This window comes from Barbus barbus (genome assembly GCF_936440315.1).
Source record: "Barbus barbus genome assembly, chromosome: 17".
Lineage (NCBI taxonomy): Eukaryota > Metazoa > Chordata > Actinopteri > Cypriniformes > Cyprinidae > Barbus > Barbus barbus.
The window spans coordinates 1,227,111-1,299,199 of record NC_136745.1 but is presented as its reverse complement, the minus strand read 5'-3'; the positions used below and the strand labels follow the sequence as shown (position 1 = coordinate 1,299,199).

General features: G+C 39.2%; 1 protein-coding gene and 1 pseudogene across 3 annotated transcripts; both read left to right on the top strand.

The window, feature by feature from the left end:
• The first annotated feature begins 14,251 nt into the window (after positions 1 to 14,251).
• Positions 14,252 to 45,032, top strand: rps6kal (ribosomal protein S6 kinase a, like). Of its 2 annotated transcripts, none has more exons than XM_079439015.1 (22): positions 14,252 to 14,556; positions 18,509 to 18,565; positions 19,913 to 20,029; positions 23,288 to 23,369; positions 23,455 to 23,535; positions 25,532 to 25,611; positions 27,028 to 27,134; positions 27,374 to 27,411; positions 27,729 to 27,871; positions 29,659 to 29,729; positions 31,188 to 31,276; positions 31,381 to 31,439; positions 35,154 to 35,256; positions 35,350 to 35,474; positions 35,560 to 35,682; positions 36,698 to 36,787; positions 36,867 to 37,025; positions 38,587 to 38,748; positions 38,824 to 38,900; positions 40,245 to 40,362; positions 40,563 to 40,703; positions 43,056 to 45,032. In XM_079439015.1, the coding sequence occupies exons 1-22, from the start codon at positions 14,491 to 14,493 to the stop codon at positions 43,182 to 43,184; spliced, it is 2,217 nt and encodes a 738-aa protein (XP_079295141.1). In that variant the 5' UTR covers positions 14,252 to 14,490; the 3' UTR covers positions 43,185 to 45,032. The 2 variants fall into 2 exon arrangements, with proteins under 2 accessions (XP_079295141.1, XP_079295140.1); XM_079439014.1 differs by having other exon boundaries at positions 31,375 to 31,439.
• Positions 45,033 to 45,112: 80 nt separating this feature from the next.
• LOC306883194 (calnexin-like) lies at positions 45,113 to 69,499 on the top strand (annotated as a pseudogene). Its single transcript, XR_013785914.1, has 11 exons — positions 45,113 to 45,133; positions 46,720 to 46,898; positions 47,370 to 47,428; positions 47,647 to 47,786; positions 47,871 to 47,952; positions 48,517 to 48,709; positions 48,884 to 49,061; positions 67,512 to 67,665; positions 67,892 to 68,011; positions 69,272 to 69,353; positions 69,417 to 69,499. The product of XR_013785914.1 is annotated as a calnexin-like (transcript).
• Positions 69,500 to 72,089: the final 2,590 nt, after the last annotated feature.

Here is a 72,089-nt window from a genome sequence, read left to right as displayed (position 1 = left end):
TTTTCAAACAGTTACTCATGAGTCTTTTTGAATGATTCATTAACAGGACTACCAATGCTGAATGCACATCAAATATATGCCTATTACATCAATTATGTTTATCATATGTGCTTCTTTTCCTTTAGTGAATGTGTGGGCACATCTTGCAATTCCAGTGCCAAGACGGCTTCCTCTCTGATCATCTTGGTGATTTCCTTTCTTTTGCTAATGAGTTAATCATGAGGAATCACTATTATTAACCCTATGTATGAATACACAAGAGTTCAGTGCCAAAGAACTGAATCTATCTTCAGCTTTCTAGTATATGATCATTAAATGTGCAATGTTAATAAATTGTCTAGATTAATTTACCAGCAATCAATGTATATATATATATATATAGTGCCTTGCGAGAGTAATCATACCCCTTAATTTTTATCACATTTTGTTATGTTGCTGCCTTATGTTAAACTGCTTTAAATTACTTTTTTCCCCCACATCAATCTACACTCCATACACCATAATGGCAAAGCAAGAAACATGTTTTTAACATCTTTGCAAATTTATTAAAAATAAAATACTTAAATGATTCCATTGCATAAGTATTCTGGGACACTTGAAATTTAGCTTAGGAGCATTCATATTGCTTGTAGATGATGCAACACTTTGAGTGAAGTTAACCTGTGACAAATTCAACTGAATGCGTATGATTTGGAAAGGAACACACATCTTAACAAAAGGTCTAACAACTGAACATGCATATCAGTGAGCCAAGCACTGAGGTAAAAAAAAAAAATCTGTCTGCAGAGCTCAGAAACTGGATTGTGTTAAGCCACACATCTGGGGAAGAGTTCAGAAAACAAATTCTGCTGCATTGAAGCTTCACAGAAGCATGTAGTCTCTGTTACCATTAATGGAAGAAGTTTGAAACAACCAGGACCCTTCCTAGAGCTGGCCTCCTGGCCAAACTGAGCAATTGATGGATAAGTGCTTCGGTTAGACTGGTGACCAAGAACCTGATGGTCACTCTAGTAGTGCTCCATAATCATATGTGAAGATAGGAGAAATCTACAGAAGGACAAACATCAATGCAACACTCCACCAATCTGGGCTTTATGGCGGTGGGGCCAAACCCAATCCTCTCCTCAGTGAAGACACATGAAAACAGACTTGGATTTTGAAAAAAAGCACATAAAGGACCCTCAGACAGAAACAATATTCTCTGGTCTGATGAACCTCAATTCTAAGCATCATGTTTGAAGGAAACCAGGCACTCATCACCTGCAGAGTACCATCACAAAAGTAAAGTGTGCTGGAATCAGCCTCATGCTGTGGGGCTGTTTTTCAGCAGCAGGGACTGAAGGACTTGTCAGAGTAGAAGGAAAGGTCATGCACCAAAATATTGAGATAGCCTTAATGAAAACTCAGTCCAGAGCATTCAGAACCTCAGACTGGGAAGAAGGTTCACCTTCCAGCAGGAGAATGACCCTAAGCACACAGCAAGAGTGACTTATAGACAACTCTGTGAATGTATTTGAGTGACCCAGCCACAGCCTAGGCCTGAACCCAATCAAATATTTCTGGAGAAACCTGAAAATGTGTGACTGCCCCAATCCAACCTACCAGAGCTTGAGAGGTGAAGAGGTGAGGAGAAGAATGGCAGATAATGGCGATTCAGTAAAGGTGATTCAGCTAAGTACTGACTTAAGAGTATGAGTAATTATGCAATGTACTTATTTTTATAAGTTGTGACAATTCTATTTTTGCTTTGCCATTATGGTGTATGGAGTGTAGATTGATGTAGAAAAAAAAGAAAAGAAAAGTAGTTTAACACAAGGCAGCAACATAAAACGTGAAAAAAATATGAAGGGGTATGAATACTTTCGCAAGGGCACTAATATATATATATATATATATATATATATATATATATACACACACACACACACTCACCGGCCACTTTATTAGGTACACCTGTTCAATTGCTTGGTAACACAAATTGCTAATCAGCCAATCACATGGCAGCAACTCAATGCATTTAGGCATCTAGATGTGGTGAAGACAACTTCCTAAAGTTCAAACCGAGCATCAGAACGGGGAAGAAAGGGGATTTAAGAGACTTTGAACGTGGAATGGTTGTTGGTGCCAGACGGGCTGGTCTGAGTATTTAAAAAACTGCTGATCTACTGGGATTTTCATGCACAACTATCTCTAGGGTTTACAGAGAATGGTCTGAAAAAGAGAAAATATGCAGTGAGCGGCAGTTGTGTGACGAAAATGCCTTGTTGATGTCAGAGGTCAGAGGAGAATGGGCAGACTGGTTAGAGATGATAGAAAGGCAACAGTAACTCAAATAACCACCAGTTACAACCAAGGTATGCAGAATACCATCTCTGAACGCACAACACGTCGAACCCTGAAGCAGATGGGCTACAGCAGCAGAAGACCACACCGGGTGCTGCTCCTGTCAGCTAAGAACAGGAAACAGAGGCTACAATTCACACAGGCTCGCCAAAATTGGACAATAGAAGATTGGAAAAATGTTGCCTGGTCTGATGAGTCTCGGTTTCTGCTGCAACATTCAGATGGTAGGGTCAGAATTTGACATAAAGAACATGAAAGCATGGATCCATCCTGCCTTGTCTCAACGATTAAGGCTGGTGGTGGTGTAATGGTGTGGGGGAGATTTTCTTGGCACACTTTGGGCCCCTTAGTACCAATTGAACATCATTTAAACGCCACAGCCTACCTGAGTTTTGTTGCTGACCATATCCATCCCTTTATGACTACAGTGTACCCATCTTCTGATGGCTATTCCAGCAGGATAATGCATCATGTCACAAAGCTCAAAGGGATGTGGTGGAACAGGAGATTCGCATCATGGATGTGCAGCCGACAAATCTGCAGCAACTGCGTGATGCTATCATGTCAATATGGACCAAAATCTCTGAGGAATGTTTCCAACACCTTGTTGAATCTATGCCACGAAGAATTAAGGCAGTTCTGAAGGCAAAAAGGGGTCCAACCCGGTACTAGCAAGGTGTACCTAATAAAGTGGCCAGTCAGTGTGTATATATATTCTATCTGATTGAAAAGGTTTTTTTTTTTTTATTATTATTATTATTATTATTATTTCACTGCATAAGTAACAAAACAATGATGCAAGTAATCAGCTCAATAAATATTTCTAAAATATTCAAGTGTGTTTGAATGTGAATTTAATACATGATTTTATAAAAAACTCCGGTTTGGTCTGTAAATGCAAGATTTTGGTGGCATCTATTGGCACTGTGAACAAAAGAGCATATACATATGTTTTAGATGTCTAATAGAAGTGAGGAGAATTTTCTGTTAAACTGCATAATAACAAGCACAGTTTGAGAAGCTAAAGAAATAACACATTACACTAACTGTGGTTTGTTTTCTGTCAGGCTGTGATGAGTTTAATGCCCCAAGTCACAATTCAGTCCCAGTTCATCCTTCCATTCACTCTCATTTTCTGACAGTATCTGGTACAGAATAGTCAATAATCATTTAAACAATCAATGAAGGTATGACATAGCTACAAGACAAACAACAGCATGAAAACTCAGATGCAGTTGAGCTCTTATTCTATCACACAATTATTATTAAAGCATTAAATATAAGCTCAGAATTCTAACATTTCCCAGACAGTGAGTGAGTTTACATGTGGCTATGTATGGTGTCCAATATTCGGCTCTCTGCATTTAACCCATCCAAGTGCACACACACTTTGTCATCCCCTGGCTCTATTGCAGACCTCCAGGCCTATAGCTCTGGACCTTTGGTCTCAGATTTCTCACTAATTAACACCTACAATACACAGTATTGTATTTTCCCTTCATTTCCACATTTGCTCCTTATGCTAAAATGCTTTAACATGATTTTTCACATAAATCTACTCTTCACACCCTACAGTGACAAAGCAACAAAAAAACCAGATTGATGATAAACTGCAAATTTATTAAAAATGAATCGTCCCAATACAACCTGTCAGAACTTGAGAGGATCTGCAGAAAAGAATGGGGGAAAATCTTCAAATTCATCTTTGCAAAGCTTGTGGCATCACACCCAAAAAAGCCCTGTGGCTGTAATCAAATGAGATTAAATGATTCAAAACCACAGTAAGTAATTAAGTAAGAAAATCAATTAATAAATGAATGAATAATACAGCGTATGAGAACAGTTTTAATCTCTGTTTTTACTTGAGCTCCATCAGATAAGTCATTGCACCTATAGGAACATTCTACTGCTGTTTACAGTCACTGTCAGAGACGCATGCAATGGCATCTAATGATTTAACTTAACAAAAAGTTAGCACATTATTACATATATTTTGCTATTAATATATGTATTCTGTGGTAAACATCTGATAAAAGCAATAATTTCAGTGAAGTCATGGTTTACAGTATATTGGGACAGCTTAAGGGGGTTTCCCCTACATGGGGAACTCACGCTGCATCCAAGCTAACACTGTGGGGAATGCGTCTGTGTGACTGTCTGAAGTACGTGTACAACTATTCCACTTTGGATTGGTGATGCATTACTCGTGACGTGTTTCTTCTCCTTCAAACTTGAATTCTGAATTCAGAATTGATTCTTTTGAGTCAATTCTGTCCGAAGGCTCGATCAAACCAGTTGGCAAACCAATGAATCGGTTTGTGAATCAGTTTGAATGATTCGTCCAGGTCCCTGCCGCACGCACTGAGTCGTCTGAAGCGGTTCTCACTCAGGGTGGTAACAGAAAAGAGTGTTGAAGACGTGGCTTTGCATCTACAGTCAGTTGAAAGAAAATCTGCAAAGGCTATGGTTTGCTAGCTATGAAGATCTTTATTAGATGAACACTGCGTGTGCTGTCGGTTCCATAGGTATAGATTTGATTACAGTAGATGATACCACTATGACATTACCAGTTTGTTGTTCGTACCTTACACATTAAATACAATGTATAATTTATTTATTACAGTTTTTGCCCGTTGCTTGAACACATTTTGCAAAACTTCGCTCATTGTGCCAAAACTCTAAACACAAGTAAACATGACACAACACTGGGAAATATACCATTCACATCTGTGCCAAATTGAAACTCTACTCTCAAAACCTAAACTCTGCTATCAAAACCTAACATTCCTTTGTCAAAATGTAACTCTGTTGACAAAATGACACATACTTGCATCATATGCAAACACTTTCAGATCAGGGGGAACACACTAGTCTACTTTATATAAAACACTGCAGTCTTTGATTTTCATTGTTTATTCAGAAGGCATATTTTCAGGAGACACATTTTCAAACAACCAAAAAAGCAAATAGGACTACTCAATATTGTACATTGCAGCACTGTACATTGCAGTACCATGAATTCAGATAAAGCTAAAAAATAAAAAAAATAAAATAAAATACAGTAATAGAAAAAACACTATACTGTAAACACAAAAAATCATGACAATTGTGCATACGTGGGCTCATGGATCCCGCCGTCTGTTGGGGTCTGGCCACAGGACCTCATCGACATCGCAAGCAATGTCTTCTCCCGCTAGGCACCGGGGAAAATATCCTCTTGCATGTCGAAACCATCCATGGATTGCTGTCACCTGAATGTCGCCGCAGGCCTGTTCCATTGCCTGCAGAAGAGGCATGCGGGCATGTGGTTGGCGGTCATATACACGCCATCTCCAAGCCGAAAAAAATTCCTCTATAGGGTTTAAAAATGGTGAGTAAGGGGGCAAGTATACCACTTCAAATTGATTGTGGTTGGTGAACCAGGCCTGGACCAGAGCAGCCCGATGGAAACTGACATTATCCCATATCACCACAAACCTGGGCTGATCTGGTCTGTTCTGTACAACTATATTATGGAGAGCATCTAGAAATGTGAGTATATGTTGGCTATTGTATGGACCTAGTTTTGCATGATGATACAGAAGCCCTCGAAGGCTTATGGCGGCACACAATGTGATATTTCCCCCGCGCTGCCCTGGGACGTGCACAATTGCCCTTTGGCCAATTACATTATGACCCCGTCGTCTTGTTTTGCTCAGGTCGAATCCAGCTTCATCAATGAAAATGAATTCATGAGGCTGTGCAGCTCCATCCATGGCCAAGATTCTCTGTAAAAAAAAAAAAGAGAACATATTACTGTACTACAGTGCTACACATACAGAACCCTCACCCCATCACACAGGTACCTGTGTAACTCTCAGAATGGATCCATGTGGTACTGATATGGTACATATTCAGCTGCTACTGGATTTCACCAATACTGTATTGTAAATGTAAAGGACAGTTACACTTACCCGTACATATTCAGCTCGAAGTCCTTTGACCCTGTTACTGTTCCTCTCAAATGGGACTCTGTAGAGCTGCTTCATGGTGATGCTGTGTTTTCCCAAGATGCGTCTCATGGTGGTGATGCTCACATGGTTTATGTTGTTGAACACTTGCCTGTCTGCAAGTATTTTCTGTCGTAGCTGGTGGAGACGGATGGCATTGTCTGCCCTCACTAGGTCCACAACGGCAAGTTCCTGCTGTTGTGTGAACAGGCGTTGGCGTCCTCCCCCAGAAGGTCTTCGAGTCATTCTAGAGAAATACAACCACATATTGTCATCGGTTTGCTTATTTTTCTTACAGTACTTTACTGTATATATTGTATCATCCACTGTACAACACTGTACTTCAATAGAAGTAATCATGGTATGTTTCACAAAAACTACCACTTTGGCTGCAAAAGGAGCATTAGCACCCTGTAATACCCTGTACACTTGATATGGTAATGTGATATACTGTACAACAGTGCTATAAAAACCATCTGAGTAGAGTAGAAGGTAGAGAGGTGAAGACATACCTGTATTCTAGTCGGAATGTTCTTATTACAGATGCCACTGTGAAGCGGCTTAGATGTGGGTGGACTCTCTGCCCAGCTTCCCTCATAGTCAGGCCATGGTTGATGACATGGTCCACCAAAGTTGCTCTTATATCATCAGAAATATGGGTCCGTGCATGGCCTCTTCGACCTCCTCCTCCTCCTCCTCCTCCTCCTCCTCCTCCTCCTCCTCCTCCTCCTCCTCCTCTTCCTCTCCCTCCATCCATGCTTGCAAAGTTCTTGAAATGGCTAAACTGAGGGCTTTTTGTAGTTGGCTAATTGGTGTTCAGTTTTGCAAGTAAGTGCCTTCAAGTGTGTATTTGAGTGGTTGCAATTACCCGATGTGTTTTGTATTTTGGATACATGTGTTTTCCAAATGGCACCCTGAGATTTCATTTTTGAACGAAGTGTCTTATGTATGAAATAGAGTGTAGTATGCAGGACCATGTGTGTTGCATAAAGGAGTAAGTGTGTTGCATAATTGCAACTAGAGGGCAAAGCAGCGCTTTTGTTTAAGGTATGAGTACATGTGTTTGAGGTATGGTAACAAAAGCTTCAAGTTGTGTTACTTCAGTCTAATCATGGGTCTATAGTGTTCAAGCAACGGGCAAAAACTGTAAATGAGCTGTCACAGAGTATGAAATCAACACCTGCCAAACCTGTGTTAGTTCCAGGAGGAATGCCTTTGCCTAGACACAATTAATATTGATATTTTCACAATATTTACACTTGCAGAAATAAAGGCTACATCTGTTTACATTTTTCAGAACAGACGGAAGAAGATCTGTCATGTGTATTTGTTTCATTATGTTCAGATGTTCTGTAGTAGTCATGTGAGGAGTTTTCACTCTTCTCCGTGTCATACAAATATAGACTAATACATAATTAATATACTTTTTAATTTAATTTAATTCAGTGATGCAAATCAGAATTTTTATCAGCTGCTACTCCAGTTTTCAGAGTCATATGATCCTTCATAAATCATTCAAATAAATTGATTTATTACCAGCATTGTTGAAAAAAAAAAAAAAAACAGCATATGCTGGTTTTGAAGCTCTGGTTTATTCTGGTCCTTTGCTGGTTTAAGCTGGTCATGTACTGGTCTTAAGCTGGTTGGACCAGCAAATGACCAGTTAAAACCAGCTAAGGACCAGAATTAAATCAGCTCAAACCAGCATACCATGCTTCAAAACATACCATACCAGCATGCTGTTTTTTCAACAGGGAACAGTTTTGCTGCTTAATATTTTTTGTAACCTGTGACATTTTGTTCAGGATTCTTTTATATATTCTTTTAAAAGAACAGCATTGATAAATCAGGCTGAAAAAAATTCTGATTTGATCACTGAAATAAATTACATACAAAAAAAACACATTAAAAGTATTTTGAACGGCAGTGTGTGTGTGTGTGTATGTATACACATTTATATATCTAAATAAAAATACACTATATATCTAAATAAAAATATCAGTATATGATCCAAAGTAACTAGTAACTAACTACCGATACTTTTTTACTCTTACTCAAGTAACTATTCAGACTATTACTTTTACTTGAGTAAATATTTCTAGAAGTACTTTTACTTTTAGTGGAGTACAGTTTTTGGGTACTCTACCCACCTCTGGCTGTGAAAGGGTTTTTCTTCAGCATGGAGAGGATTCTCCGATCATCCAGCACTGCTGTTCTCCATGGACATCCAGGTCTTTTTATGTTTCTGAGCTCACCAGTGCGGTCTTGTTTTCACCAAACTGTTGATTTGTCCGCTCCTAATGTTCCTGCTCTCTCTCTCTCTCTCTCTCTCTCTCTGATGGAGTCGTTTTGTTTTTGAAGCCTAACAATCCTCTGTTTCTCTTGTATGGAGAGATCCTTTGACCGCATGATGTGGTTCACAGCAACAGCTCTTAAATGCAAATGACACACTTACGGTGTGTTTCCACAGGCACGTAGCGAGCGCAGCGGAGCATGTTTTTTCAAATCATTCCTATGGAAGTTGAGCTTAAAACGCTCACGCAGTGCATTATGGGATTGAAAGCGGCACAGAGTAAGCATTGAGAGCGGCCAAGAGTGGCAAAAAGTTTGGGCATTCCTCGACTTTATGCAAATATTGAGCGAAAAATGCGGGCGACAACCAATCACTGTGAAAAGAAGAAGATGGAACGCAAACAGGGTGCATACATTGTTTTCAGAGGCGTGCTCTTACCTAAATTTGACACGGCCCAAAGCAGTGGTGTTGTAGCGTTGCCAGCGGCACTGAGCACAGATTAGATGCTGTAGTGGAAACACAACATTAGAATCAGCTCTAGACCTTTTAGCTGCTTAATTGATGTAGAAATATCGAAGGAATAACCCACATCTGTCCATGGAACAGCTTTTGAGTCAATTGTCCAATTACTTATGATCCCTGTTCCTGAAGATCTACCTTCCTGCAGAGTTCAGCTCCAACCCTGATCAAACACAACTGAACCAACTAATCAGGATCTGAAGGATCACTTGATAATAACAGACAGGTGTGTTTGAGCAGGGTTGGCGCTGAACTCTGCAGGAAGGTAGATCTCCAGGACCAGGATTGGGCACCCTTGCTGTATAGTATAGTAAAAGGCTGTTATTTCAGGAGCCGGGGTTTTAAGCAAAGGGATCATGTCTGGATCCAACCCTTATGAAGATCTGAGATGACCGAACACCTGAGAAGAGATGCCAACCCCCCAGAAGATCTCAGATGATGCTAACCCTGGAACAACATATAAAACAACTAAATTTTGCTTAATCACAACCTTTAAATCGCAACATTTAATCATTGCAGTTAATAGTGCTCTGTTTGATTACATGTAAGTTGTAACTAACTGCAAGATTTTACTGTACACAGGGCTGGATTGGTAATTGGGCATACCGGGCATTTTCCCGGTGGGCTGACGCACTTAAGGGGCCGACAGAATGTTGTTGTTTTTTTGCCATCCCGCAGGGACAGCGAGCAGCCAGTGGCCCATTGGTTTGTCTCGTGTATTGACAGCGTAAACCACCCAATCACAATGCGCTATAGACGGAACGATGAAGTATTTTGCTCTGCGTATACAAAGATCGCTTCACCCCAACGTCTTCCTCGTCGGCTTTTCCCACGTTTTCACAGCAGATTTATCAAGAACAGGCTTGCTCTGCGGTGAGTGATGCGGACCAAAGAGCCAGGCAGGAGGAGGAGAGGAATTGGTAAAGTGCTTGATAGGGACTCGGAACAGAGGTAGGCATCTAACCAATCCTAATGTGTGTGCACCATGAGTGTAGAATATGTAAACACTTTAATAAAACGTAAATTTGCCCCCCACGATTTTTTTTGCCAAGTCAAGTGTGTTCATAGAGGTTTCCATGGGCCAATGCGAATAAATCTAGATTTAAATAAAAAAGGACATGATATTGTCGGACCTGACGTTTTATTCTTCTCCAAAACAACTAGATGCAATGATGTTTTGGGGCTGTCGCTGGGCAACACAGACTTTCAACTCCCTCCAAAGATTTTCTATGGGGTTGAGATCTGGAGACTGGCTAGGCCACTCCAGGACCTTGAAATGCTTCATACGAAGCCACTCCTTCGTTGCCCGGGCGGTGTGTTTGGGATCATTGTCATGCTGAAAGACACAGCCACGTTTCATCTTCAATGCCCTTGCTGATGGAAGGAGGTTTTCACTCAAAATCTCACGATACATGGCCCCATTCATTCTTTCCTTTACACGGATCAGTCGTCCTGGTCCCTTTGCAGAAAAACAGCCCCAAAGCATAATGTTTCCACCCCCATGCTTCACAGTAGGTATGGTGTTCTTTGGATGCAACTCAGCATTCTTTCTCCTCCAAACACGACGAGCTGAGTTTTTACCAAAAAGTTCTATTTTGGTTTCATCTGACCATATGATATTCTCCCAATCCTCTTCTGGATCATCCAAATGCTCTCTAGCAAGCTTCAGACGGGCCGGACATGTACTGGCTTAAGCAGGGGGACACGTCTGGCACTGCAGGATTTGAGTCCCTGGCGGCGTAGTGTGTTACTGATGGTAGCCTTTGTTACTTTGGTCCCAGCTCTCTGCAGGTCATTCACTAGGTCCCTCCGTGTGCTTCTGGGATTTTTGCTCACCGTTCTTGTGATCATTTTGACCCCACGGGGTGAGATCTTGCGTGGAGCCCCAGATCGAGGGAGATTATCAGTGGTCTTGTATGTCTTCCATTTTGTAATAATTGCTCCCACAGTTGATTTCTTCACACCAAGCTGCTTGCCTATTGCAGATTCAGTCTTCCCAGCCTGGTGCAGGTCTACAATTTTGTTTCTGGTGTCCTTCGACAGCTCTTTGGTCTTGGCCATAGTGGAGTTTGGAGTGTGACTGTTTGAGGTTGTGGACAGGTGTCTTTTATACTGATAACGAGTTCAAACAGGTGCCATTAATACAGGTAACGAGTGGAGGACAGAGGAGCCTCTTAAAGAAGAAGTTACAGGTCTGTGAGAGCCAGAAATCTTGCTTGTTTGTAGGTGACCAAATTCTTATTTTACTGAGGAATTTACCAATTAATTCATTAAAAATCCTACAATGTGATTTCCTGGATTCTTTCCCCCCATTCTGTCTCTCATAGTTGAAGTGTACCTATGATGAAAATTACAGGCCTCTCTCATCTTTTTAAGTGGGAGAACTTGCACAATTGGTGGCTGACTAAATACTTTTTTGCCCAACTGTATATATATGTGGTGGTGGGCTGCCCAGACCAAAAAATGCCAGGGCCGATTTTTTGTCCCAGTCCAGCCCTGACTGTACATTTTTGCCATAGTCTACTAATAACCTACTCCCAAATATAATGTAGTAATATTTTCTGTAAAGCTGCTTTGCAACAATTGGGATCGTGAAAACAATTGGGATCGTGCATTCAAAAGCAGCTTCAATGCCAGGCAAGTGTGTTTTGGGACTCGGTCCGACTCTGTGGTCAAAAGCGATTTTTCAAAAACCGCTTAGCGCACGTTTAAGGAACAGCGGGCCGGGCCACCACTAGGCTTATGTACACAGCGGAAACCCTGATTAATCCTCTGTTTACCGATGTCGCCTTTCATAGAGACAGTGAGCGGGACGGATAGGGTCACTATGAATCTGGGGAGGTCATGTCCCTCCTGTCCCTAGTGCCATCTGCGCACTTCTGTGTGTGTGTGTGTGTGTGTGTGTAACCATGTAACTTAAGTTAGCTAACAATAGGAAGTCTAGTAGGTTAGACCAGTGCGTGTTCTTTCACTGCATGATTCAGTTTATTAAAATGCATTTAGAATGATCACAAAATTCAAGATATGGGGGCAGAAATGTATATATTATATATAATTTCATATAGTTAATCAGTATCACGCAAAGACTGATGTTTTTTCCACCAAAAATCAGCATGATTACAAATGTGATATTGATTTTATACAGCAGTTCAATAAACAAGAATTTAATATTAAGACACTTACGTTTTATACACAATATTGACTGTTTTTGCTTTATTTCGCCAATAAATATAATTCCAATTTGCGTCTCTGAGCAACATGAAGGTGTTTTGTTCCTGAATGAATTAACCGTTTATATGATTCGGGTTCAATCGCAATGACTCACTTATTAACAGTGACTTGCTGCCACCTACTGCCTGTTTTAATTTCACATTTAAAGTATCTTTTCATTTTTTTAATCATTTCAAATATCAGTAGGCCTATTCAATGTTTTATGTTTAAAATATCAAAACAGTATTAATGCATGTGTAACTGTAGGTTAAATGCATTCATGTCCTGAATTAAACAGTGTAAATGCATCTAAACACCACTTCAGACGCAGCTTCTGTGTTTCCTCTGCATTGCAAAGATTAATTTGGTCAATACTGATTTAATTTGCTTGGTAACAGCCCAAATGGCTTATTATTCTAATTGACTAATTCAATTTAAGAATTTGTCTCAAAAGATGATGCACACTTTTAGAACAAAAGGGCTTTGTAAAGGTACAAATGCCCATAAAAGGTAAAAAATCACTTTAAACATATTGGAAAAGATTAATTTCTACCACTGCTGTGAACTGATCACCACACAGAATATGCAGAATATCAAAACCTTCAGGAGTCAGCTGTCCACATCAGTCCTTAAGATACCAGCACAGTAACACACTCAGCTAAATATCATCTAATTATCGTTATCGATAAAATCCCAGAAAATATTGAGATATATTTTTGTCAATATCACACCCCTAATATATTTAACACTTTGTTAAGAATTTTTTTTTTTAATAAATATGAGAAGTGCCCTTTTTCCACTTGAGCCCCTGCCCTTCAATATGTCTGCGTGTCCCTGCTGGCAATGCTGCTACGATCTACTCAGGATTATGATGCTTTTGGGAAACACAGCCCTGGATTTTCACAAACTGGTGGCTGCCTGTATGAATCCAGAATAATAGTCAAATGAGAAAACACTCACTGGCCTAAACGAGGAGTCACACTTAACACTTTTGCATGTTCATGGACACAGCAGCCATGCTTCTGATAAACTGCTTATCTCTGGTTAGGGGACTGTTGGAGCCTATCTCATCGTCTCGAGACACCTGAATGCAGATGACATAAAAATCTTCATTGCCATCACTCCTGATCGCACAACTACATTTGGAGTATTATATGGTAAAGCACAATTTTGTGCCGTGTGTGCAATAACATATTTTATGCATTTATTTTTATGCATGCTGTCATAATTTGCTCACCCTTAAATTGTTCCAAACCTGCTTGAGTTTCTTTCTAAGAATGCATGCACATATATACGCGAGTGAAGTGCATACGCTGCTGCGAGAGAGGTGGGTCTGACTCCGGGCTACTTTTGCACTGTTGCCGCGGGTTATAATGCAAGTTAGCGGTTCTAAATTCACATTAAACCATGGCTTCATGGGTTTTTTGCTCTACTTTATGTTTGGTTTTGTGCTGGTATTGACATATTTTGCATGCTAGTGATAGGAATCTATCCCTTGACGTGATTGGTTATTGGTTTGTGACGTAGCAAACCTAGAGCTGTTTGAAACTGTGCTTCTGGGAGTGCCTGGGAAACTACAGATTTAAGGAGAAAACACTGAGCTATGGTGTTGGTTAATAGATTGGCACATGGTTTGTCTAAAACAGGGGTGGGGAACGTTAATCCTGGAGGGCCACTCTCCTGCAGAGTTTAGCTCCAACCCTAAAAACCCTGGGGAAAAAAAAACCTAACTGCATCCTGAAGACCTTGATTAGCTGGTTCAGGTGTGTTTGATTAGGGTTGGAGCTAAACTCTGCAGGGACACCGGCCCACCAGGATCAACGTTCCCCACCCCTGGTCTAAAAGCATATTAAAAACACCGCATAGACAAATAAACAACATAAAACACTTGATTTTCACTACAGGGGGACTTTAAAGGGGTCGCGCGCCTCGGTGGGGAAATCCTCCGCTGGGTTGCGTCAGAGTGACGTCAGCGCTGGCGTCTTCAGCGGGCGCGCGCAGATACGGCCATATTTGAGCGGATCGGGAGCGCAGCGGCCCGCGCGTTCTATCGCTCGCGTCAGCTGATCACACGCGCGTTTAACGGACACACACGACGCGGAGATGCCTCGCGGAACACGCGTCTAGCTCGACCGCATGATGTCCTTCGGCGCCGCGCAGGAGGCCTCGCGCCAAATGGAGGTGCAGAGCGTCAGCAGCGAGGTATGTCGCACATATGAGCGCGTTCACCGGCCGCGGCGGATTCTCGGTGCCGTTAACGGCGGCTTGTGTGTGTTTTCGGTGATGAGAGCGGCGCGGGTGCGCGCACGTAGTGTGGAGACTCGCGTAACGACAGCGTTAGCATTAGCCGTTAGCATCTGATAATGATGCTTCTAGTCAATCCTTCACAACACTAAAGCTAACGCTGCTCCAGTCAGTGTCGTCGTGTTTCTGAGGAGGGTGAAGCACTAGCATGATGAAGATGAAGACGATTAGCCTGCGCTTGTTGATCGGATTCACCTCATGAGTCATGACTAAAGCGCGCGCACGTGAATGTCAGTGTAAACTAAGGTTATCTGTGGCTAAATAACTCCTTCAGTGCTTTATATCTGTTAGTCACACACCGACTACATCAATCAGACTAAAGGTGTTTGATCTGCTGTTTATCCGTCTGTAGATATCCAGATATCCGTCTGTTTGTGTTCATAGAGTCTAATAACTTTACTATCCATCACCAGAGAGACATGTGTCTTAGATAAAGGGCTCACATATAAACAATACAAAACAAGCACTCACACCAACAACACAATCACAATTAATCCACAAAACACTCTAAAATACCTCATAAACCTAAGAGACAGGATCCTGCCAGAACTGGGCTTTATGTATAATATAAATTCAGCAGTGGTTTTTGTCCAGATAAGTGTTGCTGTAACCCAGATCAGTGCACAGCTTTCTATTTTTACTAATAGTTAACTGCTTTAATGACTCCGAGGTGTGTCGGTGTTGTGGCTCTTCCTCACTGAAGGATGCTATCAGGATCAATTTCCATACATGGGATTTATCTTTATTATTCATAGCAGTTACAAGACATTCTGTTAATATCATCAGTGTCTGCTGTAAAGTGTGTGTGATCCTGTGCTCTACGGGTGGACCAGTGTGTTATTAATGACTTAAAGTGCTTTTCTGTGATCACACTTCAACATCATCAGTGTTCAGCATGCTACAATAACAGCTTAGGGTCAGGATGTAAGATATAGGCATGGTTATGAAATGAAATGTCAGTATTATTGATATTGTGGAAGAGCTGAGTCATTCAGGGAAAAATTTAGGATAAAGTAAAATTGTTGTTAAAATCTTAAACAGAATAAGAAAGGTTACCCTTGAAATATTGTATTGCAATACTAAAAAATTCTGATTTTTCAATATGAGATGGCATCACTAATATTTGTCTGAATTTATTCATTTTTAAATGTTAAACCGTCAAGTTCTTATTTTGGCCGAACACACAGGGAGGTCTTCAGGTTGATGAACACTTCTCAAATCTCTGGTACTCGTTACTCTCCCGAGCGACCCAAACTGAGAGCAGATGCAGAGAACAGCGTCGCTGTGAGACACTGAACACACGGTGATCCTGAGCTGGACGCGTGGAAATCAACACCGTGACTCCTTCACTGTGAAACATCATTCATTTGCATTTTGATAATTACGCTAAGCAATATTGTGACTGTTAGAGTTATTCAGGCTTAAAAACAAGCAGAAGCCTCTCTCAGCTGATTGAGTCTCTGCAGAACAAACGTGGCCGTTTCTGAATGTCTCGTGCATTTTCAAAATCCATCATGCAATGAAAATGATGCCCTTTACTCCTAAACTCCTGAGCAGATCAGGTAAACGGCCCCACATACACTGATCCGGGGCCAGTAGCATAAACTGAACCTCTCTGTTAGGACCGTGTATTAAGAATTAGTCTGACCAACTAGCATTTAGATTTAACTTAAACTAATCTATGTTTTTTGTTACCGAATTAAAAAAAAGACCAGTTTTAAAGAAAAAAAATGGACTAGTCTAAACCTTTTATGCAGCAGAGAGCTATGTTTGATCTGATTTCTTCAGCAGTGGCCGGAGCTAATGCACAAAGGGAAATCTCATTGGCTAGCGTGACACCATGTTTTGATTTCAGCAGGTCAGGTTGAATGAATGCAGGCAATCTGAATGATGTTCACGAGCCCAGCAGCTTATCAGACCGTATCAAGGTTTAGGCCTGTCGGGGACTTATGACTCTAAAAGCTGTTCATATTCTTCATATGTGAGCCGTGCTGGCAAAATGAGCGAGAATGCGCACTGCCTAATTTGGAGCTACAGGCAAAAAACCCCAGTATTGGTAGAATTTAGAATGTTTTTTTTCACAAAAACGAGTTCATTAAGCCCTCCTCTAGTGTTCCCAATGCTCCAAATAGTAATTAAACATCTGAAATGACCTTTATTTGTATGTTTTCTGAGAGGTGTGCCTCCTCAGCTCAAGTTTGGTGTATCACAGCAATGCAGTTTTGTGAATATTCATAGCGAATTATTGATGGCATGAGTCTAGATGTGATGTTCAACCCATGCTGATGTAAAAGAAGCGATTGCGCTGACTGACACATCTGAAGCGTCCGGTTAAAGACACGTCTCTCAGACGCCGCGCGATCCTGATATACACAGAATTACAGTGTTTCAGAATATCTGTCCGTCAAGTATTGGATCTGTACATTACAGGAGGCTAAATCTTATTATATAAGCCTTCTGTCATTAATGTTCATCTACCAATAACAGAAATAGGGAATCGCTCACTGCTCTTGATTGAACTGCTTTTGTAGTTTTAATAATTAATTTATTTGTGATGAATACACTAAAGAGATTTTTACATTTCATTAGTATTTGTTTTTCTTGAATGCTTATGTTTAGATGTAGGATTAAAAAAGTAATGCACTCTTTAATTTGTTTCTTATATTTGTTCTGCTGTTTATTTACATCTTTGTTCTAATGGTTAATTGCAAAGTTTAAAAATGATCTATATTGTGATTTTGCTTTGGGACCTTCAGAAAACTTTAACTCGATTTTTCTCTAAATTGACTTTGCTGACTGTATCGACTTCAAACAGCTGTAGCTCAGTCTTTTTTTTTTTGTCAGATTCCAAAAAATCATACAACATTGAAGTTTTTTTTTAATAGAGATTGTAAAAATAACTTGTTAAAAAAAATAAAATACTAAATTGCTCATTGCGACTGTTTTGCCAGCACAGGTCACACATTCGCTCCGTTCACAGTAGAGACTGAAATAAACTTTTTCATTAAGGAATGACATTTGCTCGCTTGATTTCTGGTATTGCATTACATTATTAGATGTACTGTGCATATACTATTAGATGTACTATCTTTTTTGTCAAATATTTTATACATTAGAATAATAGGCTGTTACCAATCAAACTAAATAGTACTAAAAACGCACTGCAAAAGTAGCATAGACAATTAGGGATGTAACGATTCACTCACTATACGATTCATGATTTTTTTAAACATGAGCAGTCTTTAATCTAAATTAGATTTGTATAATTTCGAAATTTGAAGCAAAACAGAGTGGTCTGACTTCAGTTTTTGTGAAGCTACTGTGCATAAAAATCTCTGCATGAACTGAAGCAGCAGACGAGCTGAAGGAGAGCAGATTCAGTCTCTGCCAGCAGGTGGCGCTTAAAGCGTTTCTCTGGTTTCAAAGCAGCGCTGCACTTATGGACTTTAATATTTATTATATAGAGGAAAGATGAAAAGATAAAATACCATCTAAACTTTTCTAAAGACAGTAAGTTCCCCTCAGACACACATTCATATAAACTCCTGCCCCTAATTGAATCGTGATTTGTTTAGCATCTCAACCGATTTGAATCGTCACATATGTGACCCTGCAGCACAAAAGCAGTCATGAGTAGCACCGGTATATATATGTGTGTGTGTGTTGGGTAATGTTTGAATAAAAATGTGAAAATGTAATGGCAGAAGTTACAGTTATCATTTATTGGTAGGTTAACCAGTGAATTAAGCTAATCATAAAGATATTGATCGATTTATTGGAAAAATGTAGTAAAAGTAACTGCTAATAGGAGGGAATGGTGTGTGTTGCTGCTGTGCTGTGTGTGTTTCAGGTGAATGGGCATCAGATGATGGATGAGCCGATGGAGGAGGAGTCCTACACACACTGTGTGAGTATCTCTGTCTCCATTACTCCTCTGACTGGAGATCAGGCTTTCAACATGAGGCTTTATTAATGCCCATCCTCGTCACAAGTGTTTATAATTGGCAGGTGTTTGAAAGTATTGGCAGTAAACACTCAAGTGAGTTTAATCATTTAAGTGCAAGAGGATGCACTGAGTAGTCCTGCACCGATACAAACTCCTCTCAGATACACAAATACACAGTTCTCTGTCACATCTTCTCACTAAATTGTGTAAATGCCTTTCTTTTATTCATGTAAACCGTGTCGGTTATGTAATTGAATGTAAGTTGAGAAGGAAATCAAATGTGTATCATATTGGATTTGTGCATTCAGTCTTAATTATGTTGTCTGCACTATGTTTGTACTTCTGTACAGGAAGCTCCTAACACCAAGACAGATTCCTTGTGTGTGTAAACACTCTTGGCAATAAAGCTCTTTCTGATTCTAAAGTGACAGCAGCTTAATGAACCTGATGCTGTCTGTGTCTTTGAGCTCATTCCAACAACAAAGTCACTCACTGCCCTTAACTTTTGTAGTTTTAACAATGATTTAACTATATTCATACAGTGAAAGCGATGCAGTGTTTTATTTTTAGATTTGATTACTTTTCTTTAAGGTTCTGTAGTTTTTAACGCTACTGTGTTGCTAGTTCTGATTTATTTGATCCTATTTTATTGCTGAGGACTTGTCTTTAAAGATGTTTGAATGTTATTTTTAATTAGGCTATAAACTTTGGCTATGGGATCGAAATTGAGAATTGTGAAATTTCGCTGGTATCTAAAATGTTAGTGTTATATTGAAACAGTTAAAAATATAACAGTGGTTATGTGTGTAGAAGATAATCAAGGAAAAGTCTTAGTCGTTGTTTCGAAATAATTACAATTATGTAAAATAAATATTTTTATTGCAGCAATGGTGTGCATTTTATTGACTGTTTAAGTTGAATTGTGATATATCATATACAGAGGCCCCAAAGTATTTGGAAGCCACAGTTAAAAATGTATTTTCATTATTTAACGAACTATTAAGACCGTATGTAAATTGGCTACTCCTGCTCTCGAAGATATCTGCATTGGCCATTACAAACCCACATCCACTAACCACAAGCTTTGATGAAATGATGAGTTTTTGAATAATGTACTGAATAAAGTTAACAGTAACTAATAAACCTGTTTTATTTCTGATGAAAGTAAACACAAACTGGTGTCCGTCAGCTGAGTCATGCAGCGTCACGCAGTTGAAAGGAAATCCTGGAAGTGATCTAGATTTGTTTTGTAAGCTGTCCTCCAGAGACTTGTCAGGATATATGTCTGTGTTTGTGTTGTGTGTGCAGGACGAGGGCGCTTATCAAGAGATTCCCATCACTCATCATGTGAAGGAGGGCTGTGAGAAGGCCGAGCCCAGCCAGTTTGAGCTGCTCAAGGTTTTGGGACAAGGCTCCTTTGGGAAGGTCTGTGGTTCTTTCACTTCATGCGTGCTAACAGTCAGGCTGAGCACAGAATTCATGGTTTGGTGGGATTTGTGTACAACAGGGAGAATGAAGCGTCTGATTTATTTTGTAAGTGACTGTGGCTGCTGCAGTTCTTATTGTGAAGACACTCAATTGCACATGACTTCAAAATGACTGAAACACTATTAAACATAGCAGCATAATTATGGCAGTAAATCTTAGACATTAACAGTGTAGAAATGAAGTGGTATTTTCAGTTCCAGGTTTGATTATTGAAGTTTCAAATCATTTTTCTCCACCTCAGATCTCATGTTTTAAATATTACGTCTTATTTTCAATAAACAAAAATCAGTTGTCAATGATACAATTTAAAACTAGTCTCAGTTTTGCTGTGGCAGCTGGTTGATCTGTGCTTATTAGAATACAGTCATGCGCTTGGGTTCGTGTCTTAAGTGTGCTTTACCTGAGAAGTGCTGTTTCCTCCGAAATGATTTTAGTTTTTTGTTTGATGCACCCAAAGATAATGAATAATTTGTTTCATTATGTTCGGTACTGAAAGCCCTGTACAGTATCTGTTTGGTTTCCGCTGCAGGCCTAATTACCACTCGTGTCATAAATCTGTCTTTAGTGTTATTCGTTTTCTTTTTCAGTCATAATCCTTTATCTGTTCCTTTAGCAACTTGCTTACATTATTACTATACATGAGTACAGTCGGATTAGAAGCCTAACTTCAGGATCTGGTGCGATAACAGCAACCAAACACTCCTGGTATCTGTGGATCAGTCCTGCACTTTGACTCGAAGGGATTCGGGCCTATTTCTGCCTGCAGCGCTGCATCAGAGCGTTAGCTGCGAGACTGAAACAGACTGAAAGCACTCTCCGGTGGACAGCCGCTCTTCCTATCATTCACACAGACCAGCAGCTAAAACATAGAGCATTAACACACTCAATTTATGTCTGACCGCTCGCTAATTTTCCTTGGTGTCTTGTGTCATGTCCTGTTTTAAGATGCTACGCTGTGTTGAAAATAAGTTTTGTTAATTATCTTTTTAACTGCATTCTTCATGGGTTGGGTTCTATTTGTCAAATTTCCAAGAACTGGGTATTCAATTAGACGTGCATTTTCAATTCCTTGATGATTCCTGCATTTGCATTTTAATGTGATTTTAAACCATTTAAGCGCAGGAAGAGAAATAACTTGCACACTGTTGTGCGTACCGTGCACATCTGAAGCGTGAGGATGTCCGTTCTGTGTCCGTTCTCCAACCGCTCTGTGCATTTCCACTGCAGAAAAGATTGTTCCGAGCTGGAACAGACTTCTTTCACATTTACCAACCAATATGCGCAAAAATACAGCAGTATATCATCATAAACACAGCTTTTAAACTTTTGATTTCAATTTCTGTACCTGAAGTTAGTTCAGTTGTATTTATGCAATTACAAATTGATTTGTTTGTTCCCATTTTATTACTGTTTACTTGTCTTTAACAATTTAATGTTTGAATTTTATATTAGTTTAGTTGTTTTTGCTGTGGTGTTTTTTTTTTTTTTTTTTTTTTTTTGTTAAAACCATCGGCAAAAGTGTAAAAGAGCTCAGTGTTCTGTAAGCTGCTCATCTTATTCAGCCGCAACAGAACACTTTGTGAAAAGACTGAATAAATGTTTGACATCTAAATGCCTAACTTAAATTTTTTTTTTACTGAATTTTTTTAAAGCAGAATTGGAATCGATCATTCAAATACCAACCCTATTCTTCACAAGTCTTAGACTGCTGCAGTGCATTTTAATTGCTAGTTTTTACATCCAAAAGATTGAGCTGTTTTTGTTTTTTTTTGCTGCTCATGTTATGGGAAACGACATTTTTTGATAAACGGTGAAGCTGGTGTTTTTGTCTGTTTTTGCAGTGCTGCAAATTGTGCAAAATAAGCTACTCTTCAGAACATCAGAAGATTCGACTTCAGAATGATATCAACATTAGCTAGAGTGACTGATCATGTGCAGGATTATTAATATTACATAACTGTGAAAACAAACTGTTATTGTATTGTTACTGAACTGACCAATGCCCCCTCAAGCACTACCTGGGCTCTGATGTGACGCTTGAGCTGTTGGCGAAGCTGCGAGGTCCATGGCATAAATGCTGGGCCAGGTCAGCCCCGAATTCCTGACACGTTACTGATGCACACTGCAAAAAATGCCTTTCTTTCTTAGATTTTTTTTGGTCTTGCTTAAATTCTTAAATCAAGAAGGATTTTCTAGACCAGTAAAAAATGGTCTTGTTTTCAGCAAAAACAAGTCAAAATTGAGTTTTTGCTTGAAGCAAGACAATTTTTTACTGGTCTAGAAAATCCTTCTTGATTTTAAATAATTTTTTCTTAAAAATTCACTGGAGCCAGCTTTCAAAAAGCCTGTTTACAGATTACTAGTACTGTAATACAGTTCAGTTTGCGCGGCAGCCAGTGCAGTTTAGCTGTGTTCTGTCCTCTGTTTCTCCACGACATGCGCCAGTCAAAAGAGGTATTAAAGACAATACTTTCTTCTTCCAAAGAAAAGTGGTGCACCTTGGTTCTGAGACAATTGAACCATACGTTGGCAAAGTGCCTCATGCCATTGAACCTCTTTTTGTGTTTAGGGTATTCAGGAGTGTGGTGATTTTATATTTGATTTGTGCATCTAAACATCTAGCATCCATAAAATGCTGGGCTAAATGCACGTTTTGTATGTGTCTGCATATGGTGATATTTCACAAGCTGAGAACTTATAAAGTATGTTATGGAGTCAAAACAGCACTAGTAATTCCTCAGATGCACAGACAAATGAAGATCTGCTGCAAAGAGACAGCGGTTCCAAACCTTTACCAAGCTGTAATGGGTTTTGCTTTGTGTAGATGTGTTTTTGTCCGTGTTGCATTCATATTTTAGTTGAACTGCGTTGGAATTAGTTTGGAGGTGGACTGAGACCTCCAGAAAAGTTGGGTCTCTGTCCGCTTGTTTGTGTGCAGAAATAGGAGAATTATTGCCGCTTAACTCCCTGTATCTGAAGGCCCACGCCATCACCGAAGACCTCAAACTCTTTTGGGGTGGTAATAACAAATATTCTCCAATACAGTTCCCCTTTTTTTAATTTCATTGTGAAACAAGACTGGTTTGAGCATTTGTCCCTGTTGCAAGCAATCAGATTTTGTTTTCATGTATGCTGATATGAGAGAATTGTGTCAGTGTAAGCTGGAAGGTGATCTGTGGTCTGTCCTGTCCTCAGGTGTTTTTGGTGCGGAAGTTGATGGGTCCGGATGCCGGACAGCTTTATGCAATGAAGGTGCTCAAAAAGGCATCTTTAAAAGGTCAGTGAGTGTCTGCATTAGTGCCAGCACATTTCTGTGATGCTATACTCGTGTTTATTCCTCGTTTGTGTGTGTTGTGTTGCAGTGAGGGACAGAGTTCGCACCAAGATGGAGAGAGATATTCTGGTGGAGGTCAATCATCCTTTCATTGTGAAGTTGCACTATGGTAAGACTTCCTGGAGAAATCTTCTGAGTGATAGTTTAAAGATTGTTTGACAATACACACACAGTGCCCTCCATAAGTATTGGAGCAGTGAAGACAAAATTGCTCTGTTGGCTGTGGAGTCAAAACATTTGCAAATATGATTAAAAGATGAATATGAGACAAAACTACAGAATGTCACATTTTATTATTAGCCGTTTCAACACATACATGTTTTACCAAATAAAAAGAACAGCACTTTTAGAGTTCATCCCTCTATCTGATGTGAGCATAAGTATTGGGACAGTTGAACATAAGGCAGATATAAAAGATTAAAAGCTATTATTTAGTTGCAGATCCCTTGCACACAATCACAGCAGTGAGTCTGTGACCCATAGACATCACCAGACTCTTGCTCTCATCCTTTGAAATACTTTCCCAGCCTTTAATGCAGCCAATTTCAATTGTTGCTTGTTTTGGGGAGTTTCTGCCTTTACTCTCCTCTTCAGCTGCTGAAATTCATGTTCAATCAGATTTAAATCTGGAGATTGACTTGGGCAATCTAAGGCTTTCCATTTCTTTGCTCTTATAAACTCCTAGACTGAACTGGCAGGGTGTTTTGGGTCATTGTCCTGATGCAATATGAAGCACTTCCCAATGAATCTGGTGGCATTTTCTTGAATATTGGTAGGCAAGATGGTTTTGTACCCTTCCTAATTCATTCTGCTACTGTCATCATGCATTAAGTCATCAGTAAAGTTGAGAGGGCCTGTTCCAGAGACAGCCATGCATGCCCATGCCATGACACCACCTCCACCATGCTTTACAGATGAGGCTGTATGCTTGGGATCATTGCAGTTCCCTTTTTTTCTCCACATTTTTGCTTTCCCATCACTTAGATAAAGGTTCATCTTTGTCTCATCGGTCCATAAACACAGTTCGAAAACTCTTCTGGCTCACCTTTGTGCTTTTTTGCAAACTCTAATCTTTCCTTTCTATGTTTGGTGCTGGTCAGAGGTCTGCATCTTGCTCTGTAGCATCTGTAATTCTGTGTCAAAGTCTCCTGAGGACAGTAGATTGTCAGAGCATCACCCAGCTTTCTGGAAGTTGTTGCTGATTTTACAGACACGTCTTTTAGGATTCATTTTCACATCTTTTATGATTTGTCTGTCATCAACTACTGTTGTTTTCTCAGTCGATCAGGTCGTTGTTGGTTGCTGGTGGTTTCCAAACTCTTGATTTCTCCATGCCCTTTGTTTTTGATAGAGCTCTAACTGACTTCCTCTTTTCTTTTAGCATCCAAATTGCTTGCTTTTCTCTCAGAGTCAGCTCCCTCATCTTCATCCTGGTTTGTGTGTCATCATCGAATGCAGGATTCAGAATACAGAAGTAATGGATATAACTGATACGACACATTCCCTGCTTTTAATATCTGAAGAATTAATGCAACAGGACACAGCTGATCACTTAGAAAGACCTGAGAGGCAACTGCTCCAATACTTATGCTCTCATCAGATAGAGGGATGAAACTATAAAAGTGCTGAACGTCTTAGCTGGTAAAACATCTATGTGTTGAAATGGCTAATAATAAAATGTGACATTCTGTAGTTGTGTCTCATATTCATCTTTTAATCATATTTGTAAATGTCTTGACTCCACAGCCAACGGAGCAATTTTGTCTTTACTGCTCCAATACTTTTGGAGGGCACTGTATATATAGTGCCCAGTGACTTGTAAATGTGGCTCTTATAAATTCAGAAAGCAGTGCTGCCATGAGTGTATGTAAATGTCTCCGTCTAATCTGTAAAATGCTGATACCATGAACTGTTTTCTTTTGAAACCGTAAAATAGGTATACTTAAAAATGTGAAAATAAAATCCATTATATACAATGAATATAGACTTAAAGGAACAGTTTAAAAGTCATTTTGTTCCTTTGCTTGCTTTATTTATTTTTTGTGGTATGTTTGACATTTCCATAGAATTCCCCAGCTCTGATATAGTTTTTTATTCACTTACAGCCTTTCAGACAGAAGGGAAACTCTATTTAATTTTGGATTTTCTCAGGGGTGGGGATGTATTTACTCGTTTATCCAAAGAGGTAAGCATCTCTTGTTCTACTCTAACAGTTTCTCTGATATTGAAAACAGACTAACAGCTCCTCTTCTATCTTGTAGTGCTATTTTCCAGCAGTTGATTGTTTGTAATGTCCAAATGTCTGATAAAGTGTAACGTCCTCTTCAAGTTTTCACTTGTTCATTTGCAGGTTTAAAAAGCTAAGTTAGACTATAATTTTAAGGCCTGTTCACACCCAAAGTGGTGTGACCATAAAATGATATGCATTCCACATTTTGCTGCAAATATTATATGCGCAAATCACCCAGAATTTCCTCCAGAGTGCAATTTTCTTATGTTCATTTGCATGCTTAAATGCAGGACTCATTTGACTATACAGATATATTCTTTAATGCAAAATACACCTCTGCTGTTAATCTGTAATGATATCTCCTATATCATACTTTGAACCCCAAAAGCTTATCATATTTGTCAGTAAGGTTTTTTATTCTCTACCTCTTGGAAAAAGTTGGTAGAAAATGATCTGTTTTGCAGTCAGTATGTTGGGATCCACAGATGAGAACTGATTCATGTTTAGTCACAGTGATTGTTAGCAGGCCTTTAGTCTGTGTGCATTGCCAGCCATTTCTGTTTCAAATAATTTTTATTTTTTATATTTCTCTTATTTATTTGTACTGTTTCTTTTCTTTCTTTCTTTTTTCTGAAAACGTTGATTTATGTGCAGAGTCTCCATCAGGCACAAAAGGCCACATGCTGCATGTGATGTTTACTATAGCTCTGTGGCATTTAATTGAATCAACTCTTACATTAGAGATTGAGGCTTCAGATTCAAAATACCTCATGCATATTTAATTACATTTTATGTCTTACAAGTATGTGTATGTTTACTTGCATCTTATGAACTGGTCAGTGGAGACCTAAATATTTACTAAAAATTAAATATTTGCTAAAAAAAAGCTCTTCTGATATACATATCAGCTTTATTCTTAGACATTTCATTAAGGCAAAAAGTGACTATCACATTTGTTTTCTCAGTTTCTAAAAGTGCCAGCATGCAAATGCATGTACATGTGAATCATATAGGATTCATATAAGCAGAACTTTCATATTCTGACATCAGACTGGATTCAGTTGGATTAATAATTGGTGCATGTAAACACCTAATAATGTGGAGGCTGTGTGTGTGCATCGTTTTCAGTTGCATTTGCCTGTAAATGCATTGTATAAAAAGTGATGTGTTAATTAGTTCCTAAAGTAAAACTATATTTGTGTATTATCAGATTATTTAGTGTGCATTAATTGTTACCCCCCCCCCCCCCCCCCCCCCCCCGTCACAAATTAATATTCCTTTGACTCCTTTCCGTCTCTGTCATTATGATGATGTGCATTGTTGTTGCGTGTGATCTTTGATGCGAGAGTAAATCTGTCCAGTTCTTACTAGGTTATGTTTACAGAGGAGGATGTGAAATTCTACCTTGCAGAGCTGGCCCTTGCATTGGATCATCTACACAACCTAGGCATTGTTTACAGAGACCTGAAGCCTGAAAAGTAAAGTATCCCCCTTCACCTCTCCGCTTCTCTCTCTCTGTGCATAGAGTAGAAACCACTCTCTCTCTCTCTGGCTTTCACCTGCCATCTCTATTTGATCTTTTATTAAATAAGGATGGATTTATCTGACAGAACCAATGTTCAAGATTGTAATTGAGAGGTGTTGAATTTTGTGTTGTCTCTTGTTTAGTTCATGTATTTTTGTATCTGTATTGGAGAAATGTGGTCTTAATTTTCAGCATTTTGCTTGATGAAGCTGGACATATCAAGTTAACAGGTACGTACCGTTGTCCCCTTATTACACATCACTTCCCTGCCTGTTGAACTTGTGCATGTCGATATCAGGCAATTCTGTAATGTTTGTTAGCACCTCACTCTGAATTCTCTAAAATGATTGCGTCATGTGTGGTGTGTTTGTGTCATGACGGGGTTGTTTGTCAAGCTCTGCTGCTAGAGGGCCGTCGGCTCCTGCCTGTAGTTTTCATGTAATCCTTGATAAACTCTGCAGGACAGTGACTCCAGGAGCAGAGTTGGACACCCCTGGTTTAGCTTCGTGATGCAGATGTGACACATGTGCTGCTGTGCCTTTTCCAGACTTTGGGCTCAGTAAAGAATCGGTAGATCAGGACAGAAAAGCGTACTCATTCTGTGGCACTGTGGAGTATATGTCCCCTGAGGTGGTCAACCGGCGAGGTCACACACAGAGCGCTGACTGGTGGTCTCTCGGCGTCTTAATGGTAGGACCTTAATGACTTTATCTCTTCCGTAATGAGCGTGACTGGAAAATGTGACGCTATATATGCAACACTGTTCTCTGAAGACAAGGAACAAGGTGCACATGGATAGCATGGATCCTCTCTCCGCTGAAGCGCAGCTGTAGTCTGTCAGCAAGTATAAAGAGATCAACCGATAATCGGTTTAACCGATACTTTTCCTGATATTTAAAGGGATAGTTCACCCAAAAAGGAAAATTCTGTCATTAATTACTCACCCTCATGTCGTTCTAAACCCGTAAGACCTTCGTCGTTCTTTGGAACACAAATGAAGATATTTTTTATGTATTCTGACAGCTCTCTGACGCCCCCATAGACAGCGACGTAATTAACATGATCAACATCCAGAAACATAGCAAGGAGATCAGTAAAATAATCCATGTGACATCAGGGGTTCAACCGTAATTTTGAAGCGACGAGGAAGAAAACAAAAATAACGACTTTATTATAACGACTTTATTCAACAATTCGTCTCGTCTGGAGAATATCCACTGAACGTAAACATACGCTGTTTTTGTTCAAATCTGTGTGATGCGGCTGGATTATTTTACTGTTCTCCTTGCTTCGTTTCTGGATGTTAATCGTGTTAATTCCATTGCTGTCTATGGAGGGTCAGAGAGCTTTCAGAATACATCAAAAATATCTTCGTTTGTGTTACGAATATGAACGAAGGTCTTACGGGTTTGGAGCAACATGAGGGTGAGTAATTAATGACCGAATTTTCATTTTTGGGTGAACTATCCCTTTAAGCCACTGTACGTAGGAATAAGAGTTGTTTTGTGTTTGCAAGGAGGGAAATTACAGTATTGACAGCATTATAATTAAAATACTTATTCACTTTAGTACTGTTTTTATCATTGCAAACAATAAATATTGGTTAATTATATCGGTTACCATTCACACTAACATGCAAATAATCGGTATCGGGTCTAAAACATAGAATATCTGTCAATCTTTATGTATAATGTAGTGTAATGTGTGTGTTGTCTCTGTTGTATGGATCCGTTCTCTCAGGTCTTCTGAATGGCACCATTGCTCTCCTGTTGAAGAGTGAATATGGCACAATTGATACGGAGCAAACAATCTCAGACCAGTTTCAAAAACAATAAAAAAAAAAACATTTTTTTTTTTTAAATCAAAGAATTTTTCTGTCATTTGGTAATTCATGCAGGCTGATGAAATGCGTATTTTTAGATTTTTCCAATCCAAATTTAGGCTAAACTTAATCCAAAAAAATTATAATCAAATAATGCCCCCTGGTGGCAGAATTGGATTCAATTTGACATGTATCCTTTAGTTTCAGAAAGTTTGAATTTCTCTTTCAGAATGTGTAGGTGTAATGGTCTCTGTGCTCTTGTTTTGTCATGGTCTGGTCTGGTCTTGCTGTTAGTGAATTGAAAAGACAGCCCACCCATAATTGACAGTTCTGTCATGATTTCCTCTCCCTTATGACGTTCCAAACCTATATGACTACTTCTCCTGTGGAACACTAAAGAAGATATTTTGAAGAATGTTGCTGTGAACACCATTGACCTCCACTATATGGACAGAAAAAAAGCGCAGAGATGTTTGAGGCGTCTGTGACACATGATATCTGTGTTGTACTGAGTGAATTGACTGAAAGAGAACATTTGCATTGAAGTCACACATTGGATTCCCATACAGTAGTGCTTTGGTAATTTACCCGAGTAAATGTCCGGTTGATTTGACTTGTTTGACAGGCATTTATTTGTTTTTGTTTTTTTTCCTAGTTTGAAATGCTGACTGGCACGTTACCGTTCCAAGGAAAAGACAGGAACGAGACTATGAACATGATTCTTAAGTAAGTGTGGCTACATGTTAAAACAAGGCAGTCTATGTGACGGTTCATTGGTCAAATCTTTTGTTAGGGCTGCCAGATAGAAATGAGTGACTGGCAAACTGAAGAACCAACAAACACTATCACTAGTGATGCTCCGATTGATCGGCCGCCGATCATGATCGGCCGATATTGGTTAAAAATAGCTTAATCGGCAACCCCCAAAAGCGCCGATCAAAAAAGCCGATCACGTGATGTAAATAACTTGCGCAACTTTTCTGCATGTGGCGCGCGGGAACACAACAGCAGAGCAGAGCTGGCCAGACAGCAGCAAAATGACTTCTTCTCCCGTCTGGAGGTTTTTCAAAGTGTCAGACAAAGACATAAAATTAGCCATATGCAATACATGTCGTGCTGAAATCCCTTGAGGTGGAATACACCAACGGCATTTTAATACAACCAACATGATTAGGCATCTTCGAACACGCCATACGACAGCTGAATATGCAGAGTATGAGAGACTAAACCAGCCGACGCAAACATCCCCATCCCTCAATCAGCCGACTGTGAGTGATGCCTTTAAAAGACGTGAACCATACAGCCGGGATAGTAAGAGATGGAAAGACATCACGTCCAGAATCATGGAATTCATTTGCCTCGACGAACAACCTCTATCCGTTGTGGAGGATAAAGGGTTCCGTCGCTTGCTAACCTGCCTTGATCCACGATACGACCCCCCAGGCAGGAAATATCTAACTGATGTGTGTCTCCCCGCGTTGTACAAATCCGTGCACACACACATTGACAAGCTTCTGAATGATAGCGTACATATTAGCTTCACAAGCGATATATGGAGTGCAGACGCCTGTCCAATGTCCCTGCTAAGCTTAACAGCGCACTTTATTGACTCAAACTTCAAAAGACACAACATTGTGCTACACTGTCAGGATTTCACGGGGTCACATTCTGCGGAGGCTTTGGTGAACGCATTTAGCGGCATGTTTCAGTCATGGGGGATCCAAAAAGAGAAAATCCACGCAATTCTAACTGACAACGCCAAAAACATGCAGAAAGCAATGAGAGACGCAGATTTCCCTGACCTGCCGTGTATGGCACACACTCTCCAGCTTGCTGTGCATGAGGGGGTATTGTCTCTTTGTTTTGAAAAATGTTAATCTGCCTTATTTGGAAAAGATGGCATACAGTAGCCTTATGTTATCTTGTTTTCTAACTACAATCAAATAAATATTGGTGGTTCTTTAAGATTTTCTTGACTCTAGCATATTTCTACTGATAAAAGATTCCCATTGCCCTGCCATTCTGTGATCGGCAATCGGCAGATCATGATTTTGGTGATCGGTGATCGGCCCCAAAAATGCTGATCGGAGCATCACTAACTATCACCCAAGCACAGTTCATTTGTTTAGTGATCATGATGACTGCACATAAAATGCTGGTAACGTTGTGATTTTTGCACCTCAGAGCAAAGCTGGGAATGCCACAGTTTCTAAGTCTGGAAGCACAAAGTCTTTTACGAATGCTCTTCAAAAGAAATCCATCAAACCGTTTAGGTAAGTCGCCTGTTGTGTGAATGAAAGCACTAGGCCAGGGTTTGTTGTATTGTGATGAAACAGACTGTGGAGTACTCATCATAACCGCTCTGTTCTAGGAGCAGGTCCTGACGGAGTGGAGGAGATCAAACGACATGCGTTCTTCTCCACCATCGACTGGAATGTGAGTGTTATCCCAGCGTTACACACTTCCCTCAGCATAGTGTCCTGTCCTCCATCACTGAGCCAGATCCTGCTGTGTTTGACTAATGATCACAGTCAGGAGCGTCACAGATCACAGTTAGTCAGCATCAGATCAGAATGAGCCCATTCATGTTCCTGCTCTTACTTTCACACATGAAACCAGTTATATAGCAGCAAAACTGAGAATTGACTTTTCTGCTGAAACGCACCACATGTGCCGTTTGCACAGACAGTGGCTTTGTGTCATTTTTCTGTATTGCTACTCTTCATATATTTTAAAAGTTCAGATGGACTTAACTTTTTTTTTTTTTTTTGTCGTCCAGTTTGATGAATAAAATCATTTAGAGACCGATGAGCATTTAGCTCGGCTGGAATAGCTCAGCAGCACATCAGAAATGGAGACATTAATTTTGCTCGTTTGTGTTAAATAAAAGACGATCTGGCGCTGAAATGTTTGAAATCACGCCGAGTGCTCATTGCTGCTGTTGTCAGACAAGCGCTTCAGTCCCGTTCGTTCCATTGAAACCACAAAATAAAATGCACACAAACATGTCCCTGCCTTTGATATGCAGGGTTATCCCTAACCTTTTGTGCTCAACCCATTAATCCTGTGGCTTTGTTGACACAAAGTGTCAAAACTAAGCTCAATAGTGTGTAATATTACTTCTAATTAGGGGTGCTCTGATTGATTGGCTACCGATCACTATCAGCCGATAATCGCTTGGGGATGTCTGATCGGTGATATCATATGTTTTGTGCTTTGTTACTTTTAATCAGAAATAAAGTATCAGCTTGCAAATTCTGTCAATTTTATCAAAAATACTAACTATAAATGTGGCTTTGATGCTCTTTAATGTGGCGTTTGCTGTTGCACCTCCGATCATCTGTTCCTCTTTACTACTGGTTATAGCAAAAAAAAATTTAAACGAATGAACATCAGGAAAGTGCTGAAAGAAATTCAACACTCAATTTTTTATTTATTTTTTTTCACTACAGAAAGACATCAGTAAAACGTGAACAATGTCACATACCTCAGGAAAATATTCATTTTACATAATCTCAGTCATTCTTGAAACATGGGACAAAACATGTCCAGCAATTGTAACTGCTATCAGGTTTAAAAATTTTAATATTTTCAATAGTAAATGTTATGGGGATTGATCATAGAATCTATTTAACACAATTGCCCCCTTCAATTTAATTTTACCATTATTATGTGAAATCTATGACACTTATTGTCTTCTCACTACATCTAAAACAGTGTCCACAGAGAAGGGTTCAATCATTCATATGCTATAAAATGGATAAAACAAGCTCTTTTTTTTTATCGTTAAAAACATTTTTATCAAAACCAACACTTAATATCTCATATCAACGCAAGGTTGTTTTTCAGTGACACATGCATGTTTCATAAGGTTTTAAAGTTTTGTCCCCACTTTTTGTCAACACCGTCAGACATTCATTCAAATGTAATAAAATCAATGAATATCAGGGGCAGCTGTCACTCTAAAGGACCCCTTGCCACAGTCCTCCTCTGTAGACTACATCCCTGTCAGACAGACTCTGGTCAGTTTTATAGTTTTAGAATATCTAATGTTAATATTTCATGTGTCACAACCATGATATGTCAACACCATCTTCCAATTTCTGAGGAAATTATTTGAAATATTTAATCATTTTATTCTCCTGAAGCAGGTTCCATTAGCATCTAGTATCAACAGAAAAAATAAAATGGCTACTACATGAACTCCATTTGTTTTGTGAAAGAAATGCCAAACTGCCTGTTGTGGTTGTTTTAACACAGTAATTGTTTGATTCAATGTATTTGATAGTTAAAAATACTACAAATTCAGGTTTTCGTCAACTCCGTCAGTTCTGTCACCTCTGTCAGATGACTATTTTGATAATATTTCATTGATATTTTATATTTGTTGTGGAATTGTTGGTCACATGTGAAAGTGTAATCTGTTTGCTAACATGAGAATGTGTTTTGAAATGTTAAAAACATCTTGAATGCTGTTAAAGTTAAATTTGAAATTATATTACACAGTCCAAGGTAAAAAAAAGCACATTTTGTTTAAAAAAGAGAAAAGTTGGGAGGTTGCATCAAAGCATAGCTCAGTAGCTTAGTACATATAAGATACATAAATGTAGTTTCATTTGTCTGAGTACAAAGTTTTATTTTTTTCTTTTGCACCCTGTTTTGTCCCACTTCTCAAGAATGACTGATCTATAGTCAGCTAGAAAAACAGAAAACTCTAGAGAGAAGCGTTGTATTGCATTCATTATATTTTACTTAAACTGTCACCTTCATATAATAAATGGTACTCGTGGAGGTAGAAAAACAAAGTTCTTTTATGAACCGCAGAATTGCTTGTAATAAAGATTTAAATACAAAAGGAAAGGCAGTAGAGCTGACTGTTTCTGTCAATAGTAAGTTTGTGATAACGTAAGAAAAGTAGTTTAAATGTTTTGCCACTTGAGCAACTTAATATATAAATCTAGAAGTAAATGCAAAAATAAAAAGCATTGAATAATGTGTTGCTTTGCTTATATTTATTGTTTAAACATGTCTATGAAAGATTATTACTGTACTGTGTAAAAAAAAAATAATCACAATGCTGAAAAAGCATTTTCAGTGACAATGTTTGGATTTGAAATCAAAATAATGGATAAATGTTGTGTTTGTGGTAAACGGCCACAGATCAGTTGCAGACTCCTGTGTGAAAGCACAGTCAGTGCTGCTTCTGCACCGCTTGCGTACTGCACATGGACTGCAAACAGACTAGGCCTATCTGTGAACCTGGCATAAAAGGCCACCTCATATACAGCTCACAAAATTAGGCTTGTGCTGTGTGTAAGCTATTGCACGATTGTAAAAACAAAAATGCACTGCATAATCAAACATTTAGGTGAGATACATTTTAGACATTTTATTTTGAAAAATGTCTAAAAAAATGCCCCCTCCACCCCTCAAATTAAAAAAATCCTCTCTCACAAAAGTCACCTAAGAGGGGAATTAATTCTCAAAAATGAAATTCAGGCCCTGAATAAATGTCTAAAAATCCTGATTTGGAGTATCACTATAAATAATTCTACATAATAAAAAGAAGGCTTTAAAAAGATCTGTATCGGTGATCGGTATCGGCAGATACTGCTTTCTGTGATCGGCAATCGGCCTCAAAAATCCTGATCGGAGCACCCCTACTTCTAATCTTGAGAAATTCCCAGAGCTGATATACTGGTGTTTCCTAACAGGTACAGATCACATGTAAGCTCTAAACCGATAAATGTGTTTAAATTTGCATAGATTTTACATGTAAAAGCATCTTATTTTATTCCAAAGGAAAAAACTAAAATCTTCATGATCTTAAATTAAAATGTAACTTGCTTTTCTGTTCAGCTGAGGTGGTCTGGTCCATGCAGGCTGTGGATAGACTAGTATATTTATTTTAGGTCACTGTTGTAGGTAATGCAGCCTTTCAACTGCACCACTGCAAACTCACGTCCAGCTCTGACTCATTATCATTAGAAATAAAATCCAGGCCAGATTGTCCTGCTACGCTCAGAAATCTGTCACAAGCACCATGGGTAGTTAATGCCGTTTCTGGCTGATGGTCAGCCTTTACCTGTTTGTGTGTGTCCGTTTAAATATATTTTATATGAGAATTATGTGTTTGTTTGTGATTTGTAGAAACTGTACCGAAGAGAACTTCAGCCTCCATTCAAACCTGCTGCAGGGAGACCAGATGACACCTTTTGCTTCGACCCAGAATTCACAGCCAAAACTCCCAAAGGTGCAATGGAGAGCATGTGCTGATGAATGCATTCAGATATTCCTGCCAGAGACGCTGTGATGGCTTGAGTTGTGTTTTGTGTGTGTTGGACAGATTCTCCAGGCATTCCCCCCAGTGCAAACGCTCACCAGCTCTTCAAAGGATTCAGTTTTGTAGCTCCAGTCTCTCTGGAGGAAGGCAAAAGCGCCCCGCTTGTCAACATTCTCCCCATAGTGCAGGTAAATCACTCGTATATCTGTTTGCATTTCAGTGAGCTGTGTATGTATTGTTTGTTTATATGTGCGTGTGTGTGCGCTGTGTCAGATGCACGGAGGCTCGGCTCAGTTTGCAGACGTGTACGAGCTGAAGGAGGACATCGGCGTGGGTTCATACTCCATATGCAAGCGCTGCATACACAGGGTCACCGCCATGGAGTTTGCTGTGAAGGTGAGACAGGCTGGATGTTTACTGCAGACGTGAACTGTAATGTTTATGGTCTTTTCTGGCAGGATAAGCTCTGTGTAGGCTAATACCACACTGTTGACAGTAATTGACCTAACAAGATATGTTTATGTTTGTAATTATGCAGTAAAATATTACATATGATCTGGGATTATTAGAAGAATCTGTACCATGTATCATCTTGCTTTGGAGGACAGTGCAATGTTTTCAAGTCCATTCATTCATCTTGTTATATCCGATAATCACTATGTTTTGTGCTTTGTTACTTTTAATCAGAAATAAAGTATCAGCTTGCAAATTCTGTCAATTTGATCACAAATATAAACTATTAATATGGCTTTGCTCTTTGTGGCGTTTGCTGTTGCACCTCAGTTCCGATCATCTGTTCCTCCTTTACTACTAGTTATAGCAAAAAGAATAAACACACGAATGAACATCAGAAAAGTGTTGATAAAATTCAACACTTTTTTTTTTTTTTTTCGCCACATCAGTAAAACGTGAACAATGTCACGTAAAGTCACATTTACCTCAGGAAAGATATTCATTGTACATAAACTATGGTCAACTAGAAAAAACAAACTCTAGAGAGAAGCGTATTGCATTCATTATATTTTACTTAAACGGTCACCTTCATTTCTGATGCTTGTTTGAAGAAATCTGTCATGAGAATGTGCAGGGAGACTTCAGATATAAAAATGTAGACTTGTTAGGAAATGTTTACTGAATGAAATCATGGTGTGGTGGCTTCACTTATTCAACAGTTCAGTTCTTTATTATTAGCAGCGTGAATGTCGTCTCGGTTATCACTGCAGGAGAATGTGTTGGTGTGGATGAGCATCGTTGCACCTGGCTGTAGTTTTAGTTGGTGCAACAGATGTAAATATTTATGGTAAAGCTGGACGTTGCAAAGCCCAGCGACGGGCTTACACCCAACTTTTTTACATGTAGCTGGTGCAACCGGCCCCTGGTGTAATGCTTTCACTGTTCTGGTGTTAAACAGATCATTGACAAAAGCAAGCGCGACCCGTCGGAGGAGATCGAGATCCTGATGCGGTACGGCCAGCATCCCAACATCATCACGCTGAAGGATGTGAGTGACGCGGCTCTGATGTCCAGCTGATGCAGCTGTGTGTGCGGCTCACTCAAGTGTGTGTGTGTGTGTGTGTCAGGTGTATGACGAGGGCCGCTTCGTGTATCTGGTGACGGAGCTGATGAAGGGTGGTGAGCTGCTGGATAAGATCCTCAGGCAGAAGTTCTTCTCGGAGCGAGAGGCCAGTGCTGTGCTCTACACCATCACCAAAACTGTGGACTACCTGCACTGCCAGGGGGTGAGAGACACTTACCTTAACTCTATTACCTCTCTACACTCTATTCACTCTGTACACTTCACGTTTATTAGGAGACAGAGCACGGACAGTTGCACCATGAACCAGTGAACTGTCTGCTGTCGGCTGCTTCTGTACAAAAACAGAATTGCAAAGTGATATTTGTTAGCATATTGTTTTAATTTATCATCGTAATCACAAATGTTTGTGGCACTTCTTCCCATTACTGCAGGACATGATAGTTTAGTGAAGTAATTATCACACACACATATATTCTTGTAATAAACCAGGCAAAATTGCACAGCTAGAGATAATCATGCATTTTACTTGTATGAAGAAAATCAGAGTTCAATTTGTAATTTGAAATCTAGCTGTGTTGTAAATATTATCTAGTAGACATGTCCAGTTTGGTGAGGAAAACTGCATGAAAATATTAATAATTTTAAGACTTATTAGGACCCTCTAGTGGTCACAGTTGTGAATTACTGTAGACCTCATTTACAAGCATAAATATATATATCAGTCATAAACATAATTACTGTAAAATACTGTTAATTTTTATTATTCATTGCCCCCACCTGCCTTCTCTCAATCTCATCAGTTCTTCACAAATCATGTAAATGGCATGTTGAGACTGCAAATAACTTGACTATTTTACCTATAATAATAATCCAGGAAATGAATTATTAAAAGAGAAAAGTTATTTGTAAATTATTTCAGGAAATCAGATTTGAGTTGTCGTGAGTTTGATTGACTCTATTAGTAATTATTCTGATTAAAGCGGCTGGAACTAACTGCAGTTTTGATCCTCAATTGATCAGTTGTTCTAAACGTGACACGATGTTACAATAATCACATGCTTCCTTGTTAATAAAGTACAGTAATCCTGTTAAACATACTATACATAGAACTACCATTACTTGAGCTATATATTGGAATTCAATGAATCACTCAAGTATTTGAGGTTTAACCAGGACAGTTGCATTTAATTGCTTGTTTTTATTTAACTGAATTTGCATTTTAGAATAGAGCAAGCTAGTGTTGGAGGCCTTGTTTTGTGTTGTTAATTGTATAAAAAACAAATAGAATAAAAAAACAACAATAACACTAGCTTCTCTATTCTTTTTTTAAGAAAGCAAGCAGTTAGTAAATGAATGCAGTGCAAGTCTAAAAGGGGCATGTTTTAGCATACGCTAATGGCCTTTGTGAAGCAGTTCATATTCAGAAGTCCACAGAAGTCTCTACATGACATTTTGCATGCTTTAAAATGTTTTGTTTATGATGTTTTTTTTGTTTTGTTTTATTATATACTGTGTATTGGTGCATGTAAATGACAGAGGTTTTAATACTCTATCCTAGTGTGAAACTGATTGGGGGAAAATTCACTCTCTTTAAGCAGATTCAGAGCACATAGATCCTGAGCTATCAGATGTCACCAAAGTCTCAACTGATTCTTGACAGTCTAGTTGATCTGTATTATGGAGTTTAGTTGCACGGTTAGAGGCCGCTGGCCTGAGCAGCAGTGTTTGCAGACGCTGATGTGGTGACGATGCTCCTCCTGCAGGTGGTGCACAGGGACCTGAAGCCCAGCAACATCCTCTACATGGACGATTCAGGAAACCCCGACTCCATTCGCATCTGTGACTTCGGCTTCGCCAAGCAGCTGCGAGGAGACAACGGGCTGCTGCTGACTCCCTGCTACACGGCTAACTTCGTGGCTCCCGAGGTGAGGCTCTGCGGCTGCGGCTGTGCATGCACTGCACTGACAGACCCTCGCTCATGTGTCTCTGATCTGCTGCAGGTGCTGATGAGGCAGGGCTACGACGCCGCCTGTGACATCTGGAGTCTGGGAGTCCTGCTCTACACCATGCTGGCCGGGTCAGTCCACATCTGCAGAGCTTTCGTTCTCTTACTGACGAAGTGGAGATGCATAAAAACAAACCGCTGTCGATTGGCATTTTACTGATGAAAGGGTGTGCGTAAAGGACGGGGTCATTCTTAAAAAAAAATTATTTGAATACATAAAAAAATTGATTAAATAAATAATTGTTGCTGTAAAATGGAGAGTAATGGAGATGAGTAATGAGAATGCAGTCAAGCCAGCTGTGGTTTGATGTGGCAGAGAAAGCCAAGCTATTCCAAATGAGTAGTTTTTCATTTTTCATGTTTGTTTTTGATTTAAAGAACAAAATCATTGTTTCAGAGTTCGGAGGTCTCCTTTCCAAAATGCTACCTGTTGAAACAAAATAAAAGAGATGTTAATAGCATTCTTTTCATCATGAGAGAACATTGATATACACTTTGCAAATAACATCAAATTCATCTTTGCTGGTTTTTTTTTTTTTCTTCGATGCAGTTCAAAACTAAATTGATGAATGCATACTGCATTTTGTAAAAATAAAATAAATAGAAAATACTAAATCAATTCATTTAAAAAACATTGTGCATTTAACATTTTCATATAATGATTCTAAAATGTGCTCCTTGGATACAGCCTACTTTATTTTTCTCATCTGTTTGAAATAAAATTATATTGTAAATAAATAAACACCATATTGTCGACAGTAACAGCGCACCTGCAGTTTTACATTAGCCCCAAATATTAAAGATTTTCCTCATCCTTCTGAAACAAAACTATTTTATTCAATTATTTACTTACTAAATATTTATTTATTTGTTATATATATTTTTAGATTAATCATTAGGCTATTCATAAACTAGTACTGTCGTATAGCTGCTGTTTTGTGTGTGTGTGTGTGTGTGTGTGTGTGTGTTTCATAAGACTGTAGATCAAAATAAAAGAATGCTTGATAGTATTAATTTTGAAATGAGTGATCAGTCTATTTTGAATTGAATTTAACAATTTTAACTTGGGTCATCTACAAAACAAATGAAAAGCATCGAATCCAAATACGTAACAAAATAACAAAGAGGTGCATTTCTTGCCACAGTGATTTAATTAGTACAGCATTAATATACAGTCTGACACATTACAGCAGTACGCTGAACAATCTGGATTTCTTCAGTCTGATTTCATTAAAACAATTTGAAATGAAATCAACTATGTTCCATAAATAATTAGTTTCTATATTGGTACATGATTGGAAGGTTTTAAATAAATAAATAAATATTGCATGGACACTGGGTTCTGAAGTAGTCCGATAAGGTTCTGTATTTGGTTAAATGAATGAGAATGCATGTGAATCCTGTGTTTCTCTGTAGGTACACACCCTTCGCCAACGGCCCCAACGACACGCCGGAGGAGATCCTGTTGCGCATCGGCAGTGGGAAGTTCTCCCTGAGCGGAGGAAACTGGGACACGGTGTCCGACTCCTCAAAGGTAGCAGAGGAGTTCTCATGCACTCGTGTCGTGTCACAATTCAACATTATTCCTGGTTTAAAATGTATATCTGGTGCAGGCGACCAGTCAGTGGTTGGCTTGACCTTTATGGTGCATGTTATATAAATCCTTATTGGTGATTGTGATGGATTCAGAGGAGCCCAGAAGGAGCAGGTATTGAGAGCTGGTGTTGTTTGCAGGATCTGCTGTCTCATATGCTGCATGTGGACCCTCACCAGCGATACTCTGCTGAACAGGTACTCAAACACTCGTGGATCGCCTGCCGCAACCAGAACCCACACTTCCAGCTCACGCGCCACGAGGCGCCTCATCTGGTCAAGGTACGCCACGATTTCAGTGTTTTGCCATGATTGTATTTTTTAGAAATTGAGGAATTGTGATTTTGAATAGAAATATTACCAAACGTACGAATGAGACACTTTAACAATATGCCAGTGAATACAGTAAAGACAAAAGAATAATGATCTGACCGCATGTCAGTGCATGTGATTAACCGCTCATCACACAGAATGAGCTTTTGTGATGATAAATGTGCGACGCGGGCAGTGGAACAGGAAAAACGTGCTAGAAGATGGGAATTAACTTTTTAACTTAGGCACTGCATTTTTAGACTGCCGTTTCTTGCAAGAGACAACAGTCAAACAAGTCCATGTTACATAGAATAAACAAATAAAAAACCTCTAAAGAACTACTACTGTATGTCTGAAATTTTGGCACCGATTGCAATTTTCTTGGCCTATTCGGAATTAATTTTTTTTATTAGTATTTTTAAAAAAAAATTGCAAGTGTGACCTGCCGATTCATATATAAACAAAAATCAGCTGTCATTTCCCACGGTTTATAAATGATCATTTTTTCCTTAACCTTATTAAATGTATGTCATCTCTGTTTGATGAAGCTGAGATGCCATACATGCGTTTACACTGCCAAATTTAAAATGCATAAATAATTTTATAAGATTAATGTTTAAATGTGTATATATATATTTTTTAAATACAAATAAGAAATGTTAGGAAATATATAATGCTAGTTTTAAATATGAAACCAAACCACCAGTAGGTGGTGGCAAATGACTGTTTTAATGAGTCATTTATTCATTCATTCAACAGGTTCATACAAACGGCTGATTAATTTAAAAACGAGCAGGCGTCTTTATGGGCCACTGAATCATTGACTCACTCGATTCATTCAAAAACATGTATTCATTCAGTAACGAAACACTGCGGTGTTGCTCTGAGACTAAAAACAGTTCTGCTGTGGTTTTGATCGGACCGATTTTCATCAGCGAAATTGAGCAAAACCACTCAAAATGATGTCTGAAATGTAACCTAATTTTAACTTCCAGTTTATTGAACTACTATTGTATAAAATCAGTGCCACATTGCAATCGTTTGGGAAACATCTTGTTCGTGTAGGCTAATGTTGCTTACCATAATCAGATATTATAAATATCGTTATTTTACTACCGCAGTATGCATCTATAATTTCCTGCGAGTGCTGTTGCGCTCAATAGTTTTGATTTCTGCACGAGTCTCTCACTCACTCGGGCTGCGTGAGCCTCATCTGGCACGACATCAATGCATTATCAGTCGCCGTTTACACTGAATGCAGTAAAAATCTCAACGGTGTCTCCTTCAGTCACAGTGAAGAACTTCCACGGGACGACATGTTTACATGCGGATGTGAGTGTAAGTGTGATGTCAAAACAGCTCGGAATCGGCAGACCACTGGTCACCGGTCTGGGCCGGTCATGCGGAAAATAAACTAATTCCAGTCCCTGGCCGGTTGATCGGTGCATTTACTGATAGTTCATGCTGCTGCTGCTTTTACAGAACGTTAATAGTTAATAATAGTCTACTGGTGTTATTCCTTCAGTCATTTTGAATTTAAATTACCTTGACTTTTGAGAATTTTTTTTTAAAGCATTTTCCTCGTATTATTTCTGAACATATATGTATAAGACAAGATGGTACAAGATGTAGTTGTAGTTCATCCATCTTTTCTGCAAAGATATTTAACAAGTGATTTATTTGTCACCCTGGACCACAAAATCAGTCATACGGGTCAATTTTCGGAAATTGAGATTTATACATTATCTGAAAGCTGAATAAATAATCTTTCATTGATGTATGGTTTGTTATGATAAGACAATATTTGTCTGAGATGCAACTATTAGAAAATCTGGAATCTGAGGGAGCAAAAAAATCTAAATATTGAGAAAATCTCCTTTAAAGTTGTTCAAATGAAGTTCTTAGCAATGCATATTACTAATCAAAAATGAAGTTTTGATATATTTACGGTAGGAGATTTACTAAATATCTTCATGGAACATGATCTTAATATCCTAATGATTTTTGTCATAAAAGAGAAATGTATAATTTTGATCCATACAGTGTATTGTTGTCTATTGCTACAAATATACCTGTGCTACTCATGACTGCTTCTGTGCTGCAGGGTCACATATCATCATGTTGACAGCTTCATGTGTGCTGCACTTGGAATATTATTTTCTTTAACTAGAGGGTTAATAAAGAAAAAGTTACTTGAATATCATGTTGTAGTCACATTTTCAAGTTGATTAGTTAAAAATTGAGAGTAAACGTCCTGAAAAAAATGGAAATTTTAATTTGTTGCCATATTGAGTATGAGTGTGTGGTGTGTGTCTCTCGTAGGGAGCGATGGCCGCCACGTACTCGGCTCTGAACCACAAGACGTGTAAGCCAGTTCTGGAGCCGGTGGCCGCCTCCAGTCTGGCCCAGCGCAGGAACATGAAGAAGCTGACGTCTACAGACATGTCCTGAGGAGCTCGGCGGTTCCCCTCCAGTTCCCGTACTCTTCAGGAGCGCTGCGTCTGAAGGAAGCACCCTTCTGTTTCTCTCTGGTAGAGGGAAGAACACCAGCTCCATCTCTCCATCCCGTGTTAGCGAGCCGCTCGGATGCTCTGCCCTTCACAGATCTCCTGGAGAAATGTCCAGCTCATACAGATTGTGCAGGAAGCCTGTTTGTAGGACCATTAAGAACATTTCGTGACAATCAAGCCCTTTTTCTCACATTTCCTATGAATATCAGGATTTGTTTTGGCTAAATTCTCCAGTATGTGCTACAGGAAATACAACCTTCTTCTCAATACTTTACAGGTGAAATGATGTCTAGTTTTCCCACATTAAAGAATAAATCCATTTCCAGAATAAACAGTCCCTGATGATTTACTCACCCCCATGTCATCCAAGATGTTCATGTCTTTCTTCAGTTGCAAAGAAATTAGGTTTTTTTTGAGGAAAACACTCCAGGATTTTTCTCCATATAGTGGACTTCAATGATTTCAAGGTCAAAAATACAGTTTCAATGTAGCTTCAAAGAGCTCTATGTGATCCCAGCCGAGGAATAAGGGTCTTATCTAGCCAAACGATTGGTTATTTTCTGAAATAAATTAATATCTATACACTTTTTTAACCACAAAGGCAGTGCTAATGTTAGCTCTGCGATGCGCATATATATATATTAGCTGATGTTGGAAAGATCATGCGTGATGCACCGATCTTGTTTACAAAGCAAACATGGAAAGAAAGTCATTGCCTTTTACAAAAAATGTAAAACAACATCAGATGATTTTAAAGTTGGAGGAGAAAATGAGATGAAGTCTTTAACTGAAGTTCAAAGATGAAGAACTAACCGCTCGTGTCCAGCAGGATTACGTGATGTGTGAAGATGTGCATGTGCATCACAGAGCTAATGCTAGCCGAGCGTTTGTGGTTAAAAAGTGTATAAATATATAAAAATAAAAAAAATCTAAAAATAGCCAATCGTTTGGGTAGATAAGGCCCTTATTCCTCGGCTGGGATCATGTAGAGCTCTTTGAAGCTGCATTTTTGACCTTGAAATCATTGGCCACCATTGAAGTCCACTATATGGAGAAAAATCCTGGAGTGTTTTCCTCAAAATCCTTAATTTCTTTGTGACTGAAGAAAGACATGATCATCTTGGATGACATTGGGATGAGTAAATTATCAGGGAATGTTTATTCTGGAAGTGGTTTTATTCTTTTAGTGCATGAGAAGCAGGTGAGATGAGAATTGGATGAATGCATCTAAAATGTGGCGACTTGTCAAAAGTGTTACCGCTCTAAAGCATCTTAATGGTCCTAAAAACAGGCACGATACGGTTATGACCTGCGCATTTCTCACCGTTCTCCATCTGTAAGCCACTTCCTGTCCCGTTAGTGTTGAGAACCACATGGCATTACCTCAGAAGCACTCAGTGTTAGCGTCTCTTCGGCTCGATGTATATAGACTCGCTCGTCGTGTTGTGGATCCTTGAGCACATTTGCACTGAGGCTCGGCAGGTCGTCTCCTCTCCCTCCGTCTGTTCCCGTCTCGGACCGCTCTTTGCCTTTTGTTGAATGGGAAGTACATGAGCAAAAGGTGGAGAAATAGATCTATATTTATAAAATCGAATGAGGTGAATGAATGTAGATGAGATTGGATCCACAAAATCGCATCTCTCTGCTCCAGATGGAGGGAAAAAATGATTCCATGAAACTTTTTAAAGACATTGTGGAAATTGTATCATATTGTATTTATTTCACTTATTTTTAAAATTTTATTTTTCTTTCAGGTGATGTACATATTGACATTAAAGAACATTATTGACATGATGCATTTCTTCTGTGATTTCATTCAGTCAAAATCAGCAAACAAGATGAAAGCAAAGGGTTTTATCAGCAGTCACAATGAGCAGCGGATGTAGATGTGTAAGCTTTTGACCTCTCAAACATCTAAACATTATACAAGTTCATATCTTCACCATGGAGGACCTGGAGAAAGCTCTCTGCTAGTATCCTTCCTCCATCTCTTATTTTTACAGGATTACAGTGGCACTCAGTCATTAAACATCAGCCCTGCAATGATTTGAGTTGTGCATCTGTAGAGAATGAATGTTGTCATCTTCTGCAGCAGTATTTGTGAGTCATGCTTTATGCTAGTATGACAACACATCTGTGCACTGTGAAAACCAGAACAATATCCATGCAAAATAGTTTTGAGTCTTGTTACAGGTGCATACAAACCCTTAAGAAAAGTAACCATGATTTACTATAGTAAAAGTGTAGTAGCCATTGTGTTTTTTTGGAGTATTAATTACATTAGTATAACCAAAGTTTTACTACAAATGATGGTTAAACTATGGTTAGTGTAGCAAAACCATGTTTGTTTTTGTTTTATTAGTGGTAAACCCATGGTTAGTTTTCATAAGGGAAGAGGACAGATCACAACTACTAAACAAAATCAATGAAGAACCAATGGCAGGTCTGTCTTTATGCCCAGTTGTTCAGAAACCGCAGCGAAAGACTCTAAAAATTAGTTACTTTTGATGCCTCAACCTCACTGATTTAAAATCAAATAATTCCTAGATTTATGTTCATAATTGTCATGACTCGCACATGCATGTGATTCTCCAGTGCGGCAGGCAAGCTCGGATTATGGGAAAGATTATATTGATTTTGGCAGGAAAAGATGATCTGAACACTGGCTGGCATTACATCTCACCCACATCCCTCTGATCAACGTGCTGCATTATATTACTATACAATATTTTTGGAAAATTACACAGTTCCTTTCATACTTATGTGATTTGATAAAATACATAATGAAATATAATCGTATATGGGTAACGGAGAAAGTACAATCAGCTTCAAGCTAAACATGACAATGAGATAAATACAACACTTCTGCTTGAATATCACGATTAATCACTATTGAGTGTTTATAATAACTTCTGACTGATCTAGTGTGGATTTTGGTGAAATGAGGCAGAAATATGTTATTAGTAATGTTCTAGAATAATTATATGTGGAAGATACACAGTTACAACTTCTGTGAGGTGTGAAGAAACAGTAGTGTAACTAATTACTGTTTCCAGAGAGCAACACAATTACTTCTGAAAGGAGTAACTAATGAGTAATATATTACATCCTTTGAGTAACTAGCCCAACACTGGTGTAATCTGAATAATTGTTGATTTTGGTGACCTGTTGTGGCCCACAGCTGAGTAATGAATAAATCAAGGCCCTTTGTTAATGAGTTCTGAATACTTCACTCCTGAGCAATCTCACAGAAACAGACACAAGGTTTCAAAACGGATCAAAGTCCACCTTAATAACCTTAAAACACAGGAAGCTGAGCGCGCACGATACCAGTCCAGCATGCTGTAAAGCGCTCTGTTCAGTATCTGAGCTGAATCAGCAGAGGTCCAGCTGTAGTCTGATCGAGCTGAGCTTCTGCAGAAACACATGATGCGCTGCCTGCGTTTGCTCTTCTTCTGTTTGTGTGTGGCTCATAGAAGCGGAGCACAGCTAAATATAACGCGTGTACTGCACTGGGAACAATCAACGTAAACGTATTGTTACAGCTGCTTCTTTCTTTCAAACATGCTCAAATCGCGCGTCAGAACGCGTACAGACGCGTCCCGACACCGGAGCAGGCTTATTTCGCGGAGGCGTTTGACGGAGCGCTGGACAGGTGAGGCCCTTCTATGGAGGCAATTTAATGCCACACACACATATATATATGCAAAAGAATAAAGTTTTGCAAAAGAAAAATAAAGTATACTTTGACAAACAACGTTAATAGTAATCGCATTTAGTTAACAAAACAACACACATTTGAATGTTAGAGAAATAATAGGAAACAATCAACTTTACAAACCTGGAATCCACCCGCAGGCCTCCGCTCTGCCATGCTGACTTTTGAACTAATGACTTATTTTTCTTATGAAAAACTTTTTCTTTTGCAAAACTTTATTCTTTTTCATATATGTGGCATTAAATTGACTCCATACCCTTCAGTTTATCACTGAAAAAACATACAAATATAGTATAAAATATGTAAGTATAAATCATATTTTAGTGTACATTAGATATGTTAATCCCTGTTATGTCCAGATATGAAGTGTTTGATCATTAACACAGTTGTTCCTTGTTTGCACTGAAGAAACTGGGTTCTGTCTAAAGCAGTGAAAGATGACCAGCTGGAACTTCTCAAATACAATGGTATGCATTTAGTGAAAATAAATGTGAATACTGGATCTTATAACAAAAGCAGTGTGGTATTGTTCAAATGTGAGGTTTGGGGTGTAAAAGGGTGATCACACATTAACGGGTCTGAAGGGGTTAATAATGCATTAATGACATGATGACTGTACTGTATATTATCCTGCTTGTTACAGTTACTCAGATCAGCTGTCATATGAAAGCCCTTTGTTTTACAGGGGAGTGGGTTATAGAGGAGTCCAGAGAAGTGAGATTACTGGGAAACAGTCCTGGTCCTCAAGTCTCCTGGAAAACACCACGCCATATCTGCGTACCTGCGGAAGACCTATCACTTCACAGACAGACCTCTGTGCTTACAGTAAGACGTCTGGATCAGTTTGCCACTTTCCTTCAAACACAAATACAACCACCTGACCAAAACGTCTTTTAAAATCATCTGCAGGTATGAAGTCATCTTCCAAAAGGGGGTTGATTGTAGTGGCGCCTACATCAAGTTACTGTCTCATTCAGACGATCTCCGTTTGGTAATGTCTGACATAATACACATAATACACATAATAACAGCATATAATACTGCTATGCACTTGAACAGGTTTAGCTTAGTGTTTTAGATCAGTTTATTAAATGAAGCAAACAATAAAGCAACAGAGACAGTTAACCCTCTATGGTATGCACTGTGCTCTAACCATATATATATATATATTTTTTTCTTTCTAAATAAGTTTTTATTGCATTAAATAGCTTCAATCATACAAATCAAAACAGATTAAAAAAAAAATATATATATATATATATAGTTTTTCTATAAAATTATGATTTCCTTTTCTATTTAAATGCACATTTCTTTTAGAAACTGATAGATGTATATAGTTGGAATTCATGCAAACCCAAAATAAGTAGATCTGTATCATTTAACCTTCACTGAAGGCTAACTCATCCTCACTCTCATCACATGGAAGAGCTAACTCTGCACTCTTCCTATTGGCCTTTCTGTAAAATATTGCTGTATTCATTTTCTGAAAAGAAGAAATAATTTTGAGGGTTAATGATATAGTCATGCCTTAGTGGTGTTGTGATTGTGATTTTAGAGCCAGTTCAGCGACGCCACCCCATACACCATCATGTTCGGTCCAGATAAGTGTGGCAGCACACACAAAATACACTTCATCTTTCGTCATCGTAATCCAGTCACAGGGACGTATGAGGAGAAACACGCTCGACAACCAGAGATAGATCTCAGAGACTATTTCACTGACCAGCGTCCACATCTCTACACTTTGAGTGAGTACTCCGTCTTATTTCACGTTCAATGTTATTTGCATCTGAAGTTTAGATTTCAATGAACTAGACCGCTAATGTTTTAATAGCAGCTCTTGTGTACTGTACTGAAAGTGTCTGACCGTGCATAATGACATTCTGGCTGCAGTTTTGTTTCAGTAAAAATGTTCTTTTCAGACTTGTATCCTGACAACAGGTTTGAGATCCTGGTTGACCTGACATTGATGAATAAAGGCAGTCTGTTTGAGGACATGGCCTCATCTGCTCACGAAACACAAGAGCAGGAGTATTCAGCAAATCCTGCCTCGGGGGACGGGGTGCAGTCTTCTGACCCAAAGACAGAACAACATGGAAGGTGTGCTGATCTTTGTTATGATGTTTACATATGAGTTATTTATACATCATTCATCTGGAAGATGAGTTGTGATAGCTGTACAGTACACGGTGATTCAATATTTAGTCCTGGAAACTGTGTTAGTCTTTTCTGAATTGGTGTATGAATTAATGAGTTGGTTGAATGAGTGGCTTTTATAATCTTCAATCTTCAGATACAGATGAAGTCACAGAAAAAGTCTCTGATTACACTTTTTAAATTTAAATTCTTTAGTAAACCAATATTTACAACCTTGTTTGAACACTCAACAACTTTGTCTGCAAAAAGTATGGATTAAGAGAACAATTTGAAGGATGTATAGACAGTATAAGACAAACGTTGGACTAGGGATACAAAAAAAACAAAAACCATTGACAGTCCAATGCATTCACTGCATGATGAATATATACTGTATATATACAGTATGCAGGGTTCCCACGCTTCTTGAAAGTACTTGAATTTCAGACATATGGATTCAAGGCCTGGAAAGTACTTGAAAACAAACATAGGTCCTTGAAAGTGCTTGAATTAAATTTAAAATAAATGTAGTTTATGGCGCTATTTCAAAATTGTCCTATATGTGCTGTCACAGAACGAAACGGCACAAATAATTGGGGTGGAGATGGGGTAGTGCGAAAAAAGCTTAGCGTGTGTTGATGTGCAGCCTAGAGTGTTCTTGAGCCGCTCCACTGAGTGTCTGACCATTACCGCCCGCTCCCGCAACGTGTGTGTGCCGCTCCCGCAAACATTCTAATATCGTATATCATTTTCGCGCTATTAATAAGTGAAATCACATCTGAATGAGCGCTCGCAGTTCACTTTCACTTTCGATTACACGATCACGCACACTCTGTGTAAAGTGAGTGATACGTTGATATTCTGATCATATTTATTTCCAAGAACATTTTACCGATTCCAAACCACATCAATCTTAATAACTACTATTAATTTTGTAATTAATCATTTATAAGTGATATATAATTGCCCATGAAGGCTGGAAGTGAAAGACTCCTTGTATTCAGGTGTGCAGAATTATTAGGCACATTTTCTTTTACAGATAAAATGAGCCAAAAAAGAGATTTAACTGAAAAGTCAAAAATTATTAAATCCCCAATGAGAAATATTCAAAACTAATGCAATACAGAAATTGTAAAGTTAAGACATGACCATTGGTCAGCGAAATGCTCATTGGTTACAGCGGGGTTAGACAAAAACAGGTGGAGAAGATAAGACACACGGTAACTGCAAAATAATTAAGAATTAATGTGAAGAATTAGGTGTAAACCATCAAACATTTAGTCTCCAGCGCCACCATGTTCCAGAACTGCAACCTTCCTGGAGTCTCCAGAATTATTAGATGTCAGGTTCTCAGAGACTTTGCTTGCGTAAAAAATCCTAAAAAATTACCCTCACTTAATGAGAATAATATTACGTGAATACTCGTCAAAACGGACATTTCGACATCATTTTGTGTGTATTTCTCCGTTCATGCGACGTGAAAGAGTACTCACGTGCTGTGCCTGTGAGACGCACTTTCTGTGTGTGTATGCTTCAGTGTCTGCGCTCCGAAAACATGACCGAATTGAGTTCTCTCTTGCGTCATCAGATTTATGCATATGTCTGCTCTCCTCTTACTCCCACATATTGAAATTTTTTTAATGTTTTATGCGCCGTGCAGCAAGTGTATTTTAGCTTATGTCCCGCCGGTTCATATGTTTGCATCTAACCTTCTATGCAGCAGATTCGTTCTGAATGAATCTCTTCCCAAATTGTCCCTCCCTAACATTTTAGATTAGATAGATAGATTTGTCATAATTTTTGTCATTCAAAAAGAGTTTTCGTTCATTATCGTCTCGTTGTCGTCAGTGAAAAAAAATGTCGTTGATGAAAATTATGATAAAGTATTGGTCAACGAAATGAACACTGGGTGACTCTTGATGGACCAGCACCACATCCTCTTGTACCACTGTTTGAAGAATTGATCTTCCAGAATAGCAGTAAGTTTTAGGAGCTCATTTTTAGTCAATCTCTGCAAGACAGACTTTTCAGGATAGATGGACTAAAAATGAACTCCCAAAACTTACTGCGACATGGAGCTAAGGAGAAAATGTAGAACTTGAAAAACGCGTTTACAGTTTAAAAGCAAATAGAAAGTCCTATTTTTTTATTTCTTTTCTTTATATTTATTTGCAGATTTGCACATGTACAATGTTTAAAATGTTCATGTTTGAGCAGCTGCATTCCTCTAGGTCAAGGATGAAAAAAATGGGATTTACAAAATAATTTTGACTTGAGTTGTTTATTAATGAGTAACGTCTCTATTGAGAGAACATGCTAATTTTTTTATGTTAACAGGTTTACAGTGTTATTACAACATTTAACCACTTTTTATTCATTAAAAAATTGTGAAATTCTGTCAAATTTAAATCTTGTACAGAACTACAGCAAAAAACTGTTTTGTTTTTGTAGTTTGCGGTTTTTCTAAAAATATTTTAGAAATTGTATTTGAATATTACCAGTATTAACTTCAATGATTTCATTAAATTCTTCGAACACGACTACTCAAAACGGTCTTAATTTATGAAACCTACACATTCAAAACATTATTACTCTGACATTTTTAATGTAAATGTTACGTGTAAGTAAAATGTTTAGTACTGTAAGGTCTTTCATGACACTACATTCGCTGGCGTGTGAATTTGATAGGTGCTTGATATAAAATAAATGGTGCTTAAAAAGTCCTTGAAAGTCCTTGAATCTGGTGTTCATGAAAGAGTGGGAACCCTGAGTATGACAGGGCCGTGTGAACCCTGTTTGAATTGAAAATTGTGCAAATAGTACAAATAAATAAATAGAACAAAGATACACATTAAACAATGATTGAAGTTTTTTAAAGTGTGTAGGTGTTCAGGTACAGAAACTGAATAATCAAATGTAAAATAGCATTGCATATTCTTCACTGTTTAAAGTAAATATAGTTGAATTATTGTTAAAACTACAAAAGTAATTCAGTCAAGAGCAGTGAGTGATTTTATCTCTCTTTTTTTTTCTTGTATTAACATTAAGGACTCAGCTAGTAAATATGTTGCGGCCCCTTTAAGAGACAATACAACAATATAATGATACACATCTAATTTCTTTCTCAACTGTTTATATTCACAAATAACCGACAGTTTTTCAAGGATACTCATCAAGGCGGGCATTTCTACATAATTTTGTATGTACAGTATTTGTTATCATTCAAGTGCAAGAAGATGCAAAACGCAATTCAAGTACTCAGTTGAGTTCTTTCGCATCTTGTTCTTGAATGCATTAAACTGGCAAGGCTTATAAACAATTGCAAATGATAAGCTTCCGTGACGAAGCGCAGCAGTAGCCCGTCAACCGTCCTGAGCATCTTTTATACTTTTCTCGTGCAGTCAGTTGAAATCACTGGGGTCCCCCACAGCCTGGGCCCCTATAATCATCACCACCTTTCACCCCATTAGCAAAGGCCCTGAGGGATGATATAGTTAAGTAATATCACACAACCAAGAGTGCTGTTTTCCTGAATATTAGTGCAATCGCAAATGGGATAATTTTATACAACAGTTAAAAACAAATTAATCTTGAGTGACTTCAGACACAATATTGTCCTTCTTTTCTGTTTTGCCAATGAAGATAGTTCCAAACAAAGCCGGAGCAGAACAATTGTGCGTCTCAGAGCAAGACTGCAGTGTTTCGTTCCTGAATGAATTAGGGCTGGGCGGTATATTGATATCTTTATTCAATGTGATACGGGATGTTTATATCGATATGGGGTGTGTTTGACTTGATGTCATTCATCTATCGTTCTGTGCAGCGCCGCTTCAAGTCAAATGCACCTCTAGTTTGATGCAACCCTCCCACAGTCTCACTCCGTGAACCGTACCTCGCCCACTCCATCGCAAGTTCTCCTGCGACACAGCGCTGGTCCACACTGCAGAAGATGACTTGGTTAGTAAAAAGAAAAACAATGGTTAAATTATTTGGAGATGGTTGGGATTTAAAAGATCTGATGAGCAGCAAAAACAAGCCACCTGATCAAAGAATGTTATAAAATGATTGTGACAAAAAGTGGAAGCACATCAAGGGCCAGTTTTACTAACAGCTTGCACTAGCGCAAACCGTCTTTTGGCATTAAAATAGTACTGTCAGGATTTACTAAAGACTCGCAGTGAAGAATTAGCACTAAAAAGGTGTGGACACAGTTTTTTGCACCTGACTTTATTGAATATTCATTTGTAGGAGTTTCCCTTTCAGACACAATATTTATGGAATGAATTGCGATTTACTAACGTTTGTGTTCGTGAAATTACTGGTATTTGCGCCATTATTTAACGCCTTATTTATGTCTTAAAGCAGGCAGAAATTTGCACTGCTCTTGGTAGATTGTGCTGGTCATTATGGAAATGAGATGTTGCGTCTGTGTTCTTTAATTTGTTAGTAAATCACTCTCAGAATTTTCCCCTCCTATTAGCACTTTTATGGAATTGCGCTCTAACTATAATTTGCCCTGTTTAGCAAATTTAGCCCCAAATCTCTTCCACCACTTGCAAAATCACCAGAAAGTGCAGTATGATGAGTGTTTAGCCTGAAAAAGTTTCTGTCCGAAAGCAACGCTTGTTGGTAGTTCTTTTACCGCAGCGTGTCTTACGGTAGCTTACCACATCACTAAAGATAAGGTTCCTGTTGGAACAGGAAGGTTTTAAAACACTGCCAAAAACCATTGATCCAAGAAACAAGTGTTAATGATATATCCCCTGTGATGTTTGTACTGGCTACTGTATACAGGCCACCAGGGCACCATACAGACTTTATTAAAGAATTTGCTGATTTTCTATCTGAGGAAGTGCTGGCTGCAGATAAAGTCCTAATTGCTGGTGATTTTAATGATAATGAAAGAGATTCATTGGGATCAGCATTTATAGACATTCTAAACTCCACTGGTGTTAAACAAGACGTTTCAGGACCTACTCATTGTCGAAATCATACTCTAGATTTAATACTGTCATATGGAATTGATGTCAGTGGCATTGAAATATTGCAGCACAGCGATGATATCTCAGATCATTATCTAGTTCCGTGTATATTTCATATAGCTAAAGCTGTAAAGCAAACTCCTTGTTACAAATATGGTAAAGCCATCACTTCTACCACAAAAGACTACTTTATAAATAATCTTCCTGACTTATCTCAATTCCTTAGCATATCCAATAGCTCAGAAGAACTAGATGATGTAACAGAAACTATTGACTCTCACTTTTCTAGTACTTTAGATACGGTTGCTCCTTTACGCTTAAGGAAGATTAAGGAAAAGAGTCCAAAACTTTGGTATAATGAGCACACTCAGGCCTTAAAGAGAGCAGCCTAGAAAATCGAGAGCAGCTGGAGAAAAACTAAATTAGAGGTATTTAGTATTGCTTGGCGGGAAAGTACCCTGTCCTATAGAAAAGCATTAGAAACTGCTAGATCTGCTTACTTTACGTCTCTTTTAGAAGAAAACAAACATAACCCCAAGTATTTATTTAATACAGTGGCTAAATTAACAAAAAAAAAATAACATCAGCAGGTGCAGATATTACCCAGCACCAAGATCGAAACTATTAGAGATTTACATTTACATTTACATTTAGTCATTTGGCAGACGCTTTTATCCAAAGCGACTTACAATTGGGGAATACAAAAAGCGATTAATCTTGAAGAAGCAATCAGACAGAGGAAGTGCTCGTAACACCAAGTCTCAGTCATTGTTCAAATAAGTACAAGCTAGTAAGCGGAGAGAAAGATGGAGGGAATTGTTTTTTTTTTGTTTTTTTTGAGTTTAGGATGAAGTCAAGTACTGCCGAAAGAGATGAGTTTTCAGTTGTTGCTTGAAGATTGCCAGGGATCCGGCATTTCGGATAGGGGTGGGAAGTTTATTCCACCAGCCAGGAATGGTGAACGAGAATGTTCTGGAGAGTGATTTTGAGCCTCTCTGTGATGATACCACAAGGCGTCGCTCACTAGCAGATCTCAAACTTCTGGAGGGGATGTAGGTTCGTAATAGTGAGTGGAAGTAGGAGGGTGCTGAGCCTGTGGTAGTTCTGTACGCAAGCATCAGTGTCTTGAACTGGATGCGAGCTGCCACTGGTAGCCAGTGCAAGGAGATGAGGAGAGGTGTAACATGCGCTCTTTTGGGCTCGTTGAAGATCAGTCGTGCCGCTGCATTCTGAATCATTTGTAGAGGTTTGATTGTGTTTGATGGCAGACCAGCCAGAAGAGCATTGCAGTAGTCCAGTCTAGAAACAACAAGGGCCTGGACAAGAAGTTGTGCAGCATGCTCTGTCAGAAAGGGCCTGATCTTTCTGATGTTGTGTAGTGCAAACCTGCAGGATCGAGCAGTCTTTGCAATGTGCTCTTTGAAGGTCAGCTGGTCATCAAAGATTACACCAAGATTTCTGACCGAAGTTGATGGGGTAATCATTGATGAGCCTAACTGAATCGTGAAGTCATGCTGTAGAGTTGGAGTGGCAGGGAAGACCAGAAGTTACGTCTTTGCCAGGTTGAGCTGTAGGTGATGTTCTTTCATCCATGCCGAGATGTCCGCCAGGCAGCCTGAGATCCGTGCAGCTACCGTTAGGTCATCTGGTTGAAAAGAGAGATAGAGCTGTGTGTCATCGGCATAGCAGTGATAGGAGAAGCCATGTGCATGTATGATGGGACCCAGCGATGTAGTGTATGTGGAGCAGATGAGGGGTCCAAGAACCGATCCCTGAGGAACTCCAGTGACCAGTTGATGTGGTTTGGATACCTCCCCTCCCCAGGTCACCCTGAAGGATCTACCGGTGAGATAGGATTCAAACCAGCGAAGAGGAATCCCAGTGATGCTCAGTGATGAGAGGGTAGACAGGAGAATCTGATGATTGAGAGTGTCAAAAGCAGCAGAAAGATCTAGCAGAATGAGGACTGACGATTTGGAATCAGCCTTTGCAGTTCGCAGGGCTTCAGTGACTGAGAGTAGCGCAGTCTCTGTTGAATGGCCACTCCTGAAACCTGACTGTTTAGCATCCAGTTTGTTGTACTGTGAAAGAAACTGCAAGAGCTGGTTGAAGACAACTCATTCGAGTGTTTTCCCTGCGAATGGAAGGAGAGAGACAGGTCTGTAGTTATCTAAAAGAGAAGCGTTTAATGTAGGTTTTTTGATCAGTGGGGTTGTGTGAGTGCCGGTAAGAGTGTGGGAGAGATTGTTTGGAGAAGGTGTGAGGGGATTGGGTCGAGAGGACATGTTGTAGGATGGCTGGAGAGGCCTCTTTGTATACTTCTGCCTCGGTGAGGGGACAGAAGGAGAAGATGGGAGTTAGAGCAGTGGATGTGGTTAATTGGAGGTCCTGTGGAGTTGAGAACTGGTTACTGATTGTTCTAGTTTTGTCTGTGAAAAAAGAGGCAAAGTCATCAGCGGTTATCAAAGTGGTGGGAGGTGGAGGAGGGGGACAGAGGAGAGGATTAAATGTTCTGAAGAGATTACGCATGTCTGGAGCGCTGGTGATCTTGTTGTGGAAATGTGAGGATTTGGCAGTGTGGACTTCAGTAGAGAAAGATGAAAGCAAAGACTGATACCTACTCAGGTCCGACGGATCGTTTGATTTGCGCCATTTTCTCTCTGCCACTCTGAGTTTGGTCCGATTCTCACGAAGAACATCGGATAACCAGGGGTTAGAAGGAGCAGCCCATGCTGGCCTGGAGGAGAGAGGACAGATGTCGTCTAGACAAGAGGTTAAAGCCCGGCTCACACTGTGCGATTTTAGCCACGATTTGGTCGTCTGAGACAAATTTTGAAAATCCTAAAATCCTAAAAGATTCCTATAATCCTAGGCTAAAATCGGTTGTCTAGATCGCTGGTTTGACATGTTCACCGACAGCCGATTAATGGCCGTTGCGATCAATTTTTTCCTCCGATTAAATTCTGGCAGTGTCAGAAGATTTCAGACACTTTCCTGCAGTGTGACATCTCCTACGAAGACCGTCAAACCAAGAACCAATAGGAGCACTGGACTTGATGACGCAATTAGCGCGACAACTTCAAACCATTAATTATTTATAAAAACAATATATGTACAAAGTAAAGTTTACTTAAAGTTTATTTATTAAGGGGCAGGATGTTTAAACTTGAATAACAAAATTACCTCAAGTTCGCTCTGTAGAACTGGAAGTCCATAAAGTCCTCTTTTGCCCAGCCATGACTTGCTCCACACACGTCGTCTTTTTTTTTTTTTTTTTTTTTTTTAACATCAAGGCATGTATTAAAATAACGCTACATGTTGCTGTTGTTTGCTAGCTACCATTATAGCAAGAGAATGCGGGTCACGTATTGATGACGTAAAACTCCGGACAAGTCTTCTTGAGTACGTCCGTTTTTGTCGCGTCTTGACTGTCGTACAGTCTGACATTAAGACAACTGAGATCCTACAGTCTGACATGGGGATCATGTTCGTACAGTGTGACAAGCAACAATCGCAAAAGACTATTAAAAATCGCACAGTGTGAGCCCGGCTTAAGGTAGAGCATAAAGTGTCAGTGGCTGCATTTACATCCAGAGAAGAGAAATGGGTAGGCGAGGGAAGAGAGGAGGATACTACAGAGGAAAGAAGGGAGGGGGAAAGGGAGCGTAGGTTGCGTCTGAAAGTAACCGGCAAGGGAGATGGTGGCACCTGGGTAGCAAAATGTAAAGTAAATGTAATGAAGAAATGGTCAGAGATGTGTAGTGGTTGTACCAGAATGTTATCCGTAGAACAATTGCGTGTGTAAATTAAGTTGAGTTGGTTACCTGATTTGTGCGTGCTAGTAGTGGTGAGGCGTTTGAGATCAAATGAAGCTAGGAGTGACTGGAAGTCTGTAGCATAAGGCCTGTCTAGGTGAATGTTGAAATCGCCGAAGACTAAGAGTGGAGTGCCATCCTCCATGAAAGAGGACAGCAGTCCGTCCAGCTCATCTAGGAAGGTTGGTGGTATTTGGCCCGGGGGACGATAGATTACCACAATCTGGAGTCTTATAGGAGCTGTCACAGTAACGGCATGCGATTCAAATGAGTTGAGATTGCCTAGGGGAGAGCGGGTAGAGTATTTGCAAATCAGTGCCCCCACTCCGGCCAACTTGCCTAGGGGTGTGAGAGAAAGAGAAATTGTGAGAGAGAGCAGCTGGGGTTGCCGTGTCTTCTGGACGAATCCAGGTCTCAGTCAAGCCCAGGATGCTGAGTGTGGAATGTAAGGAAAATGCAGAAATTAAGTCGGCTTTGTTGACAGCTGACTGGCAATTCCAAAGACCTACAGAGAAAGAAAGAGGTGCAGTGGAAGATGTAGAGATAGTGCGCAGGTTAGCAGGGTTACGTAACCTTCTGCGTGTATTTTTAGAGCGAGGTTGAGAGAGAACCGGAATGGTTTGGAAACACATGATAGACATGGAAGGATAGAGGATAGGAAAGTGTGAGGGAAGATAAAAACAATACTTAAGTGTGTGCTCGGTGTCGTTGCTCGGTCAAAGTCACGCAGGAAAAAGTCGTCTGTCTTTACACTCATTGGTCTTCACACGAGGAGGCTGAACACTTCCGCGTCAGCGCTCTGACATCAAATAAATACAGTCTAAGAAACTAGAGTGAAAACAGCTGTGGCCGGCTTCTGATCAGCCCAGCCAATAAGGTTAAAGGACTGCTAATAGCTCAAGACGAAACTAACACTTTGCACAATCACACAGGCTCATTCTCAGCTGAGGCGCAAATTATTCTAATTACCAGTAAGTGCAATCAAACAGGAACACCAACGAAAATGCAGAGTACAAATAGGTAGGAAACTAACTATTCCTTCTTAGTAAGTAGCAAGTAAATAATTTAAACAACAGAACTGCGACCAAGTTATTCAAAACACTTACGCGAGCTGTCGTCCGTCTCTTCTGGTGACTAATCGGCTTTCCCAACCTTAGAGCAGCCACCCAGCAGTTTAAATACTTTCACAGTCGCTGTGACCGGCTTCTGATCAGCCCAGCCAATAAGGTAGGACTGCTAATAGCTCAAGACGAAACTAACACTTTGCACAATCACACAGGCTCGTTCTCAGCTGAGGCGCAAATTATTCTAATTACCAGTAAGATATAAAATTGTAACCATGCAGCTGTCAGCCACAGTATCGCATCAGATAGTGCACTATAGATCCCCTGAGGAACAATTCCACTCATTCTCTTCTATTGGAAATTAAGAATTGTATAAACTTGTTAAATCATCTAAACCAACAACCTGTATTTTATACCCTGTTCCATCTAAGCTCCTAAAAGAGAGAATATTATTAACTCATCATTGTCATTAGGATATGTTCCAAAAACCTTCAAACTGGCTGTTATTAAGCCTCTCATTAAAAAAACAACTTGACCCCGAAGAATTAATTAATTACAGACCGATCTCGATTCTCCCTTTTCTGTCAAAGATATTAGAAAAGGTAGTATCATCACAACTATGTTCCTTCTTAGAGAAAAAATATATATGTGAGGATTTCCAGTCAGGTTTTAGACCATATCATAGTACTGAGACTGCTCTCATTAGAGTTACAAACGACCTGCTTTTATCATAAAAAAACTCATAAATCCAAGGCACTCGAATAGAATGAAAAAATTTAAAAGCCTTTATTCACATATCTTTAGAATTTAAAAACAACACATTTATGCACTGACGCGTTGCGGTTAACTGCGACCTGCTTTTATCATCTGATCGTGGTTGTACCTCTCTATTAGTGCTACTGGATCTTAGCGCCGCGTTTGACATTATCGACCACAACATTCTTTTAAATAGACTAGAAAATTATGTTGGCATTAGAGGAAGTGCACTGGCATGGTTCAACTCGTACTTATCTGACCACCATCAATTTGTGGCAGTAAATGAAGAGGTATCATACCAATGACAAGTGCAGAATGGAGTACCTCAAGGCTCAGTACTTTGCCCCTTACTTTTCATGCTTTACATGTTACCCTTGGGAGATATCATTAGGAAACATGGTGTTAGCTTTCACTGTTATGCTGATGATACTGAGCTCTATATTTCTTTGCGACCTGATGAAACTTACCAATTTGCAAAACTAACGGAATGTGTAGTTGATATCAAAAACTGGATGACTAGCAATTTCTTACTGCTAAATTCTGAAAAAACAGAGGTGTTAATTATTGGACCAAAAACGTTTGCATGTAATAACCTTGATCACTGTGTAATACTTGATGGCTGCTCTGTAAATTATTCATCATCAGTTAGGAACCTAGGCGTATTGATGGCAATCTTTCCTTCGAAAAACATGTTTCTAGCATTTGTTAAATTGCATTTTTCCATCTTAAAATTATATCTAAATTACGACCTATGCTCTCAATGTCAAATGCAGAAACATTAATTCATGCATTCATGACCTCGAGGCTAGATTATAGTAATGCTTTATTGGGTGGTTGCTCAGCACGTTTAATAAACAAACTCCAGCTGGTACAAAATGCAGCAGCTAGAGTTCTTGCATCGTATATTTTTAAGATCTTACTAATTACCTATAAAGCCCTGAATGGTTTGGCACCTCAGTATCTGAGTGAGCTCTTATCGCATTATAGTCCTTCACGTCCGCTACGATCTCAAAACTCTGGCCATTTGATAATACCTAGAATATCAAAATCAACTGCGGGCGGGAGATCGTTTTCCTATTTAGCGCCCAAACTCTGGAACAATCTACCTAACGCTGTTCGGGAAGCAGACACACTCTGTCAGTTTAAATCTGGATTAAAGACCCATCTCTTTAACCTGGCTTACACATAACACACTATCGCATTTCTATAATTCAAATCCTTTAAAGGATTGTTAGGCTGCATTAATTAGGCCAACCGGAACCGGGAACACTTCCCAAAACACCTGATGTATTTGTTACATTGTTAGAAGAATGGCATCTACGCTAATATTAGGCAAGGCAAGGCAAGTTTATTTATATAGCACGTTTCATACACAGTGGTAATTCAAAGTGCTTTACATAAAAGAAAGTGAAATAGACATTAAAAATCAATAAAAACATGGAAATAAAAACAAGGAAATTTAAAATGATATAGAAATTGATTTAAAATGAATTTAAAGAAAATTATTATACATAAAATTCATTGCAGTTAGTTCGGACATATAGCACAGTGCTCATTCAAATGCACAGTTAAACAGATGAGTTTTGAGTCTTGATTTAAATGTGGCTAATGTTTTAGCACATCTGATCTCTTCTGGAAGCTGGTTCCAACTGCAGGCCCCATAATAGCTAAAAGCAGACTCCCCTTGTTTTGTGTGAACCCTTGGTATTTCTAACTGACTCGATCCTAATGATCTGTGTGGTCTGTTCGGTTTATATTCAGTGAGCAAATCAGCAATATATTTAGGTCCTGGGCCATTGAGTGACTTATAAACAAGTAAAAGTACTTTAAAATCAATCCTAAATGTAACTGGAAGCCAGTGTAAGGACCTGAGGACTGGTGTGATATGCTCAGATTTTCTGGTTCTAGTCAGAATCCTGGCAGCAGCGTTCTGGATGAGCTGCAGCTGTCTAATGGTCTTCTTGGGAAGGCCGGTGAGGAGACCATTACAGTAATCCACCCTGCTGGTGATAAAGGCATGAACAAGTTTCTCCAAGTCTTGACTGGAAACAAAACATCTAATTCTTGCAATGTTTTTGAGATGATAGTATGCTGATTTAGTTACTGCTTTGACATGACTACTGAAACTAAGGTCTGTCTCCAGAATCACCCCAAGATTTCTGACTTGATTTTTAGTTGTTTGACCCCTAGAGTCAAGGTATGCATTCACCTTGAGACCTTCATCTTTGTTTCCAAATGCAATGACTTCAGTTTTCTCCTTGTTTAACTGAAGAAAGTTCTGGCACATCCAACTGTTAATTTCATCAATGCATTGGCAGAGGGTGTCAATGGGGCTGTAGTCATTTGGAGATAAGGCTAGGTAAATCTGGGTATCATCAGCATAGCTGTGATAGGCAATTTGGTTCTTCCTCATTATCTGACTTAGTGGGAGCATATACAGGCTAAACAAGAGCGGTGCAAGAATTGAGCCTTGTGGGACTCCACATGTCATGGCCGTCCACTTAGACTTATGTTCTCCTATACTCACATAATAACCTCTCCCTTCTAAGTATGACCTGAACCATTTGAGTGCCATCCCAGAAAGCCCGACCCAGTTTTCCAGTCTCTCTAGAAGTATGTTATGATCGACAGTGTCAAACGCAGCACTAAAATCTAGTAGTACCAGCACTGATATTTTGCCAGAATCAGAATTGACGCGAATATCATTTATTATCTTAATGAGTGCTGTCTCTGTGCTGTGATGTGCTCGGAAACCAGATTGAAAATTGTCCAGGTATCCATTTGAGTTTAAGTAGTTGTTCAGCTGATTAAAAACTACCTTTTCAATAATCTTACCTATGAAAGGAAGATTTGATATGAGTCTATAGTTGCTCAACATGGTGTTATCAAGATTGCGCTTTTTCAGAAAGGGCTTAACAACTGCAGTTTTAAGGGAGTTTGGAAAAGTCCCAGAAAGAAGTGAGGCGGTCACCACTTCTAAGAGATCAGCTTCTAAACAGTTAAGCACATTTTTTAAAAAGAATGTGGGAAGTGTGTCAAGATAGCAGGTTGAAGATTTAAGGTGCTGTACTATTTCTTCCAAAATTTTATCATCAATTTTTTTAAAAACACACAGTCACTTCTTTTTGAAATTGCAGTCGAATCTGTGTGACCTCTGCATAACTTGAGGATGTGCCAATCTCCTTTCTGATATTATTGATCTTCTCAGAAAAGAAGGAAGCAAACTCATTGCATTTGCTGTCGGAGAGCATTTCACTGGGAATCTGACTTGGGGGGTTTGTCAGTCTCTCAACAGTCGCAAAAAGAGTGCGGGTGTTGTTTAAGTTACTGTTTATAAGGTTTGAAAAGAAAGTCTGTCTAGCTGTGGCTAGTTCCACATTGAAAGCATGAAGGCTGTCTTTATAGATGCTATAGTGGATTTCGAGTTTCGTCTTCCGCCACATCTGCTCAGCTTTTCTGCATTGTCTTTTCATGCTCTGAACTGCTGTTGATTTTCTCCAAATTGATTTCTGTTTCCCCGTCTTCTTGCTGACCTTTATCGGGGCAATATCATCAATAACATTCTTAATTTTTGAGTTAAATGACTCCAGGAGAAGATCAACAGAGTCTGCAGAAATGCTTGGTGTTAATGATATTGCCTTCATAAATAGCGCACTAGTGTTCTCGTTAATGCATCTCTTACTGATAGAGACAGATCTAGATTCAGTGGTGACCGAGATCAATATATCAAAGAAAATACAGAAGTGATCAGATAGTGCTACATCCTTGATTACAATGGATGAGATGTTTAGACCTCTACTGATGAGTAAATCTAGAGTGTGTCCACGATTGTGTGTGGGTCCGTGCACATGCTGACTCAGGTCAAAAGTGTTTAAAACAGTTATCGTTTCTTTTGTAGTTTTGATTTCTGCATTATCTATGTGAATATTAAAATCCCCTGCAATAGCAAAACAGTCAAACTCTAAGGAAATCATTGATAACAGTTCAGTGAAATCATCAACAAAGGCTGGAGAATATTTTGGAGGCCTGTAAATAATGATAAACAGGGTGCGTGGAGCACCTTTCAGCACAATACCTAGGTATTCAAAAGATAAATACTGACCAAATGACATTTGCTTGCACTGATAAACATCTTTAAACAGAGCAGCTACACCTCCACCTCTCCTAACAGTCCTGCAGACACTTATAAAATTAAAGTTAGGAGGGGCTGTTTCAGTGAGGACTGTTGAACTGCAGCTGTCTTCTAACCATGTTTCATTTAAAAACATAAAATCCAGGTTGTTTGTGGTTATTAAATCGTTGATCAGAAATGATTTATTTTTAAGTGAGTGAATATTAAAAAATGCTAACTTGATGGATTTACATTTTGTCTCTACAGCAATATTAGACTGATGCATTATAGACCGCAGGTTAGATGGGTCAGCCGTACGGCTTGAGAAGGCCTTAGACTTTCTATCACGTGATAAAACAGAAATAGGCATGCTGGGTTCCCGCTTTTTCTGTAAACATTTGTGAATGTTGCTGCTAATATAGCGGGGACCCGACACATATCACTGAGAGCTGTTATCAGTTGTTTTTGGTTCACCTACACCAGATGGAGAGGGGTTTGGGCCCTGGCGTTGTGGCAGCGGCCGGAGAGCTCTCGCAGGAGGAGGAGGGTGAGCTGGGCCTGCAGTCTTTGGTGGTTGTGGGGCCCGCCGTTTTTTAGTTGATATTTGGGGGCTTGCAGCGAAAGAGTGTATTAGTCTGTTTCTTTCTTATTCCGAGGTCACGGCAGCCACCCAGATCCAGACTGTATCCAGATCAGATGGTGGATCAGCACCTAGAGATGACCTCTACAGCAGGACACCTAGATGAGCCCCAGAGACTGATCCCCAGTGAAGACCCTGTCTCCAAGACGGCCATCGGGACAAGAACACAGGAACCAGATGAGTCCTTTGCACAGTCTGATTCTGCTTTAGCCTAGATTTAAACTGCTGATTTTGTCTGGCCAGAGGAGAATGACACTATTTCGACAAACTATTTCCCATATAAATACTGTAAAGCTGATATAAAGCCACCCAGCTTTATATCAAGCCGATGTAAAGCTGTTTTGACACATTTTGCATTGTTAAAAGCACTATACAAATAATATTGACTTAACTTGACTTGTAAGGAAGAGAAGAGAGCTTGCTGAGCTCCAGATTCAGCCGGGGATCACGGCAGCACATGATTGAGAGGCTCCTGGAGCAGGAGACAGCAGCCACAAAGGTCCTGTCTGCTGACAAATGTTCCAATATAGCAGGACATCGAGGTCCTGGAGTCAATCTGGAAGGCTCTGAAACCCCTTCAGGACTTCACTGTTCTCATATGTCAGACCTGTACTGCACCTTTTCAACACAAGTCTCTTGACACATGAAGAGGGCGACAGAGAGCTGTGCAAATCAGTCAAGAGCTGCATTGTTGATTACCTTAATGCCAAGTACACTGACCCAGCAACTAGTGAGCTGTTGGACATGGCCTCACTTGTGGATCCACGGGTCAGGGACAAACACAGCATTACCTACAGACCAAGTAGCAATAAAGCCACCAACAGCAAAGGAGAAGTCATCATTGGCAAGCTTCTTCAATCATCAATCAGCACTGACAAGGAGAAGAGGCATCTGAAACTGTTTGCTGTCAGTTAATGTAGAGAGTGACACCGATCCTCTCAAATGCTGAGAGGAACATGAAACACTCTTTCCAGGAATCTTCTGGCACCAGGAACCCGTTCCCCTTCAGAAAGGGGTTTCCAATGCAGTGGTAACATTATACCCTGCATCATGGCATCCCTGAAGCCTGAAGCTGCTGACAACCTAGTTTTTCTTGCACAAAAGCTGTAAGATATACTATAAAATACTTTGTTTGGTAAAGAACATTCTACCTCAAAAATAACCTACTTGTTCTGAAAAAGTATAGTTTTCTAATTTCTACTGTTCTGTTGTTATTCACACAACAGAGCTGTTTATTTAGTTAAGCAGGAGGAATTGTACTCTATTTAATTGAATCAGTTGTTTTTGCAGATCTATTTTATTTAATGTACTTAATGTATTGTTTGTTTTTGTTTTTTTTGTACAATTTACATATATGTTATGCAGCTGTATATTTTCAAATAGGGAAGAAACCTTTTTTTTTTTTTTAACAAGCTGTTTTAATAAAGGTGATTGACTTGCAAGTAAACATGCATTCAACTTTGTATAAAATACAGAGATATATATATTGTATATTGCCATTCATCCCAAAAATACTGAGATATGACTTTTCAATATCACCCAGCCCTAGAATGAATCTGTTTTTAAACAAATAATTTCAGTCAATGATTCATTCATAAAGACAGCCACTTGCTCTGTTTCAAAATTAATCAGCCATTCTGAATGAATGATTCAATAAATCACTTACGGCACCTGCGCTGTCATGTTATTTATCCAGGACAGTCCTAAAACAGCCAAGATACCAGCACAAAACACACTCAGCAAAATATTCTTTCTTTATTGTTATCGAAAAATCCCAAATAATATTTTGTCAATATTGCACACCCCTACCTTGGACTTGGAATATTATGGTTTGTCTCTTTAGGTACGTAACCCTCGTTTCCCTGAATCCCATTACGTCTGACGTTATGTTGAACGTGACTGACTGAAAGGGCAATAATATTTATAATTTAGAACTGTTGATGTAAAATTTTGAGTGGACAATAACTTACAAGCCCCATTATTAAAAAAATAAATAAAAAATAGCCCATGATTTACTCACATCAAGCCACCCTTGGTATATAACTTTCTTCTTTCTGAAAAATACAACCGGAGTTATATTTAAAAATGTCCTGGCACTTCCCATCTTTATAATGGCAGTGAATGGGTGTTATTTTTCAATAGTCCAAAAGAAATCCAATAAATCACATCTAACAATAGTAAAAAGTGCCTCACACGACTCCGGGGGTGAATAAAGGCCTCCTGTAGTGAATCGATGGGTTTTTATAAGAAAAATTTCCATATTTAAAACTATATAAACCATCATCTCTAGCTTCCGCTGTGTCAACAAAACTTGGTTCTCGTGAGACTAGCATCTCACCGGAGCTTACGTTACATCGACATCTTACGCCATCCGCTGAACGCCACTCTCTCGTGAACGCATGTTCAGTTAGCGGAAGCCAGAGATTTATAAAGTTTTAAATATGGATATTAACACAAATGCATCAATTTGCATCAGAAGGCCTTTATTCACCCCCCAGAGCTGTGTGAGGCACTTTTATGATGCATGGATGCACTTTTTTGGGCTTCAAAATCTCACCAGCCATTCACTGCCATTATAAAGCTGGGAAGAGCCAGGATGTTTTTAAATATAACTCTGATTGGATTCGTCTGAAAGAAGAAAGTCATATACACCTAGCATGCATTGAAGGTGAGTAAAATATGGGGTAATTTTCATTTTTGGCTGAACTATCCCTTTAACAAATTTTATATGAGTATGTCAATGTGCCATATGTGAAGTCTTTATTATTTATTATTTGATTCATGATTCATAAGTTTTTAATTCAGTTTGAACTCAATAATTAATTTGTGAAAATTCAGAACGATTCAATTCCCAATCAAATCTAGTATCAATAATACTAATAAGAACCTATTTCCAGATAACAGGATCCAGCTAAAGGCGCTGTTTTTGGGGATTTTGATGTTGTTTGTACGATCTGTGAACTCTAGTGTCATCTGTGTGTGATCTCTCTTCTCTTGTGTTAGCGGTGTGTACTCAAGTTTATCTGTGTTTGTTTCCTGGTATTAGTTCAGACGAGCCGTTCATCATGAGCTCTGTTTCTGCCGTGGGGTTTGAGCTGTGGTCCTTCACTGCAGATGTGATGTTCGACAACATCTTACTCTCTGACAGTCTGGAAGAAGCCCGGCGCTGGACGGAAGACACGTGGGGCCAGAGAAAGACCGTAAGATCAGCATCGCCCGTCTGCTTTAGCTGGAACAAACTAATGCATTCACTGACACATCCTAATAAAACCATCTAGTGAAGGCAGACTGAAGAAATGGTGACCAGGTCCAGGACATAACACTCTTTATCGTATACAGTCAAGAGAATATGACTCTGAAATGTGTTTGTAGATCAATAGCAGCACACTGAGCACATCTCCTGTATTTCACATCGTCCTCTTGTAGCCTGGAGTGATTGAAAAGCTGCTGATGGCGACGGTGAAGAGGCCGTGGCTCTGGGGTGTTTATGTCGTCACCGTGGGCCTTCCCATCATCCTCTTTGTCAGCCTCATGTGGCCTAATAAGGTAAATATATATAGTGGTAGCCAACATGATTAGAACACTAGCATTTCCAGCAGCTAAAAAATGGTTTCAAGTCAGTTATTTCTATCTTTTGCTGTAGTGCATCAGTAGGAAATATAATTTTTTGCCATTAATTGTAATAATCCAGTGAGATTTTAGTGCTCCACACAGAAATCTGATCTGATCATCATCAGTCTGTCTGGAATGACATGAAGAAACAGAACAAACTGAGACTAAATCCAGAAGAACTGTGTCTCCAAGACGCTTCAAGAAACCTCCTGCAAAGTTACAGTGCTGTTAAAAGATTTAGGCACTTGTAAAAATGCTGTAAAATGAGGATGCTGTCAAAAATAATGCCATACATAGATTTTCTTTATCAATTAACTTCTATTAACTAAATGAAATCAACATTTGTGACCCTGGAGCACAAAACCAGTCATAAGTGTCGATTTTTCGATTTTTGAGATGTATGCATCATCTGAAGCTGAATAAATCATCTTTCCATTGATGTATGGTTTGTTAGGATAGGACAATATTTGGCTGAGATACAACTTTTAGAAAATCTGGAATCTGAGGGAGCAAAAAAATCTAAATATTGAGAAAATCTCCTTTAAAGTTGTTCAAATGAAGTTCTTATATATTTACGGTAAGAAATGTACTAAATATCTTCATGGAACAAGATCTTTACTTAATATCCTAATGATTTTTGTCATAAAGGAAAAATGGACAATGCTACAAATATACCCCAGCGAGTTAAGACTGGTTTTGTGCTCCAGGGTCACAATTGTTGTGAGCATCCTTTGTGTTTAAAGCAGCTTTTGTCCTCGGTGCACTTGAGCAGAGTTTCTCAGGAGGTTTCTTGAAGCGTCATGGAGACACAGTTCTTCTGGATTTAGTCTGTCTCAGTTTGTTCTGAGGCTCCGGCCTCCTGGCGAACGGTGCCGACTCCTCCGCTCCCTCTCAGACCCTGGAGAACGGTAGTGAGCCTTCCGTCGCACCTGTTCTTCTATCGCTCCAGCATGACCGCCTCGGACAGCCATCGGTGGTCTCCGCTCCTTCCAGTGAGTGGCACTCATTATCATTAACTCCACCGGCCTCGCTCCGTTCCCACAGCTCTCGGCCCCGTCCCACTCGTTACACTGACTAACAACCATTTTTAGCTGCTGATAATACTAGTGTTCTTATCATTATGGCCACCGCTGTAAATCTAGTGATAGTATATATGATTAGTGATAGTTTATTGTGTGTGTGTGTGTGTTTCAGAGGTTCGGTCCTCCGGATCAGGATTATTACTATAAGAAGACCGACGAGGCTCAGGCGGACGCGCGTCAGGACCGTGAGGAAGGTGAGATGCTGCTGCTCTACACTGAGCTCTGGTCCTGACCTCACGTCTGTGTTTGTGTTTCAGGTGTGACTCCAGCAGCAGCGGAGGCTGAACACAGAGCCGTCAGGAGAGCGCTGAGAAACACACACGTGACAGGAGACCTGTGAGCATCAGAGACGCAGATCACATCAAACCAAACTCTAGTTTGCATAAAGAAGCACGGATAAGATGTTTGACATTCTGGCATTTTCATGACAGTTAAACATTGACCTAAATCTCTCATTACTGCAATTGAAAAACAATCCCGTTCTCGTTTCTGTAATGTGAACAAAAACTCAATATAACTAATAAATATTTATATATTATGGTAGAATTTATTGTCTTAAATTCTTTTCTTTTTTCAAAATTTAAGGTCTTTAATATCTTAAATTGTATTACAAAGTCTTAAATACCATTTATGTGGTATTTTATTGTTTATAAAATTATTTTTATTGTTCAACAAAGCAGCCGATTTGAATTTTCTAGTGCAAAAATTTTAATTTTTTGTAATTTTTGTTGCTTACTTTATTTATTTTTATTTTTTACTCTAAAATACACTCCGTTATCAAAATAACCAAAACAGACAGGTATATTTGAAAGTTCCCTGGCCTGCACCTCTACTATGTATATTTGTATTTTAACATTCAGTGCAAAATGTGTTACATAAAGTGATTTAAGTCATTTTCAAATGCTGTGCATTTATATATTTCCGTAATATATTCAGACATCCTAATTGCCTATGGTCTAAAATTATTTTTGATATGTTTGATGTTTAGTGACTGAATCTTTTTGGTCAACTGGTCATTACAGTAATGTGAATTTAGAGGAAAATGTGCTTTCTTGTCATGTTATGATGTTAATGATTCTCCACTTCATGCACTCGTGCTTTATACTGATTTCTATAAGACATTTCTGCTTATCTAGATTTTAATACCAGCTATGCATTCCATTAAAGTTTTTCCAGGTTGCTAATACACTATTCATGATACAATACATCATTTTCTCAGAACTATAAACTTCCAGGTCGCAAACAAATATTTTAGTCAAAAACACATTCTCTTATGTCAGAATGAAACTTTGGCTTCAGATGACACACGATCCTGACAAATACACTACTTCACTACCTAGACGACACTAGAAAGATCGATTCAAAACACTTACAAAAACCTCCTTTTGGGAAACAGGAAACTTTTGCAAGTCAATGTCTATTACAGTATACGGCATAAATAGAGGGGTGCAGATACAGTGAAATTCAGGAATAAACTTCAAGAAAAGTTTACTTTCACTACTGTAAAGAGATCTTCAGTAGATGAAAAGCACTAGAACATTTCAAATGCCAGCGCACTGAATATGATCACTCAATACAGTATACTGTTAATTACTGTAACTGGCTACAAATCAATTTAATGGTTATGAGTTTGAAGCTGTACATGTTCTACAGTATTACTGTACATGGAATATGAAAGTTCTTTCATCTAAAGTACTGCTACTGTGTACTGTAATTATACCGTAAGTAGTATAATAACCCTGTACATGAGCCTGTAGGCCTTCATGCTCATTCCATTCACAAGAACATGGTCAACTGTACTGCTTTGAACTTCATCAGGAACAAATGACTGACCCTGTCCCCTTCATTGTTCTTTTCCCCTCTTCATCCTCTCCTCTTCCTCTGTCTCGCACCACTAGGATTCCTTTTCCAAAGCACATCATCAGTTACACATTAATCAATGCACGGATATAAATACAGCTGACATACCTCTATTAATTTGACGGATAATCAGCAACCCTCCACCACCCCTTCTCCACTCAAGAGATATCACTAGAGTTCTCACCACACTATGGGGGGTACTCTGGGGGCCATTCCTGAGCCCGGAGCCCTTCCCCAGGACAGCACGCCAACTACGCATTACTATACTCGCCAAATACGCATTACCTTACTCGTGCTAAATATATGTAAGTGTGAACTCGTGAAGTGAAATGTGTTGAAGGTTTTGAGAAATGAGTCTTTGTTTTGAGAAATGAATAAATGTTTTGGGAAATTGGGCCTTATTATTCAGTTATAGTGTGTGAGCAAAAACTGTAATTTAGCGAATTAGTAGGTTTCGTCAGTCATCTGGGAAATATCTGTGTCTCGTCAGCGTAACAGTGAAAACTAATACTGTGCGATATTTCTAGTGATATCTGTCAAGGGTAGCATGTGAAGTGTAAAAACAGTGGTCCTAGTGCTGAGCCTTGTGGTACCCCAATTGTAATCAATATGATTTATCTGGATGGGTTTTTTTTATTTTTTTGAGCGATGAGCAAGGGCGATGCTAGGATTTTCATTTTAGGGGGGCTCAGCCCCCAATGATGGTATAATAATAAAAAATAAATAAATATTTACAAAAAAAAATGTATTAATAGGGTAGGATGGTATACTAAACTTATTGCAGTATTCCACTGTATTGCATAGATGGGTATAACATCCGAGTACAAGCCAAATACTTTCGCTGAAGGAAACAGCTGTGGTGTGATGAGTGGTGAATGCAGCGAAAACTTTACAGAAGATTGGAAACCGATTGCTTTCCCATGACTTTTTGTAAACTGTATTTAAGACAAAGAACTGCACAGATTATTATAACAATCTATCGATAAACGCCACCGCAGTCTGTGGATTGAAGAACGCGCAGAAAGATGGGGAGGAGCCGAAGTCTGCTGCCGTTTCAAATTTAAAGGGAA

What these genes read in the sequence shown, in the direction of transcription:
- rps6kal (XM_079439014.1), top strand. Translation starts at nt 14,491, where the DNA reads ATGATGTCCTTCGGCGCCGCGCAGGAGGCCTCGCGCCAAATGGAGGTG. An exon ending in CTCTACACCATGCTGGCCGG is followed by an intron (nt 38,901 to 40,244) that starts GTCAGTCCACAT and finishes GTTTCTCTGTAG; the next exon opens with GTACACACCCTTCGCCAACG. An exon ending in AGGCGCCTCATCTGGTCAAG is followed by an intron (nt 40,704 to 43,055) that starts GTACGCCACGAT and finishes TGTCTCTCGTAG; the next exon opens with GGAGCGATGGCCGCCACGTA.